This window comes from Anomalospiza imberbis, chromosome 3 (assembly GCF_031753505.1).
Source record: "Anomalospiza imberbis isolate Cuckoo-Finch-1a 21T00152 chromosome 3, ASM3175350v1, whole genome shotgun sequence".
Taxonomy (NCBI): domain Eukaryota; kingdom Metazoa; phylum Chordata; class Aves; order Passeriformes; family Viduidae; genus Anomalospiza; species Anomalospiza imberbis.
Genome location: NC_089683.1, coordinates 59,624,488 through 59,696,576, shown reverse-complemented (window position 1 = coordinate 59,696,576; position 72,089 = coordinate 59,624,488). Strand labels below are relative to the sequence as shown.

General features: G+C 41.0%; 1 protein-coding gene across 1 annotated transcript; it reads right to left on the bottom strand.

The window, feature by feature from the left end:
* Positions 1–11,938: 11,938 nt before the first annotated feature.
* Positions 11,939–34,888, bottom strand: OPRM1 (opioid receptor mu 1). The gene is made up of 4 exons (XM_068184644.1): positions 34,450–34,888; positions 20,432–20,784; positions 18,978–19,498; positions 11,939–13,883 (listed from the first exon to the last, which is right to left on the bottom strand). Exons 1-4 carry the CDS (start codon positions 34,767–34,769, stop codon positions 13,845–13,847), a joined length of 1,233 nt encoding a protein of 410 aa, XP_068040745.1. The 5' UTR covers positions 34,770–34,888; the 3' UTR covers positions 11,939–13,844.
* Positions 34,889–72,089: the final 37,201 nt, after the last annotated feature.

Genomic DNA, 72,089 nt, shown 5'->3' with positions numbered 1-72,089 from the left:
CAGAGCAGAGCAGGCCCAAACTTAGTAACTAAGGAAAGAACTTTATTAAACTACTACTACTAGGAAAACTACAAACACTAAATCCTGGATGAAGACTTCCCAAAACACCCCTCCTCCTCCCACTTAATTTCTAAACAAACTTAACAGTGAGACACCACCCAGGATCTTAATCAAGTTGCTACCTTTCAGATATTCAAACACTCAATCTTTCAAGGGAGACAGGAGTCTCTCCTGTGCCACAGACCCCCCCCCAGGAAACACAATTGCCACCCTTGTGTTTCCATGTCACACATGGCGACCGCCCGGAGAAAATCTGCCATGGTGACACTCTCCTTTCCATGTCACAGTGCTCTCACCACCGGGCATGGACAGACTGCTCACAGGGCTCTTTTAAGGATGCTTTGCCATGAACCAAAAGAGACAACAGTTCAGTTTCTCATTTTGGGACTACAGTCCCCCCCATTTTCCCCTGGGGCTGAGGGTCCAAAAACAGAGGTCTTCTTCTCCTCTTCTTCTTCCTTGAAGATAGAGGGCTTCTCCACACCTTCTCTTTACTCCTCTGCTGGTGATCACTGAAACAGGTCTCCTGGCACACCAACGCACCACCCTAAGTGCAGCTTCTGTTAGGAGAATTTGGTTCAGTCTACGGCTAACAAGAGAAGTCCAGCCACAAGCCACTCCATCATCTCCTTCCAACTCGAGAATTTCTTCTTCCATCATTTCGGATCCCAGACTGTCTCTCTTCTACTTCAAATCAAGGAGGAGTAATATTTCACAAAGCCTTCATTTCTCAGGAAAGGGTTAAAAGCTCAGACTCCCTGGACGGCTGATATCTCTGCCCAGCAGCCGACTCCCAAGGCCAAGGCTGGGCGCCTTCCCCCCCCCCCCCCCCCTTCTCCTCCGCGCCGGCAAAGTTACAGGTGCCGTCCGGACTCTCTATCTCTTCCCTCTGGGGGGGGATGACAAAGACATCTCCGCTTCTCTCCACCCTTCCGTCCACAGGAGCTGGCTCGGTTCCAGTCCTTCTACCCCTCGGCTCACCTCGACCAGGCCTCATGGCTTCCCCTCCCCCACCCAGCCCCATGGCTGGGCAGGGGAGGTCTGCACAGCACCTTGACCGGAACCAAAGAGAGCGAGCTCTTGGGAGTTCTTGCTTTTAACCCCCTGTGTTCTCAGAGGCGTATCCATACCTTCAGTGGTCACTTCAGGTGCCAATATCCAAACCTGACCACTGATTGGTTTGACCCAACTTCCTGAAGAAAAAAAAAAAAAATCACTTCCATGTCAAACCACGACACTCCACCCTTCGCCTCTGAGAACACACATTTCTAAAATTATATCAAAATTACATCTAACACACTTCTACATTATAACCTAATACATGCTTTGCTCTTATTCCTTTTTGATCTCATCTCACAGTCTTCATCTTATCATCATCTTATCTTGCCCAGAACTCGTTTCCCGGTCAGGGAACCAAAAATGTCATGGTTTGACACTGGCGCGATGCCAGCGCCCCCATGAAAATATACTTTTTAAAATAATTGCTGTGAGATGTGATCAGGAACAGAGCAGAGCAGGCCCAAACTTAGTAACTAAGGAAAGAACTTTATTAAACTACTACTACTAGGAAAACTACAAACACTAAATCCTGGATGAAGACTTCCCAAAACACCCCTCCTCCTCCCACTTAATTTCTAAACAAACTTAACAGTGAGACACCACCCAGGATCTTAATCAAGTTGCCACCCTTCAGATATTCAAACACTCAATCTTTCAAGGGAGACAGGAGTCTCTCCTGTGCCACAGACCCCCCCCCAGGAAACACAATTGCCACCCTTGTGTTTCCATGTCACACATGGCGACCGCCCGGAGAAAATCTGCCATGGTGACACTCTCCTTTCCATGTCACAGTGCTCTCACCACCGGGCATGGACAGACTGCTCACAGGGCTCTTTTAAGGATGCTTTGCCATGAACTAAAAGAGACAACAGTTCAGTTTCTCATTTTGGGACTACAGTCCCCCCCATTTTCCCCTGGGGCTGAGGGTCCAAAAACAGAGGTCTTCTTCTCCTCTTCTTCTTCCTTGAAGATAGAGGGCTTCTCCACACCTTCTCTTTACTCCTCTGCTGGTGATCACTGAAACAGGTCTCCTGGCACACCAACGCACCACCCTAAGTGCAGCTTCTGTTAGGAGAATTTGGTTCAGTCTACGGCTAACAAGAGAAGTCCAGCCACAAGCCACTCCATCATCTCCTTCCAACTCGAGAATTTCTTCTTCCATCATTTCGGATCCCAGACTGTCTCTCTTCTACTTCAAATCAAGGAGGAGTAATATTTCACAAAGCCTTCATTTCTCAGGAAAGGGTTAAAAGCTCAGACTCCCTGGATGGCTGATATCTCTGCCCAGCAGCCGACTCCCAAGGCCAAGGCTGGGCGCCTTCCCCGCCCCCCTTCTCCTCCGCGCCGGCAAAGTTACAGGTACCGTCCGGACTCTCTATCTCTTCCCTCTGGTGGGGGGGGAATGACAAAGACATCTCCGCTTCTCTCCACCCTTCCGTCCACAGGAGCTGGCTCGGTTCCAGTCCTTCTACCCCTCGGCTCACCTCGACCAGGCCTCATGGCTTCCCCTCCCCCACCCAGCCCCATGGCTGGGCAGGGGAGGTCTGCACAGCACCTTGACCGGAACCAAAGAGAGCGAGCTCTTGGGAGTTCTTGCTTTTAACCCCCTGTGTTCTCAGAGGCGTATCCCTATCTTCAGTAGTCACTTCAGGTGCCAATATCCAAACTTGACCACTGATTGGTTTGACCCAACTTCCTAAAGAAAAAAAAAAAAAAATCACTTCCATGTCAAACCACGACACACCTCCAATAGGTCAGCACTCTGAGCCTGAACTGTGGAATGTGGCCTGAACTATGATGCCACTTTTGGCTATGTTCACAATCCAGTTTCTCCAGCCTTCAGTCTTCCAGTGATGATTTTGCTTTGGAAGACATGAAATCCTACTGTGTGGGTTTACATCTTCCCAGATACACAATCTACCTCCTGGATAGGATACAGTGATAAATCCTGTTTATAGTTCAATGCAAGCTACAGAGACACTGCACAAATGCCTAGAAAGACACAGCTATCTTTGGGATCTAATGCCACTTGCAGCCTCCCAGAGTTTCACAGTAAAATGACTTTGGATAAGGATCTTTGCAATAATTTCGTACTTCTACTTTGTCTGTCAATATTTACAATAAAGATCAGAAAAATAACTATACACAAACCTGTATTCAGTTCTCAATATATTATCCAATTAATTCCACTGCACCAAATTCACCTTTGTCATTAGCTGAAAAAAGAGATACAGTTTTTTCTTTGATTCATTGAAAGTTTTGGAATAATTTGTAGCTGAAGTATCAGGCTAAATTCTTAAGTGCTACATTAGTGAGGATAATAAAAGTAGTACAGATCAAGATGAAAGAAAGAAATTTATTCAATATTCTGTACTGAATATTCAATATCAAATTAGTCTATCTCTATCCAATTAATCTTTTCAAATCCAGCAGCAGCCTTTTCTGCAGCTCATACCCACAGAATCACAGATGAAGGTGCTGATATTGATTGCAACGAAACACCTTGAGCTTGAGGAAAGCCTGTACAATATTGAACACACACAATACTTTTTTTTCTTCATAACACTTTTTATATAACATTTTATTTCACTGTTTTTTGAAACACTTCCTCCCATTAAAACCACCACAATCAGAAACTTTAAAAAAAGGTAATACTTCTTCTAACTCTCTCATTGATACCTCTGCTGAAAGCCCAGCAGCACCCATGAAATGCATTATTTGAAAATATGCACTTAGAAGGAAGAATCATTTCTACAAAAGAGTAGGACAAGAAAGAGGATTACTGCTGTGGTGGAGAAGAGGCAGCAGTAGTTCCATTGAACTTACACTAGACAGAAAGTAAAATAGTAACTACAAAGCAGAGGCAGTAATGTTAAAGGGAAAGGGGTGGAGGAGTGAAAAGGGGAAATTTTAGTAAGACAGCTTGTGGAGATAACCACCTATGTGGCATTTAAAATTTGCCCTAAGTTTTACTTCATTATAGGTAATACAGATTTCACTGAATTTTCCTGCATAATAAATTTACTTATGCTGTTTGCTTTCTTCTCACTCACTTCTAGACTGTATTTTATTATTGACATATGTTAGTTTAGGAACTGGAAGAGATTTGCTGAAGTTTTGGCATTGTTACCTAGAATCTACTTCAACTAGTGACCTGCATTATTACTTTTAAACCAAAACATTGTGAGAATTTCTTTAGATGGTGTTTTGCTCATAGGCAAAATCACCACTCCAGAGATTTGAAAGCCGAACCCAAATTCTACAATCTTCTGTTCAGATTGTCTACAAAGGCTGTCTAGTCTTTCACCAAGTCCAAGTGATCCCAACACATGATGTTTTGCTTTAAGAAAAGTGTGGACGGAGGGTATTCTTGGGTCAATAAGTTGAAATCCCATTACACCTTCATGATACTTCTGTCTAAAATGTCTCTAGTAGGTACGTATACAGGGGAGCCACCTGAATTGACCATTGCTTCACTTCCTACTGATTGCAATTCCTTTTCTGACTGTTTAAAGACACCCTGCTATTAAAGGGACTAAAACTTCCAGATGGTGAAGGGTCTGGAGCACAGGTCTAAGGAGAAGTGGCTGAGGGAGCTTGTGGGTGTTTAGCCTGGAGAAAAGGAGGCTCACGGGAGACCTTATCGCCCTCAGTGACTGTCTGAAAGGAGTCCCAGCTAACAAATGATGGGATGAGAGGAAATGGCCTCAAATTGTGCTAGGAGAGGTTTAGATTGGACGTTAGGAAAACTTACTTCATGCAAAGGCTTGTCAAGCATTGGAACAGGCTACCCAGGGAAGTGGTTGAGTTCTGATCCCTGGAGGTATTTAAAAGATGTGCAAATACGGCCCTTGGGGACGTGGTTTAGTGGTGGGCTTGGCAGTGCTGGGTTAATGGTTGGACTTGATGATCTTAGAGCTCTTTTCCCACCTAAGTGATTCTATGATTCTGTGATTGTACTTCAGTTCAACCAATAGGCAGAAGTACAGGTGGTGTGTACAGTTACAAGCATGGGTGTACTTCCACTGCTACTTCTACTTTCACACAGTTAACATGGGGCTTCCCTGCCACATCTAGCGCATGCTTTTCTTGGGAGAGAAGAAGAGCTTTCTTACAATTATCCCATATTCAACTTCCAAATTGCAAAGATGATGATTGCAGTATAAAAGGCAGCACAAATGCTCTATCAAACCTTTAAAAAATAATTTTCTGTTGCTCTGTAATAAACTGCATTAAGACATGAACACAGATGGAGGTTATAGTTATTAGCAACACCAATGGGAGACCCCCCACCCCCCAATTCAGAGTTCATCTGGTGATGATATTCATCTTCTCCATTACCAAGAATTAATCAATGCATGAAATTTTGATCCCTCATAAGTGGATACTATGATATGGTCTGATTCTCTCTTGAAACTAAGAGTCTCGTAAACATTGTATAATAACTTTTGTGTTAGTGTTATGATGCTACCATTCTCTGTTTTTATCTAATTGCATTATGGTACATGGAAGCAATCTTGATTTGCAAATCTTTCAGAAGAAGAAGTTTTGTCTGCCTTTATCATCAGATCACATTATCACATTTGGATCTACCAGGTTGTATTTATCCCTCTGACTCAATGTACAGGACTCTTGAGAAGAATAAGCTCTTCTTATGCTGCCTACTGACAGCATCACAAGGGAAAAATAAAATTGATATTTACAGAAAGAGACTGTGACAGTAAATTGATGTGCAGAAACAATGTGATGCATCATTTACATGTGACCAGTGTATGCCTGGAGCCTGCCTGTTCCCTGTTCTTTTGTCTTGTCTTCTCTGGAACATCAGATACAAGAAAATATCACAGTGAAGGAATACAAAAAAAGCAATTAAATTTGAACAGCCTGTATCATCTCCACACTATTGAGTAAACCAAGCAAATATTTAATATAAGAGATTTGAATATGTACCTTTGCAGAATTGGTAAAAAGTGAGAGAGAATTCAGATGATCCTGAACTAAACTGCATCTTATTCACAAATATCTTGCTTCTTTGAAAAATTCAAAATAAAATAACTAGTTGCTGGAAATCTATGGGGGGAAAAGAAAGAAGAAGAATATGACCTTGTGTCAGGTGAAAAGTTCAGCCAAAGTCTAAACACTCTTTCCTTCACATTATTTGACAAAATGTAGTACATGGAATCACTAATCAAGGGAAAATAAGTATCAGGCACAACCACAGCTGGTCAAATTAGGAACTGGATACCAGTAGAAAGTAAAGTGCTGATCTTATTGCCTGGTTTGGAGATTTCAGTACTGGCAATTCCCTGATGATATATTTTCCAGGCAGTTAACAGTCTTGACACAAAAGGCATCACTTTGATCCTACACATTGAAGAAAATGTTTGATGCAAAGCAAAAACTGGAAGAATGTTTTTCAGTTTGTTTGTACAAAAAGGCTTTCAAGAGAACACCATCTTAAAAATATAGTTCTGAGAAAATCAAGTAACACAGAAGTAGGTCACTTAAAAAAATTATTGAATGGTCTTTGGAAAATCAGAGCTGAACTGTTTTTTCATAAATTTGGCAAAACTCTTATATAGAAGACCTTATATAGAAAACTTCTTTGATCAAAAAGACCCCAACACACCAAAACCCGTGAAAAATAAGTAGCAAGGACAGGGACACCCCCTGGAGGACTGTGTCTGCTGGCAACCCACACAGGGGCAGGGACCCACTGGAGACCACCAAAGTAGTTTTTTTACCATTGCAGCTGGCACATAGTTGATTTCCAGAGTTTTTCCTGATTACCTGAATCCTTATAGTAATTATCAATGATTAGTTGTGACTGTTTTGCCCACAGCACAATCCAATATAAGTGCCCTATTTTTTTATTAATTTGGAGATAAGGAAGGGCATGATGTAGATTTCTAAGGTTTCTTCTCATTATTCAAAATGAGAGCAAGATGCCTGTAGCACAGGTAATCCTGCTCATGCTGCCTTGACTTTATTAACAATAAATCCAAAAGGTGGGGAGTTTAGCTGCTGAGTTCTCCCTTCCCTTTTTTAGCTGAGTGAACCTGTACAATTCAGCTCAAAGCCAACTCAGCTGCATATTTCTTCTGCTAGAGTGTCTGTAATTACAGTCAGCTATATTCCAGCTTCAAGAGAGACAAACTCACACAAAGAGACTTGGATTCATGGAGTCTGTCTCTGCAGTGGAAAATGTCAACTCAATTTTCCTCTTCCCTTCTATAGAGACTCCTTCAAGTCAATAGGGAATTGGCTGATGTAATTGTTAAGACATTCTCCATAGTATTTGAAAAGTCATGGCAGTCAGGTGTAGTCCCAGGTGACTGGAAAAAGGGAAACATTGCATCTGTCTTCAAAATGGGTAGAAAGGAGGTGTTGCATCCTGGGTTTGGGTTCAAATTATGGGTTTTTTCTTTGTTAGTTTTCCAGTTCTCTGTACCCTCGTGCATCTCCCGGGTTTTCCCCTACTCCTGCGTTTTCCATGCCCGTTTCCCCATTCTTGCGGTCCCACTCACCCCAAAGCCCCGTGTCCGCCCCTGCCGTGTTCCCATTGGTCGCTGTAGTACACGTCATCGCCACGATGTCTGTACCCATTGGGCGGGAGGACTCCCCATCCGCCCTGTCCCTCCCCTATTTCATCCCACTCCTCGGCATGCTCGAGGCCATTTGTGTCCGTGCGAAGCTGGGAGCGGGCTGCAGCTTTTCCACCGCAGCTCTCGCAGCCAATAAAGCATCTAGCCGCCACGCGGATGGATTTGGATGAATTCCCTGCCTCTTTGTTTCTTCCCTTGCGCCGACGGCGAAGCGCGGCCAACAACCCACCCTGGAGCACGGCAGCAAAAGCGCCCAGGAACTGCAGCGAGCCCCGGCCCCGACAAAAAGCTGAGGCGCCCAAGCCAGGCGCTCGAGAGCTGACCGGGGCCGAGAAAAGTAACGCGTAGCCGCGAGTGGCGCCCAACGTCAGGGCCACGGCCAGCGCAAGGCTGCAGAGCAGGCAGAGAGTCACCACAGAGCACCTGGGAGCTGCGCAGAGAGAGTGTCACCGCTGCGAAGCTGCACTGCCGACCAGCGAGTGCTGCTGCCGAGATGAGCAAGCGTGATCTGCGCAGAAAACCGCCGCCACCACCGCAGGATCACAGTCCACGACGGAAAAGTGCTCCGTGCCAGACTGAAAACGGGAGCAAGAGTCCCCCCGAAGTAAGTCAGTGACGCCTCCGCCACTCACAGGAAAACACACTGTGTTTTCCCACATGGGACTGGAAGCGCAACCATTCACGGCTACGGAAAGCCGAAGAACGGACGCTTCCCGGGAAAGAAGACCCTGGTAGCAGCTTTTATTTGCGAAGATTCTGGTTTGGTGAGTGATTAGCCGCAGGGGGTACCGGGCTATACATCACGTGGGTGGGCTCTGCCGCGTTTCCGGGGGTACGGAGCATGCAGTGCGCGGCGTGTGCGGTGGGCCGCCAGGGTCTTTCGTGTTTTTTGCTTTTTTTTCTTTCGCTTTTTCTGCACCAGGGGTGAGGATGTGGGTAGAAATAGCATGGGGACCATGCTATCTACCCAACAAAGGGAATTCTATACCCAAATTAAGGGGATTTTATTGGTAAAATGTCCCTACCCCAAAAATTCAGTCAAGGAGTTTGTACAATGGCTCTGCTTTTCCTTTCCACGTGTAACCACAGAGGATATTCACAGAACAGAGTTCTGGGAGCAAGTAGAAGCCAGGTTAGCAGAGGGAATCGACAGGGATCCCTCTGTGAAAGATTACTTCCCAAAGCTCCATTTGCTGATCTCGGAGGTTGTAAAAGCAGGGTCCGCGTGAGAAGCGGGCAGGGAAAGGAAAGAGCCATCGGACAAAACTGTTGTTTCTTTCCCCTGAACCCATTTCCCCATCCTCTCCTACCCCTTTTTCCCCTAACCCGGGCGGGCAGAGGGGAGTACTCCGCCACTCTGAGGCGCAGGGCAGCTCCACAGACATGGACCGTGCTCCTGGCTCCCCTGAGCTGTCCCGGCACCCCCGCCTTAGCGGAATTAGCTACTCCGCTGAGGAACTGACCCCAAACCCCTTTTCCAATCCCTTTTTCCCAGTTAGAAATCCTAGTTCTGATGCTACCCCGTGCTGCTCTGCTCCTCTGAATCCCTTTCTTTGTCCCCCTGAGGAAGCCGCAGCCACGTGGCTAGGGCCTCTGTATCCCCGAGATGGAGGGCGGCCACGTGGAGGGGTTTCTTCTTCCCATAATCCCTTTGTCCCCTTTGTTCCCTGTATCCCCACCTTTGACCCCACCCCCTCCTGCTTCCCTGTGGGCGTGGGCACCGCCCACTCCAGGCATCAGGTTGCCACCCCTCCCCCTGTTCCCCCTCGGGTGGCTGTTCCCTTCTTCCATGTCCTGCCTGCTGCAACATCAGCCCCACCCTCCCCCAACAGGGAGGGCTCTGTCACCTCCGCCCCGCTGTCCCAGGGAGAAGATTCTCCCCACCCTGTCCACCCTGTCCCTCGTACCCCACCCCCACGTCCTCCCACTCCTTGGATACCCAGGGGGGGAGGGGGGTAGGGGAGATGGGAGGGGATGGGGCCCAATCTATGAAGTCGAGCAGTCGCTCCGCACTCCAGACTCCTATGCCAGGGGAAGGGAAAACCCTACGTGGACACCCCTTCCCTATGAATCCATAAAAGAGGTCTGCAAAACATCACGTGATTTTGGACAAAAAAGCCCCTTTTTTAAAGGCATTTTAAAAGCGACTTTAACATCTAGAACCGTAGTGCCAGCAGACGTTAAGTGTCTGTTTAGCTGCCTGCTTCTCCCATCAGAATACAGCCTGTGGGAGAGGAGGTGGAAGAAACTGGCAGCAGACTTGCTTCCCGAAATCCGAGAAGGGCCTTACAGCCTGGATTTCGCGGAAGAACCAATCACTTTGGACCATCTCGTGGGTGAAGGAGAATGGAGTGAAGGGCATCTTCAAGCTCAGGGAATTCCAGGAGTGAAGGGCATCTTCAAGCTCAGGGAATTCCAACGGCTGTGCTGGACATGTCCAGGGGTTCAGCAGAGCGTGCATTCCTGGGCATGCCCACCAAGGACCCAATGGTTCCCTATACAGCGATTAAACAAGGTGTCGCAGAGCCTTTTGTAGATTTCGTAGACTGGGTCCGGGCAGCAGTCGAGAGACGGGTGGAGAGACCTGAACACCGAGACGGGCTAGTCCTAGAAGTGGTGCACATGAACGCCAACACCATGTGCAAAAGAATCATCCTGTCGCTGCCGGCCTCACCAGCGCTGACCCTTGACCAGATCATTGAGGAGTGCACCCTGAAATTGCACCTGATGGAGGAGGAGGCCCCAAAGAGACCTAAAGACAAGCTGATCGCATCTGCTGCTGCTCCTCCAAGGAATTCAGCTCTGAAGCGACTTCCATCCACACGCCAGTGCTTCCACTGCCATCAAGAGGGACATTTTCAGGATCGCTGCCCACTTCTAAGGACTACACCACCCGGGGCTGCAGGAGGAGGGAGGGGGGACGGGAACCCCACAATCCCAAAAAACTAGAAAAGGAATGCGCACTTGCCTCGCGTGCTGATAAAAATGAGGCAAGTCGTGGTGCCGTGAGAGGAGCTGCGATACACCACCTAGTCCCATCTGTAAGCGGATGCCTCTCAACTACTGACATCGGGGAGCCTTATCGGCTCCGATTTACCAATTCTGTCCACTTTCATTCCCAGGACTGGCATTTCTTCATAGCAGATGCAGAGCTTCTATCACACATCTGCCGCCGTGAAACCAGGAGGAAGGAGGACCTTCTGAACTGCAGGGACCTCTCGAGAGTTGACCAGGGCCGAGAAAAGTAACGCATAGCCGCGAGGAGGCTCCTGAGAACCAACATATCAACCTCACCTCTGTGTCTGGGAACATCATGGAACTCCTAGAAGTTGTATCAAGGCACACATGGGACAGGGAGGTGATTTGGGACAGCTGGGATGCTGTCAACAAGGGCAAATCCTGCCTGACCAACCTTGCGGCCTTCTACGATGGAGTGACTACATCAGTGTGGATTAGAGAAGGGCCTTGAGTGTCATCTATCTGGACATAGGTAAGACTTTTGACATGATCTCCCACAGTGAACTTCTCTCTAAATTGGGCACATATGCCTTTGATGGGTGGAGTGTTCAATAGATGAGAAACTGCTTGGACAGCCACACTCAAAAAGTAGTGGTCTAAGGCTCAATGTCCAGATGGACGAATGGTCTCCCTCAGGGGTCTGTTTGGGATCAGTGAGCTATTTAATGTTTTCACCACAAACATGGACAATGGGGTTGAGTGAAAATCCACAAGAAACAGACATTTTTATTAAAGGTTTACAATACAGATACAGAATTTGTGTAATAATATGCTACTTACTGCAAAGCACTACCAATGAACATTCAAGCCTTATGGAAAAAAAAGACATTTTTCTTACTTTTTGCTAGTGCTCTGCTAATAAAATTTACTTCCTCATATCCTTAAGCCATCAAGGCTACAACATTATTACTGCTAAACATATTTACAGTCAGGTTTCTCAACAGTTGGATTGCAGAAACAGAAAATGTCCTTAAAAATATTTGGCTGTCTGCTGGCAAATCACAGTATTTTGCCTGTGTGCTTCATGTAAAGTAAAGAATAAATAATGGCTTCAAGTAATTACATAAATTTTGTGAAAGCTGAACTTTTGACTACTCACAAAACTAAATCTTAAGTTTACTTAAACACATTTTTGGTCTATTAGTTAAGACTTTCCAAATATTAGTTCTATATTTTTAAATTTTTTGATTGTTGTATGTGAGCATGTCAGACTGCTCTGAATCCATCAGGTAGTAATTATGACACAGGATGTTAGTCCATTTAAACCTAGTGTATTCTATGTCGGTTTTGTTATTTAAATAATACTGCTGTGAGGTGCAAAACAAGGTATCAACTTCTTCCAAGTGCCTATCTTATGCTGTTTAAAAACTAGATGCAAAACCTCTTAGAAAGGTGATGATTCTGGATTAAACTTTAATGATGGCCATGAGGTGATACAGCTAAACTAACTCAAAATTAAACATAAATTCACATGACCACACAGTCAAATTTTCAAAAGAAAGAAAAAAAAAAATTAAGGCACTTCTGTTATATCTAGCTTCATATTCTGCTGATATATAGGCTACATATTTAGCTGAAACACCATGATGAAACTCCAATAATCCTTTAATTTACAACTTGCAAGGATTTGGTCTTCAATCTTTATTATGCAGTCTATGGCAGAAACAAACAATTTCACATTATAACCTTATTGTTACACAGACTTTAACAATGAAAATAAGAAATACATTTTGGCTGCAGAAAGAAAAAGACAAAAAAAGAAACCAACCCTGTTCCATATAGATATACACTTAAATTCATCAAAGTACATTTTCCCCTCAGTTAACTACTGATAATTTATTTACAGAGCAAGTAACAAACAATGTCTAGAAAATGCCATTGCACCACAAATTATCTACATGGATATTTCTAATCTTCATAATAGAAAACAGCTAAGAAGGTATTTGCTGCAGCACATTGTTTCTTCCTGAAATCGTAATGTGTTTTAGCAGCTAATACAAAATGCAGATGCAGACTGTATTATGTTAATTAGAAAAGCAAACATACTACTGGTTTGGTTAAGAAAAAGTAGATGTCTAGCAAATTGTAGTTTAATTTTTTTTTTTTAAGGTCTAATGCATTAACTGTTCCAAGTACTTCACATAGGGGCTGTTGTTTACTTATAAATTGAAAACGCTGCTGACAGAGCAGATAAAATTTGAGAAACTACTTGAAAGAGAAGACATCATCAGCCTGCGCAAGCTGTGACAGGCTTATAGCTACATTTTTATTCACAAAGAAATTTATGTTAATCTATGCTATTTTGGGGATCATTTGACAATCAATAACAATGTAGAATACTTTCATTTACTCATCTCTTTCAGAAAAAGTGATAGCTCATTGTTTTGATTTTATGGTATTTTTAAATTTTATGTGAAATAGAAGCAGAAGATGAAGCTTGGAGGGGTTTTTTGTGGGTTTTTTTTGTGTGTCTTTTTTTCTTTTTGTTTTTGTTAAAGGATCACTGAAAAAAGAATTTCCTTTGAAACTGCAGAACATGCAACCCTTGCAAGAGAAGATCTCTTGAACTACAAATGTGTTGTTCTATGTGACCTTGTGATACTTCAGCACATAACCTGCACAGAAAACACCTCTACAATTAAATTTTAAGAGTAAATAGAATGTACCCAACAGTATTATAACTTCATATCCCATTATTTTCCATCCTCAAAGGCTCACCTTATTTTTCAAACCATAGTTGTCTAGCCTTTGAATTTTTGTTTCCAACCTCCTTTACCACCACTGTAACTTACCAAGAGCATGTCAGGTTGCTACAGGCACAGTAGCTTTGTTTTAGACTACTGTATGTGCTCCTGGTAAACAGGACTGCTTTGAACACTGGAGCCTGGAAGGCCCCTGTATCTCCTGGCTCTGCTCGCTGTTACATTTCATGCTTCTGTTAAGTGCAATACAGATGTGCTGCAGAAGCAATTTTTGACAGACTGGAAAAGCAGGCACTTTCCTCTGTGCTTTTTTTTTTGAGGGAAAACATATCCTACATGTTCCCACTAGCACACTGTGGCAGTGGCCACTGCTCTGAGAGCCATGCAGCAGGAGACCCTGTCACGGCAGTGGAGTAGTTTCAGCTTCTTGAAGTTCCAACTGAAAGGAAAGAAATTGCAAATACAGTGAACAATTGCTTGATATATTCCCACCCACAAGACTCTGTGTGTGTGTTTTTTTTAGGAGGAATTTATTTCTCATTTACAGCTACTGTTCTGATGTATAAAGCTGAGCACACAGCCCAGAGTAAGGCAAGACAATGCTTTTGTCTGAAGCAACAGAGGAAATGATCACAAAGAAACATTAGTAGGTCTGAAATTTGGATTAGAATTAGAATATACTTAATATCAAGCCAGTTGTTCTCTTTCTAGGGTGGAACTCTCTATGAATTTCATGAGCATGGAAAAATTTCACTCCCTTTCTGTATTCTTTCTGTAGCCGTTACAGGGGAATTAGTGCTTTAGTTGAATACATTCTGTGCTCATATCAGAACGATGTCTAACTTTTGGATTTTCAGTTATAGACTAGTTTAAACTCTGTGTGAGGTGAACTTACATCAGCAAACAAACCCAACAATCCCTCAGCCCTGAGTGTGCAGTCTCCACACTGAGCACTGAGTGCTACTTGCATGCAGGCACGGTAGCACTACAGATGTTTCCACCAAGAAAACCTGCTTGCTGCACGGCATGTTCTGAAAGGCTGCAACCCCTTTTTGCTCAGCAGATTTTGTACCAGAATCTGTTGAGAGCTGGGTGGGAGACAGTGCAAATCAAGGGTTTATGGAATTGAAAGCATAGACACAGATGGAGCCTGGAGACTCACAAAGAGCCCATGTCAACATATATCAGCTACAAAAGAAATCCCAGTTTTAAGGAACTATTGAACTTAGACAAATGTTTCACAGATGTTGCTATCTCACCAGAAACGGGCTTTTAAAGAAACCAGTACTTTTAAAGTTATTATTGAAATACAGTATAATTCACAAAGGAGATATATTAATTTTCTAAGAATACACAGGAAGGCCATTATCTGTTAATACAGGTAGATGTGAATCTGCCAAGAAGCTGCCCATTTTTTTTCATGTTTCTGCAACAGGAATCATCAACATTCCCCATATTTGTTCACAGTGGGTCATATAGCACAAGGAAAATTTAGAAGCAATAAAACACTTTCTTCATTCATTTAATCAAAGTAAAACTAGCTTTCAATTTTTTCCTTGTTTTAACTTAAAATTTTTTTCTTGAATCCAATATCCTTTTTATTTCTACATGTGGCTGCCAGTGCAGGCAGTAAAAGCAAAGCTTTCAGGGCTAAGCCTTTTGTTATTGAACGTATGTGAGGCCTCATTTTCAGCATATGGGGAGGATTTACAGTTTCCATTAGGGCATTTAGACATTTCAGTAGTTGACAAAAAACCATCAGAAGCTAAAATTGAAAAGAAGAGTTACACACTAAAGTCCCGAAGATGTGCCTATACATAATTTCATTAGTTGCTTGGATACATTCAGGTGAAGCTGCTATAAAAGCAGCTATAAAAATGGGTCACAAAGAAACTAATCTACTGAAACAAATTAATTTTCACAGATTTCTATAATTATTAATAATCCAATTCCTTAATTATTTAGGATTTTTAGTTATTAACATATAGATACAGCAAAACCTCAGTTTTCAGGGAAAAATAACTATCAATTGATTTTAAATTCAAAAAAATTAAACCTTCTTCTAATCTCAGAGATAAATTGATGCAGAGAGTCTCTGAGCATCTGAAGTAAAAGCCATTTCAATATACTTGCCAAGATTTTGATACGAATCAGTTAATGTCAACAACATAAAAAACTCTCAGCCATTTGCAAAAGCTACTATTTGGTCCTTCATTCCCTTCCCCTGCCAATACATTTTCCCCCAGGATTACATCACTCCTTCTCCATGCAAATGCACTTACAAGATTGCATAAAACCTCCTGAAAACTATAAGCACTTAATCTTGACCTTTTTGGTAATGCCAAGGAGCCTCAGACTAGGCCCAAGGCCACTATATTAACTCAGAATAATATGAATATTTATGATGTTTCCTGTGGTGCTTTTGAACTGGTAGAAGACACTGTTGTTCCTTCCAACAACTTCAATACTTAAGAGTGTCTATTCTAAATGCTTTTAAATACTTTAAGAGAGTTAGGCCTTATGATTGAGCCTTGCAATTCTCATTTAACAGGAGAAAAGAATTCTGACTTGGCAAAAAAGCAACTTGCAGAACATCAGTTTCTTAGAAAATTATATGAAGTGTGCCAAGTGCTACACAGTCTTGCAATTAGAATTCATACCAAATGCTCTCCAAGGCCTTGTCTATACAAGAAAAAGACCTTGTCAGTATACCTCAGTGAATAGATACACAAGCTACTTTCTTTTACAGAAAGCACTTACCTGTAAAAACAATACCCTGTCTATAGAATTTACAGAATCTCACTGTCTGAGCAAATATTGGTGTCTGTCTTGGGGTTTTTTATTTTTTCTTTTCTTAGAGCTAAAGCTGCATTCACTCTAGGGCCTTTTTTGTTTAAAATAATAATATAAAAATATTAGGTATTAAAATTTTAGTTACTATTCCAGAGAACCTTTTTCATGTAGATTAGTTCAACAATCTTCTCTCTCGTTCTGATAAAAACAGACATCAAAAAATGTCTCTTACATAAATGTTTGCAGGAGAAAAAGGATAAATTAATATTAAGCTTTGAACACAGCTTGCTGTGAATGTATTCTATAGACATTGTGGAGAGTGAGAAAGACTGTACCAAATAGCTGCTGAGCTGAACTCCAGGAAGAAGGCCCAGGTCAGCATCAGGGAGCACATCTGGCAGAAATGAACCAATGGCAGCATCAGCAGCTGCCAAAACAAGGACTGCAGGAATGGTGGTGAGGGAAGTGGAGTTAGCCACTCCAGAGTCTTTCAAATACCTGAACATTGCAAAAGTCCTATCCACCCACCTATGAGGACCTGAGCTACCAAGTACTGGCTTCTTCTCCCTGGCTCTGGGGAAAACTGATGGTTATTTTCTAAGAAGAGCTACCAAAGCAGTCAAACAATTTCTTCCAGCTCTGCAGGCACCTTTTTTGTTCCCTGCAGTTTGGCTCTTTGCTTTTCCATCATGCTGTTTCCATCCTTACTGCCTCACTTGGACCTGATTCCTTATGTTTCCCTTTCTCCTCAGCATTCTTCCTCTCACCTCCGCTTCCCTTCAGAGTCCTTCCCTTCTCTTTATATATGCTTGATTTCTTCATAACTAATTTATTTCATCACTATTCCCTGAAGGAAAAAAACAAACCCTAACCAGCAAAGGACCCAACTACAGGACTAGCTTCTTCCTTATTGCCACTCTCAAGATCACTTCACTTGCTTGCTCCATCCTTGCCCCAGCAGGCTGTCTCTCTTGGTGGTGTGGGCTGAAACATCTCTCTGGGAAACATCATCTTCTATTCTGTGCTTGCTCAGTGCTCAGGGAAACAGATTTTATTTCACTCAGCCTCTAGGCAGTACCACATTAATCTTTTCTATGGGTAGAAGTTTAGAAGGCTACAGCTCTCCTAGAAGTAATATAAAGATATATAACTAAATGTAGAAAATGGGTGCATACACACTGCACTCTAAAAAGCTGGAATTGTACTAGACAGAAATACAATCTTGCTGTCAGACACATGCATAAAATTGACTCCATTGAGGCTTACCATTACTAACAGATGAATGTAGTAATTTGCTACACCTAGTAAATACTACAGTACATACACACATACATATATATGTGCACCAATGCCAAGTTTGGCAGTTCTGCTTCACCACCAGACTGAGTAGGTGCTAATTTCACAGGCCACAGTTTGGCATGTATGAGTCAGACACAGGTGAACAACACCAATTGTTGATGCTTAATAAAGCTTCTCGCTTTAGCCCTTCTCCCTTTAGACTTCCCTCCTCTTTTGTGGTGCAATTACTGTTTAGTCTGTTTGGAGATGGGAATACTCTTATTTGGGCTATCTGGCAGCAGCTGAGTGTCAGGCAGGTAGCTGCTTTCACAAGAACCCACTGAGTTCTGCACCTTGAGAAGGCAGCCAGCTTGTGGCTGAAGTGGCAGCAGTGAGAAACTGTTGCATGAGCAATCGAAGTATGTTGCTGAAAGGTGATACGGCAAGGAATAAACCAGGCTTATGCTTTTTGTTCTTATTTTTAAGGAATTACAGAGACAACTCAAACTTCTTCTAGTGCTCGCCATGTGCTTGAATTACTTTAATGAATGCTAAGATTTGCTTTCCTGTTTTGCTGAGAGATGAAGCTTGGAAAATCTCAAGACCATAGGCACAGGACCATGGATATATATCAAACATGTACAAAACAGCTTCTTTGCAAAAACAATGTAAAAGTAGGCTGAATAAAAAAACCACAAACAACTCTTGTTATCTGATGTGCCATAAAATCCCTACTTCTTAAAGGCTTTTTCTACATGGAAAAGGTATTTTCTTGGTATACCTGAAATGGCAAAATGGCACATTAGAATTTAACATGTGTGTATATATCTTCATATATATACATATATATATACACATATACATATCTAACCCCACCTTATTCACCACATAATTATCTGACACAAGAATGGCATGTAGACAAGCCTTGGTCTATCTCTTGCATGACTTTCAGGACAAACAAGGCCAGGTAGGCCTTCTTTGTACATCAATCAAAGTGAACAAGTAGAGGTGTTTTTTTTTGTTGTTGTTGTTTTTGTTTTTGTTTTTTTTTGTATTCCCTGTTGCAATGGGAGAAGATGAGAGATCTGTATTCTGTCCCACTCCTGTCTCCATCAGCAGACCAGGAACATGAACAGGTAAATCTGTATTTTTCAACCTGTTGCAAACATCCTGTAAGTGAAACACTGTTTTATGTGCTTTGTACATGCATGCATGCTGGACCCAGTCACTCAAGGTACCCTTTAGAACCTTTGGGTTCTGAGCAACAAGCAGGGCAGAGAACAACTTAGCACCATGCAGGACTGGGGTCTCTGTGTATGCATACACCAGTTTCAAATATAACCTTGAAAGTGTTCAGACCTTCCAAATGCTACAAATCAGTGTAAGTGGTAACCTCAGAACACATGTCATCTCCAAGCGGGTGGCCTGGATCCAGAGATGACATCTCCACTGCTAGTCATACCTGGTGGTTAGTCCTATCCACAGTGTTGGCAGTGGAAGCATGGTCACGAGTGTTTTGTCGGACTCGGGTGGAGTTTTGCTGCTCAATGGTTGAGGAAGTGGGGATGCAGAACTCTCTGAAACACCTTTTGAAATTCTCATCTAGAAATGCGTAAAGGACTGGATTAAGGCAGCTATTTGTATACCCTAGAGCAATACAGAAGTGCCAGGAGACAGTCTGGAAAGTAGTTTCTGGGATGTTGACCAGGGCTTTAATGATAACATAAATGTGGATGGGAGTCCAGCAGACAATAAACACTGCCACCACTACAAGAACCATCCTTGTGATCCTCCGCAGGTTCCTGTCCTTCTCTTTGGAGCCGGATAACATGCGAACGCTCTTCAGGCGTAAAATCATCAGCCCGTAACACACTGTAATGATCAGGACCGGCATGATGAAGGCAAAGATAAATACACAGATTTTCAGGAGGTTCTCCCAGTACCAAGCAGGATGGGAGAATGTAAGTGTGCAGTCAATTGAGCCTGAGGAAAAGGAAAACAACAGAGAAGAACATTCAGGTCAGTTTTTAATTTGCTTTTCTTTAAACCTTTCTTTAATTAAATATCACAGGCAAATATATGAAGACTTTACACCTAAGTAAACATGTAAAATGAAGCAATCTGTGACCTGTCATTTGCACTAACATTGGCAGGATAGAGTGCTGAAAAACATGCATGAAGCGCGAGTTAGGAAAACAAAACCAAATTAACATGCTCTCTTTTGCATATTATGGCTTGGAACTTAATGTATACTAAACAAGGAAAAGAGCTGAACTGTCAGATATACTTAAACTTTGACTGATTTTCACTTCCAATATAAAACATGGTGAAAAGAAAGATTGTTAAGCCACCATATATGCTGAGATTTTGGGCATTTCAGGGCAATGGAGAAGAGAATGACATGATGCTTTGGTAACTATGCACTGTGGGGGGTCTGGACATGCTGTCACTGCCCCTTTATGGAAGGTCTTGGAGCACCAGCGGTCCAGAACATGCTCTCTGCTCTGTATCATGTCCTGCCAGACCGGGTGTAGCATATCTATGACTGCCAGTGGGAGTATCCTGCGTAAAGCACAGGCTCCTGTGCTGAAGGACAATGCAGAACTGCCCCACACTAGAAGGCAGGCAGGCACAGATGCTTTTCCAAACACTACAGTAACCAAGTGGGACAGCATGACTTGCATGGACCCACTGAAGGAGCTGGAGCTGCTTGTTGTAAAACACAGATCACGTGCACTGCTTGTCCAGTCAACTACAGCCAGGTGCAAAGTTGTTGAAGGGGCTCATTTGCACTGATAATTGCTTTACACAGGTTGGAGGTCAGAAGTTAATTCAATGCCTCTACACTACAGTGAAACAATGCAGAAAGGAGTTGAAATGCTGAGTACTCAATTTAGGAATGAAAGCCAGACTTACCATGCCTGTATTTAGTAGTTGCCATGAACATAACTGGCAGGCCAATGGCAGAGGAAAGAATCCAGTTGCAGACATTGACAATTTTGGCATTTCGGGGAGTACGGAAATCAAGGGCCTTAACTGGGTGGCAAACAGCCACGTAGCGATCCACACTCATGGTGCAGAGTGTGAAGATACTGGTGAACATATTGTAGTAGTCTATGGATATAACAATCTTACAAAGGATGGTACCGAATGGCCAGGTTCCCATCAAGTAATTCACACTCTGGAATGGCAGAGTACTTGTTGCTAGGGCATCTGCCAATGCAAGATTGAAAATATAGATGTTGGTGGCAGTCTTCATTTTCGTGTACCTAGGAAAAAAAATTGGCAGAGCATGTGAATGACCACAACTGACATTATTAAATAAAACTGAATTCAGTGCATCATCTATAAGAAGTTTCTGTAAAATAATGTGCTAGATACTGTCAAAGATCACATTTTCTGCTTTTAGCCAAATGAGCATGCTATGATTCACCTACATGTTGACAGTTCAGTGAGACATCAGTGAAAGGGTATAAAGAAAAGATTAATTTAACTTGTGTAAAAGGAAAAGATACACATAGAAGAAACAATATTATAGATGCTAAATAATTGAGAAGCTGAAAAAATTGTATGTGTACAGATCAGATACTGTACTACATGGATAGATTTTCTGTACCTGCTGATGTCATGCCAAATATCATAACTATGGTCTGTAGAAATAGAAAATTAATTTCTAGGTTGTGAACTAGTAATGATGTCATTCCAAATGAGCAGCACTTGAGGCCCATTTTTTGTGTGGATGCTGTACTTTTGCAGTGGTACAAAAAAAGTTTCAATTTAAGCAATGCTCCTGGCCATGCTGCCCTGATTGCTGCTAAGTTTGCTGGGCGCTGTGGCTGCTTGGATTTTGGGGGGTCAGATGGCTTGCTCTTTTGATGAAACTTCCTTCCATTTCTGCAAAACTAATAAGCAGAGTGTTTGATCAAGCATTTTACAAGTTATAGAGTGCTTTTCAAGAGGAATAGCTAATTTCAAAAGACCTGTCAAGGAACCTGCTAGGGAAAGCAAAATGTAAAATACACAGTTTTGAGGGTTTTATCTCTCTGAATGAGATCTCTTCAGAACATGAGTCAGTTGCAAAAAATCCCAATGAAAAGATTGTGTAGGAAATGTGCATTTGGAACTTTTCTTTGGTAGGTTGTGCAGAAATGCAGATTTCATGTTGAATGGACCTAGAAAGCTTTAATGATGAACATTTGAAGTCATTGTACTGGATCTGTTCTCTCATTTTTAGCACTGTGCATGAGAAGGCACTAACAATCCTAATTTCAATTTAGGGTGGTTGTTAAAAACAGATTTTCAAGTAGATACAAATGCTATCTTGACTGCTGCCTTGAGAAAGTATGATCTGAATATGATATTTTCAAGTTGTAAATAAACTCCATATTCTGAAAGTCCTGTAAAAACTTTTCTTACTCCATTTATTTAACAAGTTCATAACTAACACAGGAGGAGGTGCTGTAAGCATCTACAACTCTCTCTTCTGGAATCGGGAAAAAATATACAGGATTGCAGTGTGGAAGAAGTATACAATAAAAGCTACAGCTCTAAAAACTGTTTGGAGGGAGGAGAAAATGTTTCTTGGGCAATTTGCTGCAGAATCTTCCAGATAAGAATGAAAGCAGCAACATTTATATTTTGTTATGAATATCTCTCCAAAGGTCTGAGATATCCCGGAGTAGCTGAAGGTGTGTCCAGAGCTAACCTGAAGGTTTGATTGTGTTGTGGGCAGACATATCCAGCTTTCTCCCACCTGATCTGCTCAGGCCAGGACAGCCACAGAGGGGCAGTGGCTGTCAGCTCTGCACAAACAGGCAAAGGTGACGAGGGTTCCGTGCCCTCACCTGGGCTGCTGATCCCTGTTCAGACCTTAGATGATTGACTGCCTTCTTCACAGCTGGACAAGAAAGCACACTTGGGAATGCTGCTCAGTGCTGCTGCCATCACACGTGATTCTGGGACAGGTCTGTCTGGATAGCATCATCAGATAATAATGACAACGCTTTGTTATCAGTTATTAAAGCCATTTTGATTTAAAAGGAATGCTTGACACAGCAAAAAAGCCCAAACCATCAACCAGTATGTAAATGACTTTCAGGTTAGCATGAGAGAGGATGGACAGAAAAAGACTCTGAATAAACAGAATTAAGTTTCTTCACTGGGCATGGGCCTTATCCCACTTTAATGCTGCATATTTTTCAGTTTTGCTATCTAATTTTCATTGTCAGTTTAAGTTTAAAAGTTCTTGGATTTGCTTTGTTTAATGGCCTCTATAGACCATTAGTGAAGGGTTTTGCTCGATGTACTCTGTAATCTTTGTACTTTTACTCATGCTGTTCTTAAAATGAATAGAAGCAGAGCTCTTACAGTGATAGAAAGTATTTACTTCCACCTGCTGCCTAATCAACAAAAGCCTATTGAAATTCGCAATATTCTTTTCAGTAAATTCTATGACATTTGGGCGTTTCTCTGTACAGAATATTTAAAGATTTTATAAGGGGCTTATTTCTGCAAGGTACATTTTGTAAAACATATATTTTTCCAAATAAGTAGATTATCAGTGTCCCCAGGATTATTTTTGGCATGAACAAATAAATACCAAAGCAATTGATTAAATATAATTTTAACAGCATGAAAAGTAACAGTCAATCAAAATGAAGCTTTTCAAAGTCTTGATCTTAGCTGTTATTATACTTTTTGCTAATGTATCAATCTACATATTTGAATAAGCAGAAAAAACATTTTTATTATCCAGACACAGATGTATATGTGATGCTATTTCTGCAGTTGAGAGGGACTTAGTAATACCAAAATTTATAATGCAATACCAAAATTAATAAATGCAATCTTTTAAAATACTGCTTTCACACTTACATTCAAACTTACTGGTATTTAGATTACATTGAAATTTCATCGTTTAAAATATCAGGTGTATTAAATTCTGCACAACAAAGAGCAAGGTTGCAAGTGAAGACAGAAGTTTGCTTTGGGTGGCCTTAGTTTCATTTTACAACTCTGTAATGAAAAGATTAATAGAATGTGATGAATCAGGGGCTTCTTGTGAATATTTAGTGCAATACTGCTCTTGGTATGTATCCAAATTTATTATGCTCATTATAATACTGGCACCTACTAGTATACCCCTTCTAATTCCTCAGTGAAGGTTTTGTGTCATAAAATACCTGTTCATGAACTGTTGTTTTGCTGATAATAGTAGATGATAAATCAGGTTTACAACAGCAAGAATACACTTTATGCCTGTGTAATTTTTTAATGAAAGCTCAGCCCTGTCTTTATCTTCAATCCTACAGAGCTTTAAAGTAGACTTCAAGTTTGAAGACCTGAGCTGTACAGGTCCACTCAACTGAGATTTGCTTGGAATAAGAAAAAGCAATGGAGAAAAGAGTGAGAATTCAGCTCAGATACTCACCATGTTCCTAGCATTTAAGGATTAATAGAAAGTCTTGAAATGGACCCCTCAACTATCTGCCCACAGGCCACTTGTAGCTTGTAAACCAAATAAAACTTTCACCAGATTAACCTCAGAGAGACTCCAGCTTCCAGGTGTAACAGCACCTTGGACAGGAGCCAGGAGCACCTTCCCTTCCACTTCTCATGCAACAGGAGAGATGTGAGCATGTTTGTGACTCTCTGCAAAGACACCTGCCACAGCCCTGTTTCTGGCCTGTCCACTCCAATAGTATAATTACCACCTTCAAATATTTTTAAGAGTCTCTTCTTTTAAGCTTCTTAAAATTTAATGAAATCTTTAGTTTGCATCATACCTTATTTAGACCTCACAGAGTTTTTATACTGCTATTGTAGTCTATACAACCAACAAAGTCGTGTCCCTACTGCTCCTTGGTCAAGTGGTTTACATCCATGTGGATTGTTGAGATATCCCCTCCTCCAAAGCCTTCTGCCCTTCTGGACCAGATCAGCTTTATAGCATCCTTAGACGAGCAGGCTGGTGCAAAGAAGCTAGAGAGGTCCACATTTAGCTCAGTGTAATACAGAGTATAATAATAATAATAGTAATAATAATAATAAAAACAATAATACAGATAAATTATTGTTATATTCTTAAATTATTATCATTATTATAATTATTAATGATAATGATGCAGCTCAGAATAATACATAACATTACAAATTAATTAATAAAATTTCCTCTGAATAACATCAATGAGGAGGAAAGCAGAAAGTCTTTTGCACTTGGGAAATGGGCTGGTCGATGACAGACTAGTAATAATTACTTTCAGCAACACAAAGGCATGCAAGGTTTTGCCTACAGAATGCTAATTTGGAGACAATGACTACTTAAAGAACCGTGTTTAAGGTCAGCACAAAATACATGAAAAACTGGACAAAATCACTGGAGATTCACTGCAGAAAGCAGTCACTCTCAAAAATGGTTTGGCTGCTGAAAGAAACAACAGCCAACAGTTAGGTCTTGCATACAGAGAACCTGACATAACTCATCTTGATGCTGGAGATTAGGTTAGCATGTCAAATTCATGTTCTTCTTGCATAAATGACTTGTTAAACAAATGAAGAATCATTGTGTGCATACATTAGATAAGTTGAGGTTGCCTTGGGTGAGAAGATTAAAAACATGTTAAGTATGCCTAGTTGAATCAATTTAATTTTTTTTTTCCCCCATGACTGTTCTGGTGCATCTTGTATATGCAACTAGGAAAAAGGGATTTTTTGGCATGTTTTCTGGAGATATCAGGTGCTTTCAATTTTTCTTGAGCCCTTAAACCTTTGAATAAAGTCTTTACATACTCAAGGTAATCTGTAAAACCCTGAAAAATTTTTCTGTCTGCCAATCCAGTTTTAATATTTAACACTGAAATAAAATCTTTCAAGCCACATTCTGGAAAGTACCTTTGAGCTAAAGGGTCTCAAATGATGGACTTTGCTGACATCCATCTATTTTATTATCCTTTTCTTCCCATGGTAATGGGTCTCCATAGAGTGAAAGACCCATACTGTATCTCAGCCACAGCTGTGACGTGTGCTGTGGCAGGCCGTAACCTATTAAAAGTTTTGAATTCATATATATTCTGGATAGGTCTAACCTTCCTGTCTGTGAGCACATGATTTAATCAGCTTGAAAACGTAAGTCTTTGATTTTTCTATTAATGGGTACTTCTGAATGCTTATTCCTTAAGCCATTTAATTTCATCTCTGGCTATAAGCACCATGTATTTGTGCACACCCCTGGTAAGTTATTAGGCAGTAAAGCCACTCAGATTGGAGGTGCCATCTTGTGGTTAACAACCTCTGCATCCTTTTGATGTATATTCTACTAAAGAGATCTTATACAAGGCTGTAATTTAAGCATAGTGTGAACCCTGAGTGAACCAAACCACCAACTAATTGAAAAACTAAAGAAAACCTTAAGCAGTTATAATAGAGCTGAAAGCAGTCACACTTGGTTGCAATGAAATTGTGCAATTTGCATCACATTCACTTACTTCCTGCACTCAGCCAGAGTTTGGGGGTAAAAGCTGAAATGGGGAAGTGAGGAAGCTTTTACTGCCTTTAAGACAGAAGCTGTTGCTGTACCCTCCTGTTGAAGTTTTGCACCCTGACTCCCAGCATAGCGCTACCCATTCACTGCTGTGACTTGTCACGTGGTTTAATTAGAGATGAAAAATATTAGGCATCATTGAAGTGTCAAGGCATGACATACTGAGGGAGTGCAGTAGATCTAAGATCAAAGAGTTTAATTATTTTACATACTTGGTCATACTTCACATACATTGTTCTGGAGCAGCTTTCTCTCTTTTCTTCACTCACTGGCAAGGGGCTGCCCATTTTCTGAAGGAGTCTGAGCGTATACATGGTTAGTGTGGGCCTGAGCACAGGGCAGGGAACTGCTGGACTGCAGTTGCTTCGGTTGCTATCTCTTTTCCCCCTAACAATTTGTTTTCCCACTACTTTGTCACTTTATTCTCCTCCATAGTACAAATGAGATTTGGCCAGAATGTCACCGAAGTTTACTTCCCTCGGGTTATCTTGTTAGCATCTTTGACTTCCCAGCTTATCCCTTCCTCTCATCAGGACAGCGCCAAGGCACGTGCAGATCCAGCAGTATTTGCTTATAGGATGTAGAAGAAGCAAGCAGAGCACCTGGAAGTAGCACCAGCTCAGGGCCATTTTGCTTGGACTCAGAACCCATCAGGAATTTATCTCATACCTCAGCTTTGGGAGAAGGTGAGCTGAACAAAAGTCTTTTAGGCAGAGTCACCTTTAGTTTTCAGTGCCAGTCTTTTGGGAATTGACATGGAGTTGTGAGGGCATCTGACTCATCCTGTTTTCCTGTGTTGGACTTAGGACTAAAAATTATTTGCTGCTGTCTTTCTGGCTCTTCCCAATTTTATTTTTTTGGCTAATGAAAGGTATAATACAGAAGTTTTCTTTCTGCTACTTAGTTTAAGCCAGTGAGTTTAGTCCCTACACACAGAAAATAAAGCAAGCTTTTCCCAGACATCATAAAAAGCTACTTAATGATAAAAAACAAATGACAGTAATAAGTATGCTTCAGTGCCCAAACAGTCATTTGCTGGTACACTTCCTTCCCTTCCAGCCTAGTTGAACAGGGGGAAAATTACCTGCCAATTATTTCAGAACTTAATCTGGCCTGTTTGTCAAACCACTTTTATTTGACTCTCTGTTTGCCTGGGGCTGAGGCATATATGGGTCTCCAACAAAGGTCATTGCTTTCATGGTTATTGTGTAACATATCTCTCTGAAATAAATCAATGGTGCTAAAAAGGCTAACTACAATACGTTTCCATTATCCAGCAGCAGGTGCTTATTGTTGAAGGTTTTGCTTTGCTAGGAAGACATATAAAGGAAAACTGTCAGTATGTTCAATTTGACTTTTTCCCTTCTGCCTTCAGGGAAGTGTGATTGAGAGTAAAACTGCTGACTATACCTCTGATAACAGATAATGTGGTGACATTTTCCTAGAGGGGACAAGTTATCAGCTACTTTGTCTGGTTTCCAGGCACTGGTACCCCCTCCTGATCTGTATACTGATCACCTAAGATAAGGACTGTACATGAAATATCCCTGGGTAGCAGGGAAGCTGGCAGGGAAGCCTTTGAAGAGAGTTTTAATGCTAGTAGATGTGAGATCCCTAAAGGTGTGGTAGGGAACAGAAGGTAATCAATCCCCCTGGTCAGAGGGTAGCAGGGAGGTGGCATGGGGCTGGAGGGCAGGCCATACACAGACTGTACAGACCAAAGTACCACTAGGTATACAAGGTATGGCCTCTTGCATGCAGGAGATTGGGATCTTCTTGTGAAGGCGTTGAGCGTGATCTGGAAAGGAGCGACAGAGGTGAGACAAAGGAACTAGAGAGAGAATAAATGAGGAGGAAGGCTTGCCTATGATGTGGGGGGAAGGGGAAAGAAAGCAATGGTGGAAGGTGGCATGAGAGGAAGGAGCATAGCTATGTGTTATGTCAGAAGGCCAAATCAAAAGTACTGGAAAACATGGACTCAGTCTCTACATGACCAGGATGAGATTGTGTCTGAAACTGTGGCTCTGAGGGAGTTCCTAAGACCACAATTTTATGAGAGTGATTTGGGTAATTGGCTTCTTAGATGATTTTTCTATAAGGGCAGCACATCCCAAGGCTGAAGATTAGCACTGTGACAACTGCTGCTCCCTGTTCTCCCTTAAAAAAGAGACTTCACTCAGTTGGAACTGCTCCACACAACACGATGAGGAGGAGGAGATGTTCCACTTTACACAAATGTTTTTGTTGTAAAGTTTTATTCCTGATCTGAGATACAAGATCTTATAGCTGATAATTGAACACTTGTCAGCAAGAAGGTGGAAAAAATCTATTTCATGTCCTTCACAGTTATTTGATTAGCTATGGTGCTTCATCCCTACCTTTTTTTATCATCATGTAAATTCAAAGGGAAATATAAATAAAATTTAGAAGTGTTTAACATTAAATGGATAAATAAGAATGCTTATCACAGCTTGGCTAAGCTGTGGAACTCCTTGATAGTGAACATCATTAAAAGCCCACTTCCAAAAAGGACTAGAGGTCTTTGAAAGATAATTATAATATTCCCACTTTCAATACAATAAACCCAAGCTTCATGATATAAACCAAAGAAGACCTAGATGGTTATAAAAAAGAGCTTTCTTTGAGATCAGCTTAAGCACAAAAATTCAGAAAATAGTTGCTTTTGGATTTTTTAAAAATATAGTTACATGAGTGGATTTGTATTTTGAAGAGACTTATCAAGCACTGAAAACTTTTCACTTGGAATCATAATGAAAATAAGGAATTTTTTGAAATGTCTATTAATGAAGATCTCTACAACAACCATCTTAGAACACTTAAGCTTAAAAATAACCAAATTAGAATCCGTAAAAATGCTTCACATGTTTGTTTTGAAGCAGCTTTGTTTAGTAGTGGCAATCTTTGTGACCTTCTTCCAATCTGATTTTTGATCCTCATTTTTTTGGGGCGCACTGCATGTTAGAAATGTTCATAAAAAGCTACTGAATAAATGCTGATGCAAACTGCAGCTCAGAAACTCTCTGCAGTCTAAAAGTCTATTAGAAAGATACTCACACAGTTTTGCCCCTATTTTTTCCATTCTGTGACTTAACACCAGCTGCTGGCTATGGCTAGAAAAGAGGCTAGTAAGCTAAATTACAATTCTGTGACATTTGGACTTGCACCATATTATGTTTGAGATTTTGTGTAAATATGTCACCTTTTGATCTAGAAAAGTTATAAAAGCTTATCCACAGTGTTCAGCAAAAGTTATGCTCAATGGTTTGGGAAAATACTGTAAATTAAAATGAAATAAAGCAGTACTTCAGGATTATGTTAGCTAAATAGCTCATTAGTCATTAGCTCGCTAGTAATTATGTAATGTGAGCAATATGTGCATACAGTACTTTCTACCCTTACTGAAGCCTCAAAAAGTTGGTTACTTTTGATTATTTTTATAAAGAAATTTAAAAAAAAACCGAGGACGTGTTTAACACTATTGTTTCATGGCAGCCATTACTATAATGTGACTCCAGGAAAAGTACAGTGGGATCAATCAGCTTTTTACAGGCAAATTGAGAGAGAAGGGTTGTTTCCTGCTCAGAACTGCCTGGCGGTAGGCACTAGCAGAGCCAGAGGGTCTGTGCACCTGGGCCTGGCACGCTGTCCTGGGGGCAGGAGCTCACTGGGACTGGGGCCAGGCACAGGGTCTGGAGATGAGTCTGGGGCTGCAGAGCTCTCACTCATCCCTCAGGTGTCTCTCCTTCCTCAGTGAGATGGGTGTTACTGCAAGGTTGTAGCCTCATGTCTTTTTGGTCAAATTTTCATCATGTCTGTAAAAACATAATTAAAAAAAAATAAAGGTATACATTTCCATTTTATCTGTCTGCTTTCCTTCATCTTGGGGGAGGGAGGGGAGCTGCTTGCTAGTTAAGCATTTACCCACTAGCAAAGGTTGGTAAACTCTGTCACAAACAGTATGCAAACAGGGACACCTGCCTTTCTGTAAGGCAGGAAGCTGAGGGTCATCCCTTGTTATGCTGCTGATTTAATTCAGCTCCTCTGCTGCTCCCTCAGTTCTGTCTCCAGGTTTTCTCTGGCTGGTGCTGTGAGCTCTATTAATTCATAATTGACATGACTGGATAAGACTGCTGAGGCTTTCAGCTCTTAGCACAGGGATGGAACCTTTGCAGTCAGTGGAACAGGCAGGACACACTCACACAAGCAATGCTGTGCAAATGCAGAGGGGTTCATGAGGCTGTGGACAGGAAAAAAAAGGAAGACTTTTATGCACGTCTTTGTTTCTAAGCTCCCAGATCTGAGCTGCTAAAAAAGATGCTGAAGGTCACCTTACATACAGCATCCATAACACTGTGTCACCTTGCAAACCTATTTTTTAAAAATATTTGTTTTGCTTCACCCACTTTCAAGCTTGAGATAATGTACAGATTTTTTTTTTCTCTAAAAAGACTCCACACTTTTGTGCACATGTGTGAGAGTATTTATTCCTCTGGTGATATCAATTATTTCTACAACTGAAAATTCAACTCTAAGTCTGTTCTACTTAATAAAACAGTTTTTCTGAATTGTGAGTGAACTCAGCTGAACCAGAGTTTTCAGGCTGCACAGTCTTTCCAGATTAGATGACACTTCAGTCACAGCTCTTTATTTTTTCAAAACACTATTAAGAGGCTTCTTTGAGACACATAGAAAGATCTCTCTTAATTTCAGAGAGAGGATTTCTTCAACTTCTTTCCCTGTTTGCTTTTTTTTTTCTTTAAAGCAGTGTAATAATTTACTCAATGAAACAAGACATTTCCTACCTCTACAAAGGATTGCGGAGAACCTGAGATCCTTTTGTTTATGGTATGTGAAACATTTCTAGCAAAACAAATGAGGAGTCACTCTGAAGTAGAGTGACTTCAGCGGCTGTTGGTGGAATTACAGTTCTCCCAGAGCATTTGGATTGTGGAGGACTGGGGCCTCTGTGAGCTATTCCTCTTTTCCAGACCTGTGATACTTAAGTGTTTCATCTAGGATCTATTGCAGCTTTCTAGCATATTACCTTAATCACAAGGCATATTCTTTTTTCCACACTAATTGTGAGATTAATATCCCACCGACTCGATGAGAAAGCTGCAAAAGCCTTTGGATTACTGTGTAAATTAATTCAATGCCACATGGTACTAATTGTACACTGTCTCCTTGTACTCCACAGCAGGTAGAAGTAGCATTTGCTGTTGATATAGCCATAACAACATTGTATTCATATCGGTAATTTACACTTAAACCAAGCACATGAGGAAAACAGATAAAAATTCTCTATAGATTTTTTTCAGATTACAGGAAATTCATGGCTAGCACTAAAACATATTAAATTACTACTGCTGTCAATTGAAGGCATTTTTTGGTACTTGGGAAAGGAAACACTTCAGTGTTAGTAACATGAGGTTAAGCCTCACACACTACATATAAAACATGTAAATATTAATTCAAGGATGAAAGCATTCAGCTGAACAGGAACCATCTGGAAGAATGAGGAGGGTGGATGAGAATACATTAATTATAATGTAATGTGTACAAATTGGAAATCTTGGAATGCATTTGGTCAGTCTGCTTTGCACAAAGAGCCTTCTTTTCACACTGATAATCACAACACATTTCCAACTCCTCCTTGGACACATCTACTTTCTGACCTCTGTTTGCCCCAGCAGAGATAGAAGGGTGGCATTGTTGAGTGATAATGATAGTTCCTTGTCAGGCCAGCACTTGCACAGCTCTGGCTCCAAACCCCTGGATTTGCCTCACGTGGAAAAAAATTAAGAGTAATAATGTTTATAAAAATGATATAATTATTTTAAAACTATTTCCAAAGAAACCAAGCATGAGATGTTAGCATGTAGCACACTCGATCTGAAGTCACTGTTGCTTTCACTGGGGCTGGACTCTGAAAGGTGAGTAGGACAGTTTCAAACATCTAAGCACCTACCTCCCAACTCCTAGTATTTTCAAGACAAACTAGGTATCGATATTAATAAAAATGTTAATTTTTAGTAGCCTCAATTTCTCTCACAATTAATTTGAAGTTCAATGTTTTGTTCTTCCTGAGCAGGCATGATGGGAAAGGCAAATAAAGAAGGGGAGTTTTATATGATGACAAATTCAATCCAGTGAAACTCTGGCCTCTTACGTGTAGTTGGATGCAAGGAGGCATGAATGTGAACACATAGGGTCACCATTTCATAGGCTCATATTCTGATTTGAAACACTTTCAAGCTAGTATAGCTTGCAGCAGGAACTGCAATCACTAAGTTCCCTATTGCTGACCAGATACAATACACGTGCAGAGAAGCACAGAAAGAGAATGTATTTTTATGTTGCTTAAGCCACAGATCCTATTCAGGCATTAGCATGTAAATTCCTTGTCATACCAGATGCTAAACAGCTGTGTGGTGTTAATTGGAAATGAATTCTGTCATACTAAAAGCTGTTCTTGCAAAGGAGATGTGGGGTTTGCCATAAAATTCCTGATGGATTTGGACAAGCCACTTAATTTGTGTTTTCCTTTGTAAAAAGAAAATATATTATTGCTTTCTGCTATTGCTTCTGGCTTTTGTTTGTAAGCTGTCATGTCAGGGAAAGATGCTTTCTTTAGATAGGAATCTAAATACAAGTGCCTCATTAGATTTGGCTTTGTGGTGCAAGTGTAATTCAATTAATTACTGTAAGAAATATGAACCTAGTAAGGGTTATGCCCAGGATAATAAATACATAATTCCAGGGACAAGCTGCAGCATATTTCTCTGCTGACAGCTATCCTGTCTCTGTTACACTGTGCATCTGCTTTTCCTCCCAGAGGAATGTATTCACACTGCTATGGTGATTGCAGTCATGCCCCCACTCAGATGCCTTTCTGCAGATGTATCCTCACACAGCTAGCTTGAGTTTCAGACTGACCAAAACCACAAGACAGAAGAGAATCTCCCCAGCTCTGTGCATGCAGCCTCTAAAGCATAGTTAAACCCACAAGGCTTCTGAACTGCTCTAGTCTGAACCACTGATGGATATCACTTGTGTTCCCACTAGGTCTACCACATGCACAGGCTTTGCAGTGACATCCCTAACACGTGCCGCATCCTCCATCCTGCTGCAACACCCTACCGTGACCGCGACCCTCAGCCCCGGCTTTCTACAGCTGGCACTGCTTGCGCTGCACCCACGCGCCACAAAGCCGTCCGCTGCCGCTGGTGTGCCAGTGATGCCAAGAGACAACCCCGGTTCTGCGGGCCCGACTCCTCGGGCAACGCAGAGCTCAAAGGGAGAACGGATGCTCCGGACGAGGGGGGGAAATGGAAGGGCTGGGGCTGCCTCGATAGGAACGGAGCGCGCCCCTGGGCCACCCCTATCTCCCCGCTTAAAAGCGCCCGCCGAGCTCTCCAGGGCTCAATGGATGCTTGGTTTGGAAACGACGAGCAGCCGCGAAGGGAGATGAGCTCAGTCGGCCCCGTCCTGTCGCTCCCGGCCCGTCGCTCCCAGGAGGTGGCAGTGTTCCCCCACGGAAGCCACCTGCCCAGCTCGGCTGCCAGGCCAGCAAGGGAGCCTCTTTTCATCGCCCTCTCACTCGTTTTCCGCTCATTTACGGGCAATGGGTTTATCGCGAGTGATCTGATTTGTAACAGCCCCACTGGGGGCTTTTTCTCTTGCGGGCCAGAAAGTTGCGAAGTGCCGCAGCACAGCCGGAACGCCGGGATTACAGAAAGCGGTCGCGATCACCGCATGCGTATTTATGCACGTGTATACGCATGTATGTCTATACACATATATAAATGTATTTCAATATACACATATAAATCTAGACATGAGACAGAGGATCTCCAAACACGGCCACAGAGAAGCGTTAAACCGCAGTGCATTTACATTTTGTTCGTGCATTTGGGAGAGGTGGGTGGAAAGACAGGTGGATGCGTGCCGGCTATCCATGTACCACCCGTACCCTTACACTCTCACAGGCAGTGGCTACAGTCCCTTTAAATCCTCGCTCCTTAGGGGACAGGTCCGGTATTCAGGCCCCGTGGGCCAGAGCCACTCGCAGAGGTGGGCAGCTCAGAGGGTCCTTGGAACATGCCCGGACGCGCAGCGGTTTTTGGCGGACCGGCCGCCCCTCACTGCTCCACCTCAAGTTTCTCGTCCCCCGTCACCCGCTCCGACTCTTTATCAAAAGCCTCCCCTTTCCCGCGGGGGCCGGCGCCCGTCCGCACCGCTCAGCGCGCTGCCTGGCGGAGGGGGACCGCAGCATCCTCGCCGGGACACCGTCCCGCATCCCGGCTCCGGGCGGCGCGGTTCCGCCCCGACGGCAGCGGCCGTGGGCTGCGGGGCGGGGCAGGGCGGCACTCACCTGACGATGACATACATGACCAAGAAGTTGCCGAAGAGCCCCACGACGCAGACCACGGAGTAGAGGGCCATGATGGCGATGGCGGTGACCACGGAAGGGCCGCTGCCCGCGGGCGCGCAGGGCCCGCCGCCGCCGGCGCTGCCATTGCCGCCGCCGCAGGGCTCGGAGCGGTTCCAGCCCAGCGCCGCCGAGGCGTTGCCCCAGGCCGGGCAGGGCGGCCCGGGCGGGCGGCAGGCGGAGGCGTTGGCGGCGAACGGGACCTCCAGGGCGCCGGCGAGGAGCGGCGCGGACCCGTTGCCCAGCAGGTAGGCGACAGCCATGGCGCGCAGCGCTGTCAGCGCGGCCACCCTCTCCCCACGCCCGAGGGACAACCGGCGCGCCGCGGTGCTGGCGCGGTGTCGGCGAGGCGACGGCACCCGCCCGCCCCGACGGTGCGCCCCGCCGCTGGGTGCGGGCACATGTGTGCAGCGGGCGGGGCGGGCCGGGAGGAGGGGCCGTGTCCGCAGGAGCGGCGGGAGCCGCCTCCCCGCACCCGCTGCACGCCGCCGCTCCACCCAGGCCGGCGGGACGCGGTGGCGGCCGCCCCCAGCGGCGAGCGGGGCGCACCTGCGGGGGGCAGCGAGCGGCGCGCCGGCGGTGTTCGCCTCCCCTGCAGGTGGCACTTGAAGGCAAAGCGCTTAACATGTTCCTTTCCCCAGCGTCGCAGGCATCGATGGTAAAGAGAAAACCGGGGGAGACTGACTTGGCGAGATAAAGGCCGGTGCAGAGAGGAGATCAATGCGCAAGAGATTATCGTAGTGAGACAGGGATCTCGGCAAAACGATGTCCTCAGTGATTATAGAGATAACAGAGCCTTGTAATAAAATGTGACGAACTTTACGGCAACACTTTGGGAGGGGGGGTTGTGAACAGAATTGTCCTTTAGAAATGACTCGGATCTCATGGATTCTCAGGATTTTCAGAGGACCTTCTGTTCAGAGCTCCAAGGATGTTCTCCCCTAGATGTTGGTGTGATTGTTATCGGATGTGATAACACAGATAAGAACGACATCAAGCCCGTACACTCATTGTTACTGGGTGCTTAATTCGCACACAGCTTGTTTTCACCGGTACCTTTTCATGATCAGTTGTTCCAAATGAGTACAGAGGTGCGGGACTGCCTGATGGCTGATTATTAGGACTTAGCTCATTTACTGTCTCACTAATGAAATCAGAAGAGATCCCTGGTAAGGCAGAAAAAATATCTCCTGGACAGGAAGGTGACAGAGCAGCAGTGATTGCTCCCGCTGCCTCATTGTGGATGTGCACTTATTCTGCTCACCCTGTTCAGAGCACCTCCCGCTATTTCAAGAGTGGTAATGACAAAGAAACAAGTTACAGCCTAAGAGAAAGATGCAGAGTCCTAGCCATTTTAGTATAAGGATTACCTATGTGCTTGTGCCACGAGCAGTGGGAACCAGTGCTGCTCAGGGCAGGTAACAGTAGCGGAATTAACCCCACACTCTTTCAATGTATATCTGATAATTTGTGGGGAGGAAGAAGAGGGAATGGGAAAGGGGCGTCACTGGACTTTGAAAGAGATATAGGTCTGGAGAATTTGTATTCCTTTTTTCATTCTAAAGTGAAAATGGCAGGAGAAGAACAAGTAATCTATTAATGGGCACTTTCAGTAGATAGCATGTATTGCTTCATGGCCAGAGAGAGTATTTTCAGCATCGTTCATTGAGTAGGAGAGAGCCCATTTAGCATTGCATTTAGGATGAGCTTTAGAATAGGAGTTATTTTTGTCTCTGGAAATAGCTGTGGACAAATGAAAGCAAGAACTCAGAGATTTTACTTGGTCAAAGACACTGCCTCTTTATCCCCTGCTGAAGTATAGCATGTATAGTCATACACAGAGCAAGAGGAAAAAGGCTTTAAAACTGGGCTTTTCTCAGAGACTTTCATCTCTGGATATGTACACAGAGTGTGGGAGCCTCTCTCTGTGCTTGCCCTTTGTTGTGCCGAAGCCATCAGAAGAGTTTAAGGTAAGCCACAAGTACACAACTAGTATTTAGCCCTTTGAACACAACTGTGCCTGGTTGTGGAAGGGATGGGGAAGATGGGGAGCAAAAATCAAGACTGCCAGGAGATCCACTCTATATCTTGTGTCATAGCCAGGTTTGTATCATCCTCACTATCAGAAGGCCATTTTGTGCATTAAAAATTACATAAAAATTATATTAAAACGTCTTTAAAAAACCCTTAAAAACAGATGCTGAGGTAAATTGAGTGCTGTATACATGTCTTTATGACTGCTCACAGAAAAGTGATTACACACACAAAAAAATTATTATGCCCAAATAAATCAACCTTTTGGCAGGTGCAGATAAAAACTTAAGATGAGGAGAGGGCTGGCAAAAAGCCCTGGGAGTTGAGCCTGTTTATGACAGGCCTCATTAAGCAAAATTTCAAGGTAGGGGAGTGATAGTTGAAGGCACCTCTTTGCAAAGTTATTACAAGTGTTATTTCGCAAGGACATAGGCAATGTGAAATAAATGTTTAGAATAATGCTTTCAGATGGTAAAGGTCATTTTGGATGTAATAATGTGTGAGACCCTTTCTTCAAATAATTTCAGATAGTATAGGACTGTGTAGCCAAGATTCTGGTGAAAGGGTGTTTGTGAAATTGAAGACCAGTAATTCCTTCTTGTATGTAGTAGTTCATCTTTTTCCTTCTTCATAGAAATGAAGAAGTCTGAGTCATTTGCATTATTTCTGTATTCACAGATCACCTGTGTCTCTTTTCTAGATTGTGACAGTGACTCTGCAGATAAGGGCAATCTGCAGAGTGGCAAATACTATATTCATTAGGGGGAACAGTAAGGGGAACAGTTCAGTTCATACAATCTTATATTTTCTAGCTCTTAGGTATTTTGCAAGTTCAATTATTGGTCATTGGTTAGGCTTTCCAAATCCAGTAGCTCAACAGAGGGGAGATTGCTGCAGCTCTGTGCCCTTAGGTCCAGCTAATAGCCAGACTGGGCTTGTATTCCCAATAGTCACGCCTGCAAACACCTTTACAGAACCCACACATAAACATATACACACAGCTGGCCCCACAGACCAGCACAGACACAAACAGCACTAGCAGAAACAAACTGCACCAACAGCCTCACCCTGCTCCCGTCTGGTTGTTCAGGGTGAAAATCTCCTAGTGTGAATATATATGTGTACATGTACACCATATGGCTCTCCTCAGTGAGCATCTGGATCAGACACTCAGTCTGCCCAGTAGCTGCTCCCTGCATCCCAGCTGTTTGCACATGGACATAGGAGCCCTGAGGCTGCAGCCTTAGCGTACCCAGTGGCTGGCCTGTATCCCTCCCTTCTCCTGACTGTGTCTTCTCCTCCCTTAAGCACCTCGTGATGCATTTTGGTGCAATCCCAAGATACTCTTCTCCTGAATCCCATATGGTGTCCCGTATCTCTAGCAGTGACACCCCACAGTCTGGGAGGTGCTCCAGGAAACTGCTCCCCTGTGGTGTTGGTTATAGTGCTTGGCCCATGGGGCTGAGGCTCCCCTATGTTAGCCTGGGGACAGTCTAGGGAGAGATCTCATTTCTCTGATGGCATTATTGATGTTCTCCCACCTGCCCTTGTGTCCTGGGGCTCATTCCTGTGTGAGGACATGGGTCTTTTCTGGGGTGGTGGTTCCTCTGGTTGCTCCTGGAGTAGCTATGGCAGAGAATTATTTACGTTCCCCCACCTGCTGCTGTCTCTGTCTCTCCCTGCATGTGTGCAGATATAGATCACATAACTTGAGTCATCTCTGTCAATCTCACTGCTAAATACTGATTTCTCTAATATGCCAGAAAGGCTGCATTAGGCATACACAAAGGATGCACCTGTTGGAGAAATACTGTCCACAGAGACTGACTACTGTGCCCACTCACAGATGGTAATGTAGGGAAAAATATTTATGTGGCCATAAAATTGGCTTTTGCTGAAGGGAGGAGATTCAAATAGATAATTTAAATACAGTTATATACTTCTAGGAAATCCTCAGAATGCACTAATAAAATATTTGTTATGGGCCTTACAGATTCCACAAGGCATTCAGAAATAAATGGAAAACTCCGAGCCATCATAAATTGCCCTGTGACAAATATAACTTCTAAACTACAGTGTAATGTCACTTTGGTAACACTAAAAGTAAAGCATTATGTGACACTAAGTAATTGCCACCCATTACATGATTAATGAAATTAAATAATACAGTGTGGCAGAATAAAGAGCTGACTTTGATTCTTGGAAGGGGAGGACACTAGCAAAATCTCTACAGAATGGGCATCATGATATCTGGCTTTTTGATTTATCCATTTGATTTTATTTTGAGAAATAAATTATTTTCAAAACCAAAAGGAGAGGAAAAATGAGGGATTATGATTTTGAGAATTTTCCAATGTGTGTTTTGGTTAATTTTAGAAATTATGAAAAGTTACAGAATTTAAAATCTGACAAGCTCTACTTATTTTCAAATGAGGAAATAGTCTCAATTTCCTCCTGTGTGAAGTGTGAGCTTATGATTCTTTCCATAAACCCAGCTGTGGTATTTTGTTTCCTGACATGTTTATCAAATTTAACATTTCATTGCCTCTACCTGCTTACATTTCCAAAACTTTTTTGTAGGCATCCTATATGGATCTGTTTTTAGGACTGCATTATTTATTCTGTCCTTCAAACTCATGTCCTGTCCCCTTTTAAATCCTTCCATGTCTATTATTTCCTTTGCAGCCCTATCAAGAAGTGATAAAACATACATTTGATCTATCACAGGGAAATCTGTCCAGTGTAACCCTGCTGATATAATTGCCATCATTCATGTTCCCATAAGAATACTCTTAATGTGAAATAATGGGGAGTTTTGAACAAATTGATAGTTTTACTTCTAATTATTCTTGCATACAAATGTTAAAAATTATGTGCCCTTCAAATATCCTGCTTTTCCCCTTCACTAAAGCATAAGCCAGAGCTGAGGCACCACTGAAATGAGCCAAAGTAAAAATTCAGCACACCTCCTCCCAGCCTTTATCTCTCTGTTCTTCCACATGCAGAGGAAGCCCACTTTACCACCATATCTGCAGTAATTTGTAGGGAGATAATTTTAGAGGCTCATATAAATCATGAAGGCAGTGTCCTCACAAACTGCTTGCAAAGGCACCGGGAACACACCCAACTGAGAGCAATTACCTACAGGCATGCCATGGGCTTTGTTTTTTCAAACCTTCCCTCAGTAAGTGATACTGCGAAGTGAATTAATCTCTCTTTTGTCTCCCCAGCAAGTATCAATTAGTGTAAAATAAGGTCCTCTGTCTTCCAGCTCATAATTGTTGCTTCTTGCTTGATTTGTCTGCTCTGACAATTGATACTCAAAATGCTCTTGAAGCCTTTGTGTGCATTCTTGTTGTGTGCAGCATACCTTGCTTCTATCAGAATGGGAGGCTGCCTGTTTTTGTAAGACAGCACTACACTTTAAATCTTGCACATAACAGATGTAAGGCATAAATAGGGCTAGAGGCTAAGCAATGACAACAGGAAAGAAAAGGCACACTGGAAAACTTGAATTTCATAAAGAGTCTGATGCCAGTCTGGCTTCTCATAGCACCAGGTGCAGTCCTAGAAAAATCCCTGCAAATAGAGACAGAGGCCGAACCTCATTTTGTGTTATTGAATAGTAGGAACAATCACTGTGAGATGTAACACGAGTTATTCAAGTTCAAGTCATCAGATTAGTCACAAAAGGCCAGTTTGACCAAAAGTCACAGAATCACTTCTTTCCAAAATGTAAAGTTCCATACTTTTATTTGGCTGCTATGTGTCACTAGATGCTAAATATTTTGTATTTACAGTGTTCACTGGAATAGGCATTGGTGTTAAAGTTCACCTCAGGAAGGAAAACTTCTTAATAGCTGAACTGTGAATTATTGTTGTACCTTTGCTCTGGCTAAGAAAATGGTTAATTATCCACAACTAAATAGAGCAGCTTCCAAAAAGAGAGATCTTTCGCGTCCTCTTTTCTCCCAGTCTCCCCTGAACTATCATCTGCTGTTTAAGCACTGTGCTGAAAATTGTTCTTAGGTCCTTTTGATCTCATGAGAGATGAGAGCTCAGGCATTCCATCTTCTTTGCAGGGTATCTTGTTCTTGGGGTGCATATTAGGACATATGAGAGAGAAGGCATAGGAGAAGCAGCAGAAGTAATTGATGAAGTGACATGGAGATGGACACCCAGCAGTGGAAGGAGTTGTGTCTGTGATTTCAAATTGTGGGAGGCATCTTCCTCAGGTACTGGGTAAGGGAACTTCTTTGTCCAAAGGATAAATTCTGATTTTCATGCTCAAATTCACTTTAACACTTGCAAATGCCTGCTTTAAAGAAACTTTGGGGTTTGAACTCAACCCACACAACAGTCTATAGATGACTGTTGCAAGAAAATGACATTGTCTAAGCAGAGTATCTTAAGCAGAGTGCTGGTGTAATCTCAGTTTAGATTTACAACAGAAAGCATAGCACTACTTATTCTCAGGTTATTTACTTGCATTTGTCCTTGTCATACGTTTGACAAATGTTTGAGTTTGCATCTTAAAAGTATTGCATCTGTATAAAACACAAAAGAAAGACACTTCTACTTCTCCACTTATTTTTTCCTAAGTGTCCTGCTTTTAGCTGGGATAGAATTCATTTTCTTCCTAGTAGCTGGTGCAGTCTTGTGTTTTGGATTTAGTACAAGGATACTGTTGATAATACACTGCCATTTTGTTTGTTTGTTGCTAAGTAGTGCTTACCCTAAATCAGAGACTTCTCAGTGTCTCATGCTCTGGCAGTGAGGGGGTGCACAAGAAGCAGGGAGGGAGCACAGTCCAAATGGTCTAAATGGACATTCCATACAATAGAACATAATTTCCTGTACCTGAACAGGGAGGAGTTGGTTGGGAGGGAATAATTACTGCTTGGAGATGGGCTGAGCATTGATGAATGAGTGGTGAGCACTTGTATTGTTCATCACTTCATTTTCCTGTGTTGTGTTCCTCTCTCTCTTTCTCCTTTATTATTATTATTATTATTATTATTATTATTATTATTATTGCTAGTTTTCAATTTGTTTCAATTATTAAACTGTTCTTATCTTGACCCAAAAACTTATACTTTTTTTTCCAGTTATCTCTCCATTCCAGCAGGGGTAGGGAGTGAGTGAGTGGCTCTGTGATACTTAGTTGCCAGCTGGGGTTAAACCATGACATTCAGAAAGCAGAACTTTCTTGGTATAATGCTTTTTTCACATATGGCTTGCCAGTTCATGAGCCAAGAAAAGGATGAACTATTATAGCCTTGTTCCCACACTAATCCATTTTGAACAATCAACCTGGTGACGGGAGACACTGAAGGAGGGCAAAGAGTTTTCCTGGTTAATTTTTCTTGGAGAAGTATATCTGACCAGCTTATTTCTTTGCAGCAAGTACAAGAGACAGGTAATTAACAGGTAATAATCTTGGTGTCACATGGCATAGGATTTCACTGGAACATAGTGATGTGTTATTGTATTCTGACTGCAGTATTTGTATTGTGAATATGTGCAAGCATGCAGAGACTCTGCTCAGTGAGTTATTAAGTCTCTTTATCAAATGCATAACAGAATCAGCAAGCTACACAAATTAGATGTCTGAGTCATAGTTTTCACATTTGCATAGGAGGGATAATAATACTACTTATGACAGGATGAAAGGTCACAAGTATGTCCCGTATTTATTTATGTATTTTTAAGTAACATAAAATCTAAAATTTGAAATAAACTTTTATTTCTGATTTATGTTCTCTCTTCCTTCCTTTTCTATTTTCTTTTTAGTTGCAAGTAGTCTGCAGTTACTAAAAAGAGAGCATAGGAGATGATTCATTTCCAAATAACCACAATAGGAGAAAGAAATCAACTTGAAGATTTCACACTTATCTGTAAAATAAGCACTTCAAGTTTCTCATCAATTAGTGATTGCAAAAACTAATTTGCAGTAGGATATGGCATATAGGAAAATGACCTTTAATTTGTCGCTAAGATTCTGAATGCTAACAGCCACTGGTAATAGAAAGGTGTCCTGTTGGGGTACAATGACATTCGAAGTGATGGGAAAAAATAGTCCTTGCACCCCTACCCCATTAAATTGTGGAAATTATTGTTTATTGAAATTTCTATGATTTCAAACTAGTTTAGAATATCTTTTCTCTCTTTGATTTCTCCCTTCTATGAAAAATCTGTAGTCTGTTAGGTTAAGATCTTTTGTAACCTGCGATGTGTGACTTTGTTGTCTTTGCCTACAAGAATAAACAGAGTGAAGAAGCATGTGCATTTGTTGCCTGAGGTAAATGGGAGCACATATGGGGCATGCAGTGGAAAGTTGTGTGATGGATGACTGTAAACATGAATATTGTAGTTGCATAATTATCTTTCAATGTTTATGTATTTGAAGTGCTTGAAATGATAGAGTAATAGTATCCATGGTAGCCTTATTCTTTTCTGGTTTGGATATGCCACCCTTAGCATCACATTCAAAACTTCTCCTTTCTGGGTGCCAGAACCTTCTTTTTATACTATAAATCATTTAACCATAAAAAAAAAAAAAAAGATGGGACTAATTTGTCTTTGAAATTACTGGAGTAAGTAAGGTATAATTCTGATGAAATCAGTGGAGCTTCACAGGGCAACAGGAACTTGAGGAAAGACTTGGTTATAACAATAACCCAGGGGAACAGGTTCTGTCTGCTCTCCTGATTTACTTAGAATGCAGTTTCTAGGAGGTGGGAAAGATCTTCCTTTTGCTGTAAGTAAATGTGTAGAGTGGTAGAGGGCCAGGGTGAAGAGTCATGGCAAAGGAGGTCACATGAAAAATAAGAAGGTAATTTGTGACAGCCAACGTGGCTTCTCTAAAGGCAAATCATGCCTGACAAATTCGGTTGCCTTCTACTGTGGAGTTACAGTAGGGGTAGATGAGAAAGATCTAACTGACATCATCTACCTGGACTTGTGCAAAGCATTTGATGCTGTCCCATGACATCCTTGTCTCTAAACTGGAGAGACATGGATTTGATAGATCAGCTATTTGGCGGGTAAGAAATTGGCTGGATGGTCACAGCCAGTGAGTTGCAGTCCATGTCTCAATGTCCAAGTGGAAAGCAGTGACACATGGCATTCCTCAGGAGCTGGTATTGGAACCAGCACTTTTTTACATCTTTGTCAATAACATGGACTGTGGCATGGAATGCACAAATGTCAAGTTTGACAATGACATGGAACTATGTAACATGGTCATCATGCTGGAGGCAAGGGATGGCATCTGGAGAGACCTTGACAGGTATGAGAGGTGGGTCTGTGCAATCTTCATGAAGTTCAACGAGGTGAAGTGTAAGGTCTTGCACCTGGGTCGAAGCAATCCCAAGCAAAGTACAGACTGAGTGTAGAAAGGATCCAGACTAGCCCTGGGCACAAGGACTTGGGGAGGTTTGTGAACAAAAAAATCAACACGCACTTGCAGCCCAGAAAGCCAACCACGTCCTGCACTGCTTCTAAAGCAGCGTGGCCAGCAGGGTGAGGGGGGTGATTCTCCTCCTCTACTCTGCTCTTGTGAGAGAGTGACCACCTGGAGTCCTGCATCCAGCTCTGAGGCACCCAGCACAAGAAAGACCACCTGTTGGAATGAGTTCGGAGGAGAACCATGAAAATGATCAGAGGGCTGGAGTAGCTCTCCTATTAAGAAAGATTGAGAGAATTGAAGTTGTTCAACCTAGAGAAAAAAAGGCTCTGATGAGACCTCATAACAACCTTCCAGTACCTAAAGGGAACCTATAAGAGAGATGGAAAGGGACTTTGCACAAGAGCATGTTGTGACAGGACAAGGGGCAATGGCCTTTAGCTGAAGGAGAGTTGGTTTAGGCTAGATAGTGGGAAGAAATTCTTTACCATAAGGTAAAAGCACTGGGACAGGTTGTCCAGAGAAGTTGTAGATGCCTCATCCCTGCAAATGTTTAAGACCAGGCTGGAGGGAACTTTGAGTAAACTGGCCTAATGAAAGGCATCCCTGCCCATGGTGAAGGGGTTGGAAATAGATGATCTTTAAGGTGCCTTCCAATCCTAACCATTTGTGATTCTATAATTTTATGTTTCCAGAGCCTTGGCGTCACAGAATTGTCCTGCCTGAGGCCACACCACTTCATGCTTCATCTATATCATGACCCATAGTGGGAGGCTGTACAATAGACATAGTTGATGGTATAGCTGCCATACAGGGATAGTAAATGATGCAGGAAGTGGAGAAGAGAAGCAATGGATGTCGCTTTTTAGCAGAATTTACTGCCGTACTTCAAAAAGAGCTTGGGGCACTAGTATTACTAAGTAGTCATCTGTGCTAATAGAAGAGAATAGTAAATTCCTGACTTATATTTTCTTTAATGTTTCAGTGAATCTGAAGCAAAAGGAAGTTTTAGCCTTCTGGAATAAACTGCTACTGAATTCCCTTTGCTTTATTTCAAAGCAATATGATGACATTTCTCACTTCCTGCTGAAGTGTTTATATACTGTCAGATAATTTCTTGATTCTCTCTTGGAAGCTAGTACAGTTTACTGAGGAGTTGAAGCCTTCATTACATCTTTTATGTGTCTCAGAAGGGTATTACGAAGTTCAATTAACATTTGAGAAGTGTTCTGCAATCCTCAGATGACATGTACAGTGGAAGCATACAAAATGGTTATTATCCATTAAATGCATAATTTTTGCAGTGTATCTATCTTTCATCAAGTTACTCCTGGGTAAAAGTGTTCTCTTCTTGGTTAGAAGACTGCTTGAACTTGTGCAGCAGTACTGGCCAAATATAGCATTAGGGGGTGTGAGATTTTGCAGCTCACTGAAATTGCTTACAATTGAAGGGAGAGTGACAAATTGTTGTCCAAGACTTCATTTGTATAAAAATCTTAACAATTCTCAGTCCCACCTCTTGTAAGGACCTATGAAGTCATTGTGAAAACGAACACAAAGGAAAGGAAGTCTAGGAGGCAGGAGCCACTATCCACAATGCTATTGTGAGTGTTTCACCTGCCAGACAACGATCACCTTTGCAGTCCTCTCACAACTTCTAAGGTCAAGTGTTGAGTAGGCAGAGTAATTAGAACATGAATTCAGAGTTCAGATTGTGCTTATAAGTTTGTGCCTGGATATGGCAGACTGTGGGAGTATGGGTTGCCAAAACCTTGACATTTCATTAGTCCTGGAATGAATCATTTGCGCAGGAGAAAGGCTGAAGTCAGACTGCCCTCTTTGAATGAATATAGGTTTTCATATTCAGGTATTGTGAAACTGGTTTCACAGCACTGCATGATTCATGCTTTCCAATAGCACACTTGGTCAGTCAGGAAGCCCTTTGGATGAGGCTCCCTAAATGCAAGTGCCCAGGAGAGCATTGACCATCAAATGCTGAATGGGGTTAGGGCACAAGCACAAAATAAAAGGCAGGAAAATGCATAGGGTCCTTCAGCTGTAATACAGAAGATGCAATTGCAGATGAGAATCTGTCTCTAATAAATAACTCAGCAAGCTGGTGGGTTTATTTCTTCCCTTCCAGGTCCTTGTAGGAAAACTTTCCTTTGTTCATGAGTATCATAAGAGTGCAGCAACTTCCAATATCACTTTTCTTATGGCACCTGTTGTTATTCCAGCCCATCCATAATGAAATTCCCTTTCTGCCAGGAACTGAAGAAAGAAGTCTGTAGGATGTACAGGAGGGATAGAGAACAGAGCTACAATGGGGAGAAGAAGTAGTGGCAGAGTGGTAAGTGCATTGAATCATGTGCAAGGGGCATTTCTCTCTCTTGAGGAAGCCTCTATCTTTCTGTTTCCTGTGTCCATGATGGATCTCAAAAATCCCTAACACAGGTGCCTCTATTAAGTGTCCAAGTAAAATGAATCTAGTCTTCAATTTCATAAATTTCCAGGGTATAACTTGCCCATGAGAATATGTAATGACCTATACCCTGTAATAAATAGAAATTTTTGTTGACTAAAGCCATGGAGATTATCCATCAGTTTATCTGTATTATTTGTTTCCTTTTATGGCATTGTAACACTATGGAACATATTTTTTCTCTGTTGGGTGTAAACTGAGGTAGGTTGCTTCCAGACTACAGTGCATGCACAAAGGTAAGGAATCCTGAACTGGGACTGGGCACATTCCCTGTCTGGTGCTTTGTCAGACAGCTCCTTGCTAATGGATCTGTCAGCACAACCATGCCCTCTCTGCACTGAGTGTCTACAAGAGCACTGTGCCTGTTCTGGCAGGGGCACTTCAGAGGTGCCAGGGCTGACTCCTTACTTGTTACAAATGTTATTTGTAAATTTTCCTCACTACTTTTTTGTGATGTTCTATAAGCAACACTAGCAAATAAACCAAGGTGTATCAATCACCTTATCTGTTGTCGGGTATTAATGGATGATGTGTCTTCTCACCATAAAAATATTTCTGTTTTTAACTATTGATTTGAACTTGTCTTTGGTAGCACAGAAAATTATGAGTGGAGTAGCTCATGGAGTGCAACAGCAGAGACTTTAATTTTTAAAAGGGTGAAGGGCTAATCTTGTCCCAATGTGCTTTTAAAAAATATCCAATATCTTCTATTTAAGGTGTTTGCTCTTTCCATCTAATAGATATTTGCATGTCAGAGGTGATGCGAGATGATTACCAGATGTTTCCAGTCATCTTGGGAAACAGATTTGTGCCCAGAAGGCTGGAAGCCTTTCCCCTTTTTTCAAAAGAGGCTCATTTGTAATCCCACAATGGTATTTAAGGATGTGCAGGTATGGGTATTATCAATGTTCTCTTTATGTGATCTTTAATAAAAAGATGGATCTATATTTCTGTTTCAGCCTTAATTTACACCTCCTGCAAAGACCACAAACTTTGAAACTTATTTCTAGCATTAAGAGTAGAAGAAAGGGGAAAGAAAGGAGGGGAAAACAGAAAACAGCCTACCTGTGGAGAGACATATTATGTATACAGCATGTGTCTTCCTTTGTATGGTCCTCCAGATAGAAGAAAAGACCAACTCCCTTTCCTTCATCAGAAATGTCTCTCTGGAAGGACACTGTAAATGCAGTCAGATGTCTATATTCCAGATTGAAACTTTGGGGGCACCAAAAAATAAGTGACCCAGTCTGATATAACTAATTTATGTCTCAAACAAATGAGAGATTACAGGCTCCACTCTCCACAAATGGAGATTACAGGCTGCATTCTCTGTCTTCTCAGACTGGCCATAACTACTACTTTAATCTAGAATACTTTAATCTAGAATACTTTAATTTAGAATGCTAATACTAATGAAATTACTACTTTAATTTAGAATACCTTGTCCTTACGCTGAAGCAAGGTTTGGATGTAGTTTAGAAGTCCAGCAGCTAGGGAGCAATTCGATTTAAAATTGCTTAATAGTGAAAGCTTCAATAATTTAGTTTACGTGTCTCTTTTCCTGTCTCCTTCAAAAGTTCCTTGTTCCAGCCTAAATTTCTCAACCTCACACAGAATCCCTGTTTGGGACACTCAGAGTAGAAATTCATTCTCTCAGAGAAGCTTACAGTTTAAAAAAAAAATTACTTTAATTTCAGCTATATGTGAAACCTGACATTTTAAAATTTGCCAAGAAAGAATTTCCAGAAAAAATAATTTCACATGGAGCAAAGTTCCACTTGCAAAATGCTATTTTTTTCATATATGATTTATTTTTATTAGTCTCATCTGCTCTAATGGAAATTTTAAAATGAAAAGTTGAATCAAAATTAGCAGTCATGGTGCTCTGTGAAATGTTTTAGTAATCCCAGAATCTCCAGTTCAGATACCAAGATCTTTTGTCTCTTTCTATCCTTCCCTACCATGAGATACTCTGTGCTTTTCTCCACATGGAACAATTTTCTAACTCGGCATTGTTATATTGGGACTTGCTGTTGTTTCTCCCATTATATTCAAAGGGTTGGAATGACATTAATCAACAAAATGAAATAAATATTCAAGTTCTGACCTTCTCCAGTGCAGGTCCCAGGGCATATCTTAATCTCTGGCTTTTAGACATTAGTACCTTCTCTGTGTCCCCAAGCAGTAGAATATTTAATTGTGCATTATCAGCTAAAAAACAAGAACAAAAAAAACCAAAAAAACCACCAAAAAAAAACCAAAAAAAAAAAAAACCCACCAAAACAGAACAAGAAAAATAAAGAAAAAGCTTTGCAAAATGTGGGCCACTGAATTTGAATTAAAGTGATCAGTCTTGACATGGGCTTTCTAAGTGGCCAATTCAGACAGGGAGACAGGGTGGAGTTCAGTTCCCTGAACATGGACATCCACTGCCATTAAAGATATCCTTTAAGGTGTTAATTTGGTCTCCTGTTGAGTCTTCAGAGTCCTGTGTCATTGCTGCCATGTGGTGTCCTTAGACAGTACAAGACCGCCATGTGGTGTCCTTAGGGTTTATTTAAAGTGTGTCAAAGCAGCAGTTTCACTGAACTCGGTGTTAAGCAGATGCTGAAGTTAAGATACCACCCAGTGACACCTCAGTGACACCCACCTCAGACCACTGCAGGGCTGTGTTTACTTGGAAAAGCCAGAATACTATTTATGATTCACAGAACCACATACTGAGTAAGAATATAAAGATGTCAGCCTAAATCCCAACTTTGTTAGTCACCAGTAGCAGGTGCTGTCTGTAACACAACAGTAGCAGGACCAGCATGTAGTAGTGCTTCCTTCCTCAGATTTTCTTCTGGGTTCCATAAGTTTTCACTTAGAATCTTCCCAAGACAGGGAGGATATCATTGCATTTACTAAGACATAGCCCTTCCCTTCCCTTCCCTTCCCTTCCCTTCCCTTCCCTTCCCTTCCCTTCCCTTCCCTTCCCTTCCCTTCCCTTCCCTTCCCTTCCCTTCCCTTCCCTTCCCTTCCCTTCCCTTCCCTTCCCTTCCCTTCCCTTCCCTTCCCTTCCCTTCCCTTCCCTTCCCTTCCCTTCCCTTCCCTTCCCTTCCCTTCCCTTCCCTTCCCTTCCCTTCCCTTCCCTTCCCTTCCCTTCCCTTCCCTTCCCTTCCCTTCCCTTCCCTTCCCTTCCTCTATATGGAATAGTTTTTGTTATGAATACCATAATCATGAGCTATAATAATGCATGAGGAACTGTCAGTGAGCCTTCCCTGGCATCTATTTGTAACCTTGGCTTTTTTCATAGACAAGTATGATATGTTAATGTGATTTTCTACTGTCTGAGAACCACCTACACCTATCTTTATCCTTACACATTCATCAGAAATCCACTGCCAGCTGTAAATAACAACAAAATTCAATTGAAGGTGTTTTGCATTTAGCCCTGTCTTGTCTGAAAGACATTAACACCCATCTCTACTTAATGTAATATTTTCAAATGTCAGTGTCTCTTCCTCTACCCATGCATCATGACTGCCACTAGACAATGCAGTTAAGGATAAAGTTCAATTATTTCCAAAGATATGTCATTATAATATAAGGTATGCAGATATTTTCTACAATAATTCATATTCCTTCTTGCATGATTGTCTGCTCTTTTTGGCCACTGTTTGCCATCCACTACATATGCACTCTTAACAGTGACTTGCTGATCTCTAATTTGTTTTCTGATTAATCTGAGTTTCCTGACTGCTAGCATGCAAACAAGCACCCCCATTATCTAGTTTGCCTCAGCATACACTACACATACATCCAGAACTATCTGTGTGAATAGTTTCTTCAAAGGAAATACATTTTTCTTATTCATAATTTCTGCAGTAAGGGAAGTAGTTATGTTGGTTTGCTAAAGATGCAGCTACTCTTTGCTCAACATTATCTTTTACCATGTCAAAGCTGAGTGAAATTGCTCAGCATGTCCTCATCTGCTGTTGCATTAGGAGAACTCCTGGGAAAAAGGCATGAAAAGCCGGAGGGACTTGAGGTTGTAAAAACATTTTTGTAAAAGAAAACAGTGTGCAAAAGCAGAAAAGCAAGCTCTCCTTTTCTGTTTTTTTTTTTTAAGAAGACTTAACACTTCCTTTCTTTTTCTTTTATTCTTTTTTTCTTCTTTTTCTTTTTCTTTTCTTTTCTTTTTCTTTTCCTTTTTCTTTTTCTTTTCTTTTCTTTTTCTTTTTCTTTTTCTTTTTCTTTTTCTTTTTCTTTTTCTTTTTCTTTTTCTTTTTCTTTTTCTTTTTTTTCTTTTTCTTTTTCTTTTTCTTTTTCTTTTTCTTTTTCTTTTTCTTTTTCTTTTTCTTTTTCTTTTTCTTTTTCTTTCTCTTTTTCTTTCTCTTTTTCTTTCTCTTTTTCTTTCTCTTTTTCTTTCTCTTTTTCCCTTTTTCTCTTTTTCTCTTTTTTTTTTTCTTTTTTTTCTTTTTCCCCTTTTCCCTATCCCACAGGTTAGGGAAAACTGTGTTCAAACTGCTTGCCTTACCTAGTTTGGCTTCTCCTCAGGAAGAGAGTGCTGTTTACTGCATGAGTGAAAACCCAGTAATGGATTAATTTTTAGTGTTATTTGAATTGCTCCCTGGATTGGAGGAAAAAAATCAAATCTGTGGGCATGTTTTGTGAATGTTAAGCAAGCTGTGACCTTAGTTTATGAATTCCTGATTTGCAATTCAGCCACAGAAGTATTCATGCATTCACCTCTTATTTAAATTACATGCTTTAGGTTAATTAAATCAGGACTAGATCTATAAACACCCAAGATACGCAGTTCTTTATGTAGATTTATTCTATATGCATTTAAACCAACTTTTCTAGCAAGCCTGTGGCAGTTACTGTCAGATAATGTAGGAAATAATACATGATAACCACCGGGGACAGAATAAGATGTAAGTAGCACTGCAGCATTTATGAGTAACTCTTTCAAGTGGTTTGTGTCAGCATAGCTCTAGTTAAGTTGAAAATCAGATGACTGGAAAACTAACATGAGAAAATGAGATGAGCTAGGGATTTCCTCTGGAAAGAAAGATAGTGGAATTGGCTTGACTGCAAAGGTTGCAGTCTATTTATTAATTTCATCTTATTTTGCTAAAATGGTATCTAATTGCCTATTGTGCATTAAGAGTATTTTATATTAGTGAAGAAGATAATAAAAGAATAGTCCTTTGCGCAGGTTGTGCTCCTTTGGTCCTGAATTCATATACATGCTGAGTTTCCCAGAAACTTTCAAACTTTTTTCTGATCTTAGGAAAAATTTTCACAGAGTGATAAAATATCTGAAGGTGGAAGGGACCCACAAGGATCACCAAAGTCCAACTTCTGGCCCTGCACAGGACTACCCCAAGAGTCACACCATGAGAAGGAAAAGAAAAAGAAGACTCAATAGGCAGACTTTTGCAGCTGACAGTTCACTCCTTCCAGATTTTAGGCCAAGGTTTTTTTGAGAACAGAATGGACCTGGTTCTGATACCTGGGGGAGGAATTGCCACATGGGACAAAATCTGAATTTCAATTAAACTGAACATGGTGACACCTGCAATCTCCTCATTGCTACATGACAGAAAAGTGCTCATTGCATGCCCCCATCCCTTATGAAATTTTAAACAATGAGCTAACAATATATGTCTCATGTCTGACTGTTTAAACAAACATAAGAAATTAATCAATGTTTTTCTTATGTGCAAGTAATTCCTTTGATGATCAAAAAGCTCTGCAGACTAACTGTATGAGGGTATTAACCACTAATAGATTATTTAAGGGCTAGTTAGGCTTTCTGTGGATATAGTTTTTGCCATGTTTTGGCAAAATAATTCTAAAAGGAGAATGAAGTGCTAAATCCTAGGCAGGTGCAAAGAAACCTGAAGTTTGTGACAAGCAGAATGTTGTAAATTCAACATTTAAAATTTGTTTAATATACCATAAATTGAAGAGCAAAAGAAGTTCTTCTTATGCTTGATTTCTACAGAACATCTGCACATTTTTTTTGATGGTTGTGAAATATTGAAAATGGGAAAAGGAGAATTGCACTCCACTATAGCTAGCTGTTGTGCGTGACTGAGAGATAATACAATATGGAGGTATATATGTTACAGAAATGCTAGGTTATGGCAAGGTCTGAGAAAGGAAATGTGGTCATCTGGTTTAAGACTTAGTGTTGGACTTGGGTACTAACTATAAGTTCATTTCAGCTATCTCCACTGACAGCTGCCTGAGACTATTAAATCAAAAAATTTGTATCCAATTGCCATCTGTGAGCTGCTAGCAGCTTTTCTCTCATCTGAGGAACTCTCTCCGACCATGTGGCACTCCCATTTTAGCGTGAAATAAAGGAATCCATATGAGATCTCACTGAAGGTGCTCCTCCACCTGTCTAGATTGAGGAGCTTGATTTTGTGAGCAATTTCAGAGCATGCTGCCCAGGTTGCAGGTGACACTGCAGGGACTATTGCTTTTTTTCTAAGTAGGTCTCCCCTTGCTAAGCAAGAGCTCCCTGGTTACAACACATATGTAAAATTCTGACTCCTGACATCACTTTCCATTTCCCTCTGAAAAAAAGGATCAGTATTTTCCTTCTCCAAAGATTGTACCTTTATTGTTGTTGTTATTGTTATAGTTGTTGCATTGCTCATAAGAGTTCAGAGTAGTTGTGAAAAAAGGTGTAAAAAAAAAGTCTGTTCTTTAGCTACATGTTTTGGCTATTCACCTGGGAGATAAATAACATGGGACTCCTGTTTGAACAGTCACTTATGTCAAGCAGTTTTGACTAGAGCACACAAATGGTCTGTAAACCAGGGTGGGAACCTGAGTCTCCTCACTTTAATCTGAATGCTCAAACTATTAAACTGTAAAGCCACACTTGCTAATATTCTATCTTGGCTGCCAATTCATTGTTAATATTCTTTTCCCAGAGATTTCACTCACTAAGCAATTTGTAAACAACAGCAAATCAGATAAAAAGGCAAAAGCTGCCTTCCATAGTAATAACAGCAAACAAAAAAAAAAGACCCAGACTTGCCAATACTATCTAGATAAGATCATTTTCAAAGTGAGAATTTCCAGCATACAATGAGTTCTTTTATTGAGGTGTTCTGAGAGGAACATAATTACCACCCAAGTAACTGTAGACAAGCTGATACCTGTGATACATCAAAGGGAATCAAAACTTCAGCCTCTCTGAAATAATATATTATTACATACAGCATTGGACTGTAGTCTATGGAAAAAATAATTGATAACCTTACTTTAGCTTAGCTATATGTTAACTGTAGAAAATATTTTAATACTGTTGGGATGATGAAGTGCTTTCTCTTAACCTTTGGTCCAAACACCTCACAAAGGTTTATGACACCCTGCCAACATAAAACTAGCAATAGTTGCTGGCCATTGAAAGCCAAAGGTAAATTGACCGATTAGGATTTTTAAAGAGTGAGAGATGAATTAAAAAAAAAAAAAAAAACAAAACAAGAAAAAAAAAGAAGAGTGAGAGATGGGAAATAAATTTACATCACAGAATTTAAAGGCTGGAAGGAGCCTTGGGAACATAGTTTTTTCCCCAGATAGAACTAAACATGCAAAGTACACTTCTAGCAAATGTTTATATGTTCCCTCAATACTGGGAGGAGGTTTCTGCTCCAAACAATGGGGTTCTGGAAACATTTTCTGAGAGCAGTAAAGGGATTGAAATGCTCAATAGTGTCAGGATTGGAACCTGACCAAACTTGACCAGGTCTGTGAAAGGTATAACAGCTGGTGCTAGGAGGGGACTGGAACTGATCTCTGGAAGAAAGTCTGTGTCTGCTCTATATTCTTAGAAGGGGCTAGGTATTATGCCAGGAATAATATTTCATTTTATTCTGGTTCACACAGGCCAAAACTCTAGCTAACTGTAAATTTGTTTGCAGAGTAGGTTTAAGCAAGATATTGCAGTGCAAATCAGCAGGGAGCACACCTGTGCTCAGTCTTAGATGCTCCTGCCCTTTGACAGGAATACAGGGAGGAAAACAGAGAAACACAGGCTAGAAGAGAGGCAGGGAGGGCATGGAGTCATTGTCTAGGGCAGACAGGCTTCTTGTGTGGGGGGTTGAATAAAAGCATGAGTGTGAATCCAGCTTCCTCAATCCCCAAAAACTGTCCCACTTCCTCACCAGCAGCCCGTCTGACCTTCCAGGAGCCTGGCATGGGCAAAGGAGGTATCCAGCTTATGACCATTGGTTGCTGCCCTGTTGCTTTTGGGAAGTCCTTACATCACCTTTGCTGATCCATTGCTTCCTGCTTGTAAGCAATCACCATCAGAGTTGGAAGAGTGTCCCTAGCTAGCTGACCCAGCTCTCCTGATGGCTTGGTGCCACCAGAAAGCCCCCCACACCTTTTTCTTTTCTCCATGAGCCATACCAAGTCCTGACGGCATATGACTGCCTCTCAAGTGCTGCCAAAATAGTGTTAGATTGATTCTTCTAGAAATTATACGTCCACTTTTCTCCCCTTCATCCCTGGAAACATGACTTTCAAAATGTGAGGAAAACCTGCATGGATCTGTTAGGGCTGAAATCTGGGGCTGTTTAGCAGGTATCTAATCATTCTAGATGCCAGTTCTTGTTCCACTTAAACTGCAATCCACATTTCCTGATATGCCACATCTCCAAATTAGATACTGTCTTACATATCTCAGGGGTGAAATAAAGATGTTTTGAGAATAAAACTATCCAAGAATGTTAGTTTTGTTAGCAGTAACAAAAATGAAAAGCAAGCTGTCTTGAGTGTATGCAAGATGTAAAACTTAGTGAATGCAGATAAAAGGACAGTTTTTATGCAATGACAGCCCTAGATCAAGAAACTGAATCAGAAAAATGATAAACATACAGAAAACATCAGGTTCCTTGGTATTAAGAAAACATTAATTTTATCTTGCATAAACAAGCAGAACTGAAGAAAGTAAAATATTAAAGACTGGTAAATGCTAAAAATCATGTAATATAATGTATTTTGTGTAGATTTGCTTTATAGTATTCCATTTCTCTTTACAAAGTCATACTCAGTTTGCATAAAATTCTATCACCAAATAAGAGTACTTGGAACAGGTTCACATTCTTTTAATTCATACACAGGCAAAAACTTAATTTAAGTGGAGCTCAGGTTGGAAACATAGCTAAACAGTTTTAGTTGTAATATGTTTAAATATATTACAGGCTATTGTAATTAACTCATCTGAAAGCAGAAATAAAAAATTGAGAGAATGTATAATTAGATAAGTGAATCTAGAAATTATAAGGTATAAATGTGTTTGGGTGAGCTAGGAATTGTAATATTCTCTCTTAGAACCTTTCCAAATCCTCACCTGGTTTAAAGGCTGCAGTCCTCTTCACTAAGTACTTCAGAGGTTGCCTTCAATTTTTCTTCATTCATCACTGATGAAATTGCCTTCTTTGCAAGAAACCTTCACTTTCCTCATAGTGACATTGCACAAAACCTACAAGACTGCATTTGGGTAAGTTTAATGCTTGTTGATCTAAATTAATTTACACTATACTAATTTTTAAATATCATACTGTTTTATCTCCCACTCCTTGATGGTCTTGCTATAAGTAAAGGCAAGAAACGTTGGTAGGGATCTGGCAAAGATGATGGGAAAAGATGGAGTTTGTAGCCCTAACTTATTTTGTAAGCTCATTCTCCCAGTTTGCAAAGAAGGATTTTAGCTCTATATTTAAAGTAGGAAGGAAGAGAACTGTCAGTTATGATGGAAAGCAGAAGTGTGGCACCCTGTGGGGTGCCAGAGGAAAGGGCTCCATCATATTTGCTTTAAACAAGCTTGCTTGGGTGCAAGAGCGCTGCAGCCATGGGAGCAGTACAGGACCATGACTGTGCTATTTCCTTCTTTCCTCTGGCCTGGGAGGACAGCCTTGGATCCTGCCAGTGATCTTCCCTGCAGCATTCCCACAGCAGCATCTGAAGTTGGCTGAGAATCCAGAGGGGCTTTCACATTATTGTCTTGCAGTGGGAAGATAGCTGGTACCCCTTGAAAATGATTTACATGGCAGAAAGGAATGCTGAGAGACATGCTGGTCTTTTTCCTTTGAGTTTCCCATGCAGATGGTGCTTAGGAACTTAATGTAGGCCTTTCAAAGTGTTATCTTCTGTCAGTGCTTCTTCTTACCTTCAGGATGTCTCATTTTGTTGTAATCCCAAAGCCCACTGAATTCCACTGCAGGATTTCACTGGCCTATGTGGGTTTGAGACCATATTCCAGCATATAATTTATCTTCAACTGCATTAGAAATGGTCAAAGATGAGCATAAGTTATACCATGTCTCAAGCTGAGCCACTTTTCATTCAAAAAAGTGTTTTGAGAATGGATAAATGACAACATTTTAAAAAAAAGGTATCTGGATGCATTTGACATTCTCAATGAATTTAGCAGTTAATGGCAATTCTGATAGTGTTGTGCTTTTTATCTTGTACCTTCATGAGTTGTTTGAGCTGGTGACAGTCCCCCATTCCAGCTTTTGAGCAACATGGTTAAGCCAAATGTGCATCTTATTACTTAAATCTTTGAAATAATTGGTTCATTGTGAGCCACAAAGTTTGTAGAGTTGGATCCCCAGCTGACACACCTCAGCATCTTCAGGTAATGTTGGTTAAAAGGACAGCCTTATGATAACTGTTAATATTAATGACTAATGTTGTTTTCAAGTGGACCAGTAAGATCACTATTGCTAGTTACAGGTCACACACCCTACACTAATTTTGGAATGTGAGAAACAACACTTTTAGGGTTAAAAATGCTTCATACAGATATATGGGTCAGAGGCTGATCTACTTTTGATTAATTGGCCTCTCAGAAGCACTGAAAAACAAACTTTCAATGTGGCACTGGAAAATACACTCAGTGAAAGGGTGGATATATCAAAATAAGGGAAGGCAATGGCAGCTGAGAGATAAATTCATTGTTTCTGAAGATCCTGCCTACCTCTCTGAATATGTGACTGTTGAGATTCTAACTGTGTGGGGTTTTAGACTGTGGAAAGCAGGGGACCAGCCAAGTGATGAAGAGCAGTAACAGATCAATATTTAACAATGGAGTTCCATAAATATCCTTCATTTTGGCTGTAGAAAACTGTCTGCTTAAGGTGGCTGTCTAGAAAATTGAGTATTTTAAAGAAAATTGTTGTCCCATGATCAAGGAGAGCTGTCAAAACCACTTGGCAAGAAACAACACAAAGTAATTAATGCCAGAGATATTTATGTGTTATTGATAGAAAAGTCATGCTGCTTATATTTGAGAGTCATGCACAAGTTGCCACACAAGTTTTGTGAGGCAGAAGGGGTGGAATGTAAAGAGCTCATAAATTGGGCTCTGAACTTGTATTTCCCTGTACTTAAGAACAGAATAAATGTGCCTCTCATTTTTGGTTGATGAGGTCCACTCTAAAACAAAGATCTTTTAAAGAATTTTATGAGTTTCTGGGCCTTATTTCTAGCATGGCCAATGATCTCCATTGCCCTCAAACTTCATCTCTTCAAGGGCTGTATTTGTTGGTATTTACTGTCACACATTTTTTTCCTAGAAAGCCATCTAATGGATGGAGGCAAAAAGAAACTACAGACCATGATTTCTTTTATTGCCTTATCTACAACTTTCTATGTGCTGAATCAGAATCTCTCCCAAGATTCCTCCCTGTTTGTGTATGATTTTTCTGTAACCTACTATCTTCTTCTTCCTTCTGGCTTTGCCCTCTAGCTTCAGAAATATCTGACTTGAGCCTGAGGTGTCTAGTCAGGCTCATGGTAATGACTGAGCAGTAGGATGAGCCACAAGTCTCCTGAAAGGAGAAGTTGGGTGAGCCACTCAAGAGTTTCTTAGCAGTAGGAGCGTGATGTCAGTGTTTAGACCCATCTCAAGGTGATGCCAGCAGCTCCCAGCTTATTTTGAACATGGAGGAGCAATGTGACTTCTCACATTGCTTCTCACGCTTCTGTTTCCCCCTTTGCCGTTTAACTCCCTGTCTCCTTTGTATTGCCTGTAAAAGAAATCACAAAAGGAGCGACAGAGATGATAGCTATGTCCTTATCCCTGCTGTCTCCTCTGCCTAAGGAGGGAGACAACGGATGCAGACAACAAATTTCATTCTAAGGTGGTTTTCCTCCTGTAAAAATCAGAGAGGAGGAGAGGAAAACTAGCTGCACCGCTTTGTTTTCTCACCTGACTTGTAAATACCGTTTTCATGTTTGCTTACTTGAGCAGTTTGTCGGGAAAAAGTCGGCGCCTGACAGCCAGGCTGAAGCGCCAGTGACTCTGAGCGCTGCGGGGCGGAGGAGCCGCTGGTGCTCCCCAGGGAGGGCGGCAGGACGCGGGCAGAGCCGGCCCCGGCGGGGCGCTCCGGCAGCCTCACCCCTGGCGTCCCAGCCCCCAGGTGCCATTCTGGCCCCCAGCTACCATTCCAGCCCTGCAGTTGCCACTCCAGACCCAACAGGTGGCAATCGCCGCCCGGCTCCACTCCCCCGCCTCCACCGAGCACATGCACAGGCTCTGCCTGCCGAAATGCTCCACATCCAGCAAAGCCGGCGCTGAAAATGCAGGTTCCTCTGCACAAACTGCCTCCTTTTAGGTATCAGAAAATTTCCTGAACCTGATATCGTTCTCTGCTCCATGCCAGAAATCTGAAGCAGAAGTAAGTGGCTGTAAACTATAGCAAAAGCCATGATAGCAAAAGCCATGATGCTGTCTCAGAGACATTTACCTGGAGTCACACCAAAGTCCTCAGGCCTTTCTAGGTTATAGTCTGATGCGGGATTTGCCCGTCTAGTTCTGTTTTCATTTCCATATTTGTTCTTGAGGTATGAAAAAACAAATAATCTCAAAAAATGAAAGAGAGTGTGTGGAGAACAGTGCTGTAGTGAAACTAAGAGTTCATGCATTGCCATGGAAACATTCACCTCCTAGCAACAGTTTATTGATAGCAAAATGACATGGAAAGACAAGAGCTGATGCCTTTGACTCATGGGAAAACAAGATATCCTGCATTTCTGCTTCTCTACCTTCTTTTCTTTTCCAAGAGTGTGTAGTGGTTTAACATAAATCCCTAATGGACATTTCTTTTCATAATTGTTTGTGTTTTTGTGTTGAAACATTATTTGCTAAGAAAAGTTCATACAGTTGAATTATTTTAGTTGGCTATCTGAAAAAAAAAAATACAGCAAAGAAGCCCAAGGACATTACATTATTTTTTCCCTTTAGAAATGTAGCGAGATGTTTTTTGATTAACTGAAAACATGTAGAAGGTCAATTCAATGTTTTCTGTCCATCTCTGCATTTCCCAGAACATTTGCTATGGCCGAAATTATTAAGATGTCATTTGCAGGATGCAGGGTAGAATCACCTGTGGTATGGTCTGCATTCCTTGTGAAGCCCAGGGAATGTACGTGCTGAGAGGTACTGAAAGTCTTTATGTGCCTTTGGGTTTGGGTGGGCAGAGCAGGACTCATGTGCATTTGCTGAGGAAGTGCATTTCCTTTATTTTCCTGAGACATCGTGGTATAAGAGGCTCCACCCCAGTGAAAACAGAGTACCAGGGCAGCCACTGTGTGTGGAAGGAGATATCTTTGAGAGCAAGGACCAGACTGCTGTTAGCACTATATTTATTATTGCTGTTAAGTAGAATAGCATTGTGGAGTCCCAGCTGTAAAGCAAGATTTAAATGTGACTTGTTCCACACAGACAGGGGAGGTGTTTTTACTTAGGAGCTTAATAATTAGTTTGTTTGCCTATGAGATTGTTCATTGCTAAGTTATTCATTGTTAAGAAGAAACAAAATCCAACAATTCCTTTATTAATTTTGTGTGTGTGTGTGTGTGTGTGTGTGTGTGTGTGTGGTGGGTGTAAGTTTGTAGGAATTGTTTCTGTCAAAGGAGGCATTCCAATAACCATCTGAAAATCAAGAAAATGTATGATGCTGTTTTGTGCATAACATTACTGAAGAGTAAACATTTGTTTAAGAGCTTTGCTGAATTGGATCTATATAAAGGACTCCCTGAAAATTGCATTTATTTGGAGAATAACAGAGAATCATATTTTCACAGCTAATAAATACCATGTTTCACAAATCTGACCCTTTACCCGTACATGAATTAAAAACGGAGCTAATAAAATAGAGAAAATGAATCTCAAGAGAAATTAGTGATGTTTACAAACCCTGAGTTTATAAATCCTGCTTATTTACCTACTTATTTTTTAAAAAAATGGGGGTTTGTGCATTTTTTGTTCCTTCAACAATATTTTCTCCTTGGAAAATCGTCTAGGACTGTTTGGGTGATCGACAAGCCAGGCTGATGTTTTGATACTACCATCACATTAGCTTTACAATAAATGAGGAAACTAGTGCTGCGGAGTCACTGTGGGAGCAGTCCAAATGTGTGAAGGAGAGGAAGAATGCAATAATGCCAGCAATATAACTGGGGATTTTCATGCCTGCTGCTTAGGTGCAGGAATTTTAAAGAGAGAGAGAGAAGCAGCATCTAGAAAAGAATGATGATAATTAAAGCAGGGCATAGATGGACCCTATATTGCGGTCATAGTTTTCACCCTAATGTAAACAGCAATTGAGCTAACTTGAACTAACTCCTGTTCTGACCTGGAGTTCCTTCAGTGCTGACTGTGTTGCAGCATTTCCAGAGCAGGACTGACATGAATTACAAGGTGGAGGACTCTGATCAGCTCCTTACTTGCTTCCCAATAGTAAGCCATAAATCAGAAGTAATCCTGAGAGCAGGAAGTAGATTTGCCAGGCTCTTCTCAATTGGCACTGGCTTTTGCATGGTCTCTCTGGGGCCCCTAGATATTGTTTCAGCTCCAGGTCTGAGAAAGGTGGAAGACATAGAAGTGGGCATTGCCCTAAAGGACTATCATGGAGCCTTCTGCATTTCCTCAGTTCTTGCAAAGCAAGAATTAAGCAACATCTAATCAAGTCACCACTGTGAATGATGGACTAGGCTCTGCCTTGATTTTTACTTTCTCATTCTTGTATTTGAAATTCTTTTTCCCATTCCCTGTTCTTTGATGAGTTCTTCTCAGAGTTAGAGGCAAGGGAGACCATGCTAAAGACCTGTCAAGGTTAAGGGCAGGTGTGCATATGTTTGTGTGAATCTGTGTAGCAGCACATCATCAGGTAGCTTAGATGAAACCATGTTTTCCCTCCACTGAACCCTTTACAGATTTGAAAATACACAAGTTTTGGAAAGGAGCAGGCAGGCAGGGAATAACTGCAAATTTTGCTTCTCTCTCTCTCCAGAGAAGAATGAGTAAACAGTTCTGCATATTGAGGTTCATGGTTTCTCCCTCTTTACTGAAGAATAATATGAAGAAGTTCAATTCAAGAAATTTGAATTGAAATTAAATTTTCAAGAAACGTGATCAACAGTATTAACTTTCTTGCAGGAGCTGGGGGATTATTAACTTTTTGGATAGAAGTAATTTTTGAATTCTAATAATTCACATTAATTCAGGTTCTGTGGTACATAACTAATGCTTCTGCTCTCTTGATTGACTTCTTGGGACTGATTTGGGAAAACGTGCTTTTCCTTTATTTCAGTTAAAGGTGTGTTACCTGTTAAGAGAAGACTGATTAGTCACCATTAGCACCTGGGAATGCCTTTATTATTATCACTTCAAGCAAATATGTCTACAGCTAGAGTCATAATTATGTGCATTACTGAGACACTTTTTTGCTATTCTTTCATTATATTTTGACAGAAAAGGAATGTCAAGGGAGTAGCACTTGCTTTTTAGCTCTGAGGCATTTACATCTGTTGTACATATTTGTCTCCTCTTTGTCACACTATCCTTTCAAATCTTCCTTTTGCTGCCTTGTAGTTAGTGTCTTTCCACTGTTCTATGAATTAATGTCAAGGTTTTATACAAAGATGTTATGAAGAACAGCTGCAGATTGTCTTCTCTGAAGCTGTAAACCACCTTTGTTCAGTTGCAAGGCATGAAACCCACTGGAGCTTTAATGATTTATAGCAACCGCAAAGCTGGTCAATCTCTCTAAGATTTCACCCCTGGCATACAGTTTTTAGTCAGACACCAGTGGAGTCTCTATCCTGTGTTACAGAAGTAAAAGGCATTAGTAAATGCTACACATGACTTCAGGATTAGTGTGAGTATTTTAAGTCTGTTTTTCTGGTGTTTACTCTGATATATATCAAACAACTGGGAAGAAAAGATAAAAACTGTGAATGCCAAAAAGTAATTCTGATTTTTTGCAATATAAGAGGCAACATTTCTGTTTATTTGGATTACATTTTTGTGCAACAGCTGAGGACAAATCTCATCTGCAAGCATTTGCAAATGGCTGAGATACAAAGCAAAATTTAGCCTGGGCTTTTACCAATTTTTCAATTAAGGAACAGTTTGTCCCATCATCAACAATTATTTTCATATTCAAAGATGTGTTTCTAAGAGGAAAGCTTAGAAAAGCTTCCTGTTATAAAACATCCCAAGCTCATTAAAAGAACCCAGTTGTAAGGGGATATAGGAAAAACTCTCACTGGACTTATGACAGTAAACAACATCTAAGTAGCTGTCAGTGAATCCCAATTGTAAGAATTAAGTCATGTGTGGCACTGTTTCATCTAAGCTGTTCTGAGAAGCTGATGAGAAGAACTCCATGTACCATGCCATTTCCTTGAGGTGTTACATTGCTTGTAATTGAGGATACTCTGAGGGAATGACATACCATCCCTAAGTGATGCTGCTGCTTTGGATGTCACATTTCCCATAAAGTTATAACCGAACCACAGCTCTGTTGGGATTTTAGGAGACAGTGTATTGCTTTGAATAATCGTCATACCTGGCACAAACTTCAGGATCCAACTTGTTTGCTGTCCTTATAGGTGCTGTTGTCCCTTTTAGAAGGAAGCAGACATTCTTCTGAGATTTCTGCATGCATACCCATGCCTTTTCCCCCTAATATAGGCTTGCAATTCAGGCTGACCACTGAATTGATGCTAGTTCTTATTTTCTAACTTCTTTCTAGCAAATTTCTATACAATTTGGAACAACACTTCAGAAAGGTATTGTAGCTAGCCTACCACCCTCAGTTCTACAGGGCTTAAGACCATGATATCTGCAATAAATAAAAAATTTTACAGAACCCCAACTGAATGAAAACATGCCATACACTCTATTAACAGTTTCTTTGCTCCCTCAAATTGAATTCTTTCACATTTTCTTAGGCTCTTTCTCCTTGAGCTGGAAAAATAGCTGTAATGACTGGCTATTTTAATAAGGTTCTTTTTCTCTTTGCAATATGCCTTCAAAAATGGCCATTTGTTTAGCTATACTAACTGCTGAATATTTAGTTTTAATCTAGGGACCACCACTGAAATCAGCTCTACCAAGTTCATTTGGCTCAGTCAAGATTGCATATTTACTTCATGGTGCGTTGGACCATTTCTCTGCAACATGTACTTTTGAAAATTGTGTCTCATGAATGAAAATTCCAGGCAAGATTCTTGCCAGTGGCAGAGAGAACTCTGCTGAACTGAGAGGAAAGCATTATTAAAAAGGGGTATGGAGGAAAACTGAAGACAGTGTTCTCTCTTGCTGATTTTTTCCCTTAGTGTTTTATAGGAGAAACCTAACTAGCATTTAATGACACCCATTACAGGGTTTCTTAAGCTTCATTTTTCCTGCTTCCCTCCTTCCTCTTTTTATTACCTTAGCCAAGCAAGGATCGGTGTTGTCCAAAAGTTGTTTTCACCATCCTCACTGTTCCCTACCTTCTTTCAGGGGAGGTGCACTAGGTCTGTGAGCAACTTCAGAAGAGTTGTAAGAGGAAGAGGAAATAGGAAGGTGCAAATACATGGAGAAACCTTATACCTAGCAAGAAGATATAAAAAAGAGTGTGGCATGTGAAGGACTGGCAACACAGAAGTCCTGGCATCAGAAAAGAGGACAGCATTAAAGAGGGTAGGGGAGACCTTTTGCATGGCAATATGGCAAATGGAAATGTGGGACAAGATGAGATGTTTTGGAGGAGGGTGAAGAGGGGAAGCCCTTGGATGAGACAGAGGCAGAGGATGGGGGTCAGATGGCACACAGGGAGCTGAAGGACTAAAATGAAGGAAAGGAGTGAGCCCTGCTTATGCAACATTGCACAACTTTCAGAAGCTGCAATGAGTGTGATCTAGGACTGGGATACAAATGACATCTGACTGCTGAGGTTCCAGATGGCATGAAGGAGGATAACTGATTATAATCAAGTTTCCAAGTAGTTCTTTTGAACACTTGTGTTTTAAATCCACTGAAGTATTCAAAGATGTGTACCTAAATGTATTTTCCACAACCACATTATGCTGTTGAAAGTCAGTTGCTTTTCACCTTAACAGGAAGAGAACGTGCAAGGAATGAGAAAACACAGGAAGTCAATCAGCATAAAAAGTCTGAGCAAATGCTCAGTGAGTAGACATTTTTATGCTTGGTGAGCAGAAATTCTACTTGTGGTTCTTGAGTAAAGCTTTTTCATAATTATCATGGCTAGTGAAAAAAATGGGAAGAAAACTTAGATTTTTTTTTAATGTCACTGGGATATCTGGGAAAGTGCAATGGGATGATTCATTGGTATTTCATGCCTGGCTACTTCGAATGCCAATGATATATGTTTAAACTTAAGTAGATGAGAAATAGATGCAGCCTTTTCTATGATAGGTTATCATAATACTTTTATTCTAAGTTGTCATTTAGGCTTTTTTAGAATTGAAGTCTGAGATTTCTCCTATGAGTCAACCCTCATTCTGATAAATCATTTAAATAAATGAGGTGATTATCAGTTTTTAGTGTGAAGAAGAACATTCAAATGTTGTAGAATGTGAGACCACAGAATGAAAATAGAAAAGAAGACTTATGTTATGTTTACTTCATTGTGAATTTCTGAGTTATTTTGGGTCAGAATTTAATGTGTAATTGAAATATACTCTTACACTTTACACAGACTCATAAAGCAAGAGATCACCGTCCTTGTTCTATGTAAAATGCAAACACAGTTGAAGGTCTTGTTTTCCTCTTGGACATTGCTAAGTATGCATGTAAGGCCAGGGGAAGAAAAACAGATGTTAATGAAACCACTTGCAGAGACTAAGCCTTGATCTAACCCACAGCCTCAAAACTGTAGTTTTTCCATTCATGTATTTATGAATGTTTGGGGAAGGGAGAGTGTATTCCTGTTACAGCTTATGTAGCTTGAGGGAATAATTTTTCAACTACAGTAATTTCATGTTTTCCATATATTGTTCAACCTGCAACCCTGAAAAAGGGTTAATGCAACCAAATAAGTTAAAGCTGATTCTTCCCAAGATTTGAAAGGAAAAGTGATGTGCAAGTTAGATTCCACATATTATCTTTATCCTTTAAGTATATGTACACTTTAAAATATGAAGGAAAAATGCAGGCTTCAATATATGGTATGAAAGTTGGGGAGAGCATTTTTCTTAGTTCAGATATGTAAGCTCAAATTCAGTATTTTCCTCTGTAATAATAATGAGTCTTTCAATTTGTGGTTTAGGTTTGGTTCATTGTGGTAAGGGGCCAAAGTGTGAAATATGGATTCCCATCCTCACAGGGATTTCATCCTCACAGCTTCTCCATATTTAGTCCATCATTCTGCATTCACTATGAAATAGTGAGATTAACTCAAGGCAGAAAGCATTGCCATCCTGTAAGAGGAAACACAGGGGTTTAATGCTTCTTAGATAAAGGAGAAACAAAACCACAAATTGTAAAGCATAATACAGAAATGTATAGAAATATTATAGAGTTTCTATATATAGAAAGATCTGAATCAAATTTGATATGTTTTTCACTTCTGGGGGCATCTTATGTTCCAGATGTGCAAAGATCTTTTTGTCTACAAAATCTTCATGTCAGCCTCATCTGTCCTGAGTCCTGTGAATTTGTTACTGGGGATTTCTGTTTATTTGAATTTTAGCTTGTACTTAACACAGTTGGCCAGAGATGGTGCTGAGTGCTCGGATATTGCAGAGTGAAATGCAGTGGCAACTTGAGCAGAAGTGATTTGGGACATTAATCATAGCCATACTCAGCTGCCATGAGTTATGACTTTGAGTGAATTTAAAATTAGAAAAAAACACCCCGCTTTTAATAGTTAGCAAAACAGTGGCAAATAAAATTATTTTAGAAAATGAGAAAATGGTTGGGAAGATGTAACACAGGGAAGAAGATTTATCTGTTTTTTTAATCTGATTTACCTGTGTTTGCTGATATTTTATTGTTCAATTAAATAAAGGTAATATTCTGTAAGTGAATTTATCTAGCTTTATCAGATAGGTGGTAGAAATAGAAATAAGCTCGATTTACTAGTAGCCCCTGTGGGTTGCAGCTAATTTCTGGCTGTCTTTTCATAATTGCTCTCTTATTTCATCTCTGTCCTTTATTTCAGTATGAAAGTCTGTGCAATAGTGAGTCACTTACATGACATGAAGAGCTGCACTGTAAGTGAAAGTCAAACACTGGAGCCCTGTCCTTTGTGATGGGTTCTTATCCAAAACCAACCCTATTGTAGTCAGTGCCAGGGTTCACTCTAAGAGTTTCTGTGATGAGCCTGGAGAATTATCCTGCTTTGTCATGTATACTGGTCTTTTCCAGCTCTTCCATGATGTTTTTTTTTTCTCTAGTAATACTTTTCTGATTTATTGAAGTATAACCACCATGTCAATACAAAGAACAAACAAAACCAGTTGAAAAGTCCTGTTCACACTCTGATTTTTTCAGTTTTTATTCTGTTTTTGCTGCTGCTAGCAGCTGGGTCACGCCCTTCTGGTGCTGGACCTAGGATGTTCATCTCATTAACCAGTAACTTGGGCACGCTGGATGCAGCTGGAGGGTGTTCCAACAGATCAGAAAGTTCTTGTCCCCACTGAGCTCTTCATTGTTGGCTCTGATTGGCTCCAGGATGTCCGTCCTGCAGGGACAGGCATAAAAACATGGAGTAATGTTATGTCCTGGTTCCCTGTCTGTACAAACAAGGGATGATCCTGAGTGGGCCAGGATGCCTTGGCCTGCGTGACAGCCAGCTTGCCATGGAAAGCAGTGCACAGGGAGAATGCTGTCCTGACAAAGTCCTTGGCTTGCTGCTCAGTCCCATGGTATAGATATTACCTAAGCACAACTTACAAGGCTGGTGCATCTCAATTTCTTTCCACAAATTCACATGTTTTTTCATGTCTGTCCTGCTCTTACTAAGGCATCAATTCCTTTTGAACTTTTTTACCAGACTACAGGAGTAATACTTTTTTTTAAATTAAAAAGATTTATTAGATTTAAATCTTAGAGTCATGATTTCTTCTTCAGGTTACCTTCCTTTTCCCAAGGAGAGAAGGATCTCCCTATGGGCAGAGCATTCCGGGTTTGTGGGTTTTTTTTTCCTTTTCTTCAGTACAACATCAAATTTTATCCTTTCCTATCCCCTGCCATCCTGTGGATTGGGATGCTGGTCTTGTGGAAGCACAATCCTACATCAAGTGCTCAGGTACTTTGAGTCTTGGACTGTGAGGGCAGTTTTCCCTAACCAAAGGATCTGGACTGCTATTGAGTCATAGAGTCAAACAGGACTGTCAGGAAATATTGGGTATTGCTGCAGTCAGAAATAAAGGAAATTTTTTCTCACTCTGACCTCCAGGATATTTTATTTGAAAAATGTGGGCAATTTCTTGCTATTTATGGAAGCCATTAAACAATGGATGGGTATATGGGAGTAGGATTTCTTAGGAGGTCACTGGCTGTGGAAGTGGTGGATCTATTAGCACAAACTGTATTGACCTCAGCTGTCAACAGCTGCTACAGCAACGAACAGGGGCTTCTCTTCCATTCTAACAAAAATCTTTATGGATTGTTCCTACTGATCAATCTTTGATTTGGTGCTGGGGATATTCCAAAACTAATGTTTGTACATGTTCTTGGGAATTGAAGACAGAAGCATTGATTCAGAAATGTACTCTTTATACAATATACTCTTTATGAACTCTGTGAGCAGATGATGCTGTCATTAATACATGATCTTGAGCTTAGTGAAGAGGCAAGCAAAAAGACTCAGCTTATGTATCTATTCTTAACTGCTGGTGAAGAATTGGCCAATATTCATAAACAGGTTAGTAAAAATAAGCAACACAAAAGCAGATAATAGTTTTTAACCTTTTAGTTAATGAAGAGTGGTGTTTGTTTTACTTAAAGTGGGCTTTGCCTGAAAATCTTTGAGAATAATTTTCCTAATTAATAAGGCAGGGTTCATATAATGGAAATGAAACTGCTTCCTACACTTTCTATCCATGACTATTTTGACTGAGGGAAAGCCGATTCCACATTCATGTTGCTTTTGAGAAAATGACAATTTTAAAGCTCTGTGGAGCATTAAAAAGTTTTAAAAAGCTTTGCAGAGCCTTAAAATCTTCTTCCACCAACCTCTTGTCCATGCACATTACTTGTTAAAAATACAGAAACTGAATTTAAAAAAAACATATTCTAACTTGAAGATCTGTATCAGGGGGACCTTAAATTGGGAAATATTGGATCTACTCACAGTGTCTAGAAGAGCAGAGATCAGTATGCATGTCAGTGCTGAACCATTTACTTCACCTAGTAAAATGAATCATAATTGGACAGATGAGTGGAAAACATGATAATGAAGTGCCTGATTTGATCACACTCTTTCTGTTGTGTATTTTATCCTGCACACCATGTACACACAAATAACAAGTTAGGAGGGGGTAATTTTGGCCTTGAGGGTCGTGTTTTGTGGGCACAATGTGGAAAGCTCTTTGATGCTAATGAGTAATCCAAATAATTTCCTACTTTGCCAGATAAATTTAGACACCTTTTAAATACAAGTTTGCATTCCTTGACAGGCATAGTACTTGGCAACAGATAAATAGTGCATGAATCACTCACGTTATTTTGACACGTGTGAGACAGATTAGGATATGGAGGGAAAATTTCTGTGAATTAATATATTTGGTGATCCATTGCATCCAAGTAATAGTTAGAAAGACCTTCCAGCTGTCTTAGAGTATGAATTAAAAGCCTACTCTGAGAACTTCTGGAGTAGGTGACCTCCATAAATTCACTGTTTTTGATGTCCAAGAGAAATTGGAATATACCACAGACAAAGTAGTAGTGGATTGTGTCACCTGTCTCTGTTTTTTAAAAATTTCATTACTTTACGGAAATTTTGTACTGAGCTGGCAGTCAAACCTTCAAGTTGTTTGTTGACAACTGTGTCCTTGTCAAATCGTCCCTGATGGGTGTTTTCTCCACTGCTTATCCTGTTGATTGTGTCTCTGACCTTTTGTCAATGCAGAATATAATCTCTGACACTTGGGACTCTTTCCTGTGTAGCTGTCATCAGCCTTATTGACCTGCCTGCTTTTTTAAATCTGAAAATATATCCTTTTCCTTTGACTAAATTGTGTAGGAAAGCACATGGATTAGATTCCTAGGTAGAATCTTGAGCTCAGCTGGCACCACTGCCCTCCTTAATGCCCAAGGTGTATTTTGGCTGTGCATTTTCCTACTCATCCACCTCTAGCCCATTACAGTGCCAGGTAAATTGTTTGGAAGGCACCAGCAAGGACTCTTGGTTGACCAATGTCTCTTTTTCTCCATGTGGTCTGAGGAGAGCTGACAGAACCCTGTCATTCCCTTACCTGTAAGAGCCCATTGCATAGCTGCAGGAGTTGTTAATACAGATTTTTCCAAAAGGCTGTGAAAGGCATGTGGGAGGATAAAATTATATTGCCATGCTGACTACAGATGAAATACAGGTGCACAAGGCTACACAGTTCTGTATTACTGGGAAAAGTGATCAGGACTCAGATGCGTAGAACAAATTGTTTCTGGGGAGTTGTGTGGCTTTTCCTTGATTTGCTAGTGAAAGCCAGTACACCAGTAGTTGGTTAAGGCCTACATTCCATGAAGGAACAGCAAGTGTATGGGAAGATGTTGAAAGAAGCAGCTCAGGCTGCCAGTGCCCAGCATTATTGGCTGTGATGAGCAGCTGCCCTTGTCCGTGCTCGCAGCTTTTGCCAACCCGCTGTTACCAAGGGCAGAGCCAGCACACAGCTACCCCATAGAAGAGCACAACGACAGGTAAGCTTTAGCAGCTGTGCTGCCATTTCACACCCTTGTTTACCACAGGACTATGTGTGTGTGCCTGAGAGCACCTCTAAGACATCTGAATTCGGTCACTTCCAGAGAAAGCAGAATCATTCAGTGTCATATGCACAGAAATTAAGTGAAGTTCTTGTTTTTTAATGGAAGCTGGTTTAGACAATGAAATTAAATTTAAATTTACATTCCATTTAAATTGTTGCTTTTGTTTTAAATTTTGTTTGGTTAAAGCTATTTAGGTAGCCATATGTAATAAAACTATTATTAAACTCTTTTATTATGCAATGTCAGAACCTGCAGTCAAAGCAATATTGGCTTCCACAGCTGTGGATAGATATTCTGCTTCCAAAACAAAACATCAATAATTCCTCATGTGACTTGAAGAGTATTTGTGTCAGTAAGATTTGTTTTAACAGCTTTTGCATAAGCAGACCTTTTGAACAAAAATGTTTGAAAGACAGTGTTTCAGTCTGGAGGAGAAATAATAACATGTTGTGCTAAGCAGTATGATGCTTTAAAAACTGTATTAGCCACACAGAAGCAGAAAGGAAAAATACGTTCTGCATTTATATATTTTTGAAAAAATAATTTCTGAGTGGAATTAAAATGCAATTAGCTGCAAAATAAAAAATAAAACAGAAAAAAACATGCTATTATCTTTTTGCCCATGAGCCAGTTCCCAGAAAACTCACTGAACCCTTTCTTATGTTATATTGTGAATCAAAGAGATGAAAATAAGAAATGCAAGGAAAGGCTGTCATTACAGATGAACTAGATAAGTGTCTGTTCCTCTATTTTCCATTAGAGAAGGTGGCTTTATCACCTCTCCCTTCTCAACACTCTCCTCTACCCTTAAAATATAAGCCATGTTTTGTGCAAGATTGTGATAATTTAAAATTATCACGTTAAATACAGAACATTGTTCTTGTATGTATATTTAAAGCTTTCTGCTTCTCATTAATTTCTGAAATAGGGTTTCTGCCTTCAACAACTTATTTCTTTTTCAACAGTAACAGCTGGTAGAAAAATGGATGTTATTGCTTTTCACAGAATTTGTCACACTTCTAATATTTAAAATGTTTTGGAAATTAATTTTACCTTTTTTGGTGCTCTGTATAATAGACCTAACACTTTCCTGCTTGAATTTCCAAACCTAATCTGAACCCTTTCCTTTTCTGTGTTGGAGGAATACATTTGTTTATCAGCATACCCAACTTTTTGAGACTGGATTCTTGAGAAAGAAAGATTGGATTTGTGATGGATCCAATATGATTTTTAGAATAAAGAGGGCAAGATAAGCAGGGATACACAATGTCTGTGTTCTGAGGTAAACTTTAAGCCTCATATGTTGGCAGTGCAATTATACCCAGTTGACTTTCATTACTCAAAAGCCATTTCTTATCTGGGTTATGTTTGTTTTTATTTTTTTTTTTTAGCTGTCTGGAGCCCTTATA

Excerpts from the sequence above, each read along its gene's own strand:
- OPRM1 (XM_068184644.1), bottom strand. The coding sequence starts at position 34,769 with ATGGCTGTCGCCTACCTGCTGGGCAACGGGTCCGCGCCGCTCCTCGCC. Across the intron at positions 20,785-34,449 it reads GTCATGTATGTCATCGTCAG|GTACACGAAAATGAAGACTG; the intron begins GTGAGTGCCGCC and ends TTTTTTTCCTAG. Across the intron at positions 13,884-18,977 it reads TGGATAGGACTAACCACCAG|TTGGAACTTCAAGAAGCTGA; the intron begins GTATGACTAGCA and ends CTTTCCTTTCAG.